This window comes from Osmerus mordax, chromosome 5 (genome assembly GCF_038355195.1).
Source record: "Osmerus mordax isolate fOsmMor3 chromosome 5, fOsmMor3.pri, whole genome shotgun sequence".
Lineage (NCBI taxonomy): Eukaryota > Metazoa > Chordata > Actinopteri > Osmeriformes > Osmeridae > Osmerus > Osmerus mordax.
The window spans coordinates 19,612,261-19,678,069 of NC_090054.1; the positions used below are offsets into that span (position 1 = coordinate 19,612,261).

Consider the following 65,809-nt stretch of genomic DNA (forward strand, 5'->3'; position numbering starts at 1 on the left):
CAGATTCAGGAGTTTATGCCTGATTAGTTTGTTATCAAGAGTCGGATCAGAACGTCAGAATAAAGCTCAGAACAGTAAAGGTCACGATACGAAGTCAGGATCCTCAGTCCACAAAGCGGAGAGATAACTTGAGGCGTTGTGCTCTGTATTCTTGCAGCAGATAGCCAGCCACAGAACAAAGTCCAGGATTGGTCAATGCCTTACTGAACGCTTGGTCAGGTCAGTGTGAGAGGGACAGGCATTCTGCTCTCTCCGTTTAATCACAAGGTTCTGAACAGAAGGACATAACCGACTTTCTCTCTGGAAAAACAGGACTGATTTCTTGCCTGGGTGCCTGCTCCTCTCCTCTCTCTCAGTTGTAAGTCTGTACGGTTGGTTCATGTTGTGATACTGCGTGGACAAGGGATGATAGGAGCTTTTGGAATATGAATATTTGAGATACAAATAAATCAACATGGCTGGACATCAAACTCTAAATGGTATGTCTTCCTTACCAATTAAACAACATATACATGTTATTATTTGTCTGAATGTTCATGTATTTTAATTTTCCATGTTTGGATTCGTTTTTTTTATTGCTGTTATTCATGGTATTTGTTATTTTGTGTATGTAAACAATTGACAAATTCTGGGAAAAAAAGAAACCTTGGTCTCTGATTGTAACATGTTACAGTGTGTACCATGAGATCCTAGTTTGAATTGTTGTGAGAGCTTTAGGTAATGGGGGCAAAAAATACTGTACTGTCGACAAAAAGGTATATTATACTCCCATAGAAACTAAAATCAATATTGAGCACCTGCTTGTTACTTGATGGGGAGTCAGGTGGCTGAGCGGTTAGGGAATCGGGATAATAATTAGAAGGTTGCCGGTTCGATTCCCGTCCATGCAGAATGTTGTTGTGTCCTTGGGCAAGGCACTTCACCCTTCTTGCCTCGGGGGAATGTCCCTGTACTTACTGTAAGTCTCTCTGGATAAGAGCGTCTGCTAAATGACAAAATGTAAATGTACTTAACATATAAAGTACTATTATATGTAATGTAAATGTGTATTTTGGCAACACACACAGTTAAATTAGTACGCCAAGCGGTGCTCAAAATTGATTTTAGTTTCGACGGGCCATTATAGTACGAGTATAATATACCTTTTTGTCGAAAGTACAGTATTTTTTGCCACCATTACGATTACAACATCGTCATTGAAACAATGTTTTCCCCTCTTCTTAGGGAGGAGCGAGGGACTTGTGTCTTCATGTCTCCAGGACCTCCATTAGAGGGGGTGATGATCCAACTCAAGCCCCTCCTGTCCCCCCCTCCAGGCAGCTGGACAGGGGCGCCTGACCCCTGGGACACGGTCAAGACCACACTTGTCTCAGAACGGTAAGAGACCACCTTAACCGTATCCCGCACGACAGTCCAGTAAAAGGGAGTCAGGTGGCTGAGCGGTTAGGGAATCGGGTTAGTAATCTGAAGGTTGCCTGTTCGATTCCTGGCAGTGCAAATTGACGTTGTGTCCTTGGGCAAGGCACTTCACCCTACTTGCCTCGGGGGGAATGTCCCTGTCGCTCTGATTAAGAGCGTCTGCTAAATGACTAAATGAAAATGTAAAATCCAAAAGGGAGGTCACTCCCCTGGTGGTTAAAGTCAAACCGACGACGTCGTACGTGAAAGGGAGGGACACTCCCAGGGATATCTGCCCCTGATAAGTGTTTGACGATGTGTCTCGACCCCTGCTCAGCCCCAGGTGGAGGAGGTGTGTCGCAGCCCTCAGGCGGTTCTCCTCCAGTCCTGTGTGGAAGCCCCTGCTCCCTGCCCTGGGCATCATCGCCATCCTGGGGGTGACCGTCCTCTACATCCTGGCTGACAAGCTCCGCTGCTTCGTGGCTAACATCTTCGTACCACAGTATCACTACCCATATGCTGTGCCACTCTGCTTCGCCCAGGTATGACCAGCTTCACCCTGACATGATGCCTGTTATTATGGTGTGTTTGCTGTTATGTGTGTGCTAATAAGGGAGCGTCAGCAGCTTTGGGAAAGTTCCTGGGAATTTGATTCCCAGGAATCACACGAGTGATTCTCTGACACACCCAAAAAAACGAATCACTGTTGCTCTCGCGAGAACATCCCAGCCCTCCATTTGACTCGTGTCGTCCTCACCCCTGAAGGTGTTGGTGACCCTGCTAGCCTTGCAGCTCCTCCACGCCCTGGGCCTGGTCCCCCTCAAGCCCTACTCCCTGTCCCTGGGAGAGAGGCTCCTAGTGCCCTCCATCTGCGACAGTGTACAGGCAGTGCTGGGCATGTGGGCTGAGAGCAGCCACTCGGGCCTGTACCCCCTGACCATGAGGCTGCTGCCCCTGCTGAGCGTGGGCTGGTGCCACGGCCTGGGACTGGCACGGTCGCCTCTGCTCCACGTCACGGTGGTCACCGTGGTGACCGTCACCTCTGTCGCCATCACAGGTTTGTGTCGAGTCCGGGGGCCCAGGTGTTCTGAATTCCGAGATTTCCAAAGTCTTGTTTAAAGTCGAACGCGTCTGTATGGAATTGTCCCGTTTTTCAAACCACCGTCCCCCTTCCTCCCTTGCAGCATCGCTGGGCCTCTCGAGGGTGGAGCCCCTGGAGTGTGTGTACGCCCCTCTGGCCCTGCTCCTCCACAGCCTGGCTCTGGCCTGGATGGCCAAGGCTGCAGAGGTGGAGTTCCGGCGACCTGGCTCCCACGTCTCGACCTTTGACCTGTATTTCACCCTGCTGGTGAACCAGAGCCTGATCCTGGGCTTCCTGTGTCTGTTGCACCCCAAGGGCCCCCAGGCTCTGGGCGGGGCCAGCTGGTACAACCTGCTCTTCATTGGCTACCTCTTGGCCATCCTGCTCCTGGGGATGGTTCAGCACTTCCTGGTGGACGTGACAGCACTTCGCTTGTCGCCGCTGGTCGCGGCGCTCATACACACGGCTCGGACCTTAGTGCAGCCGTTTTATAGGTTCTAGTGGTTCCGAATAAATACGGCCACGATATGAAACAGCGCTGTACTTTACACTCCCAACAGTCAAAGACTTCGACACCCTGGTGCAGCCTGACAGATGCAGCTTATGACCAGAGCATTGTGAGACTTCCGGAATGGAACGGAGAAATGCTACCATCAGAAGGGACTACAAAACATACCTTGCATGATGGAACTGAGAGGATGTATTTGAGGCTGACCTTTTGATAAGCTAAATGATCATGATTGATTCACATGCTACCTGTAGACATGTAGGCCCAGTTTCCCAGACTAAAAGCTTTTTCAATTAATTCTTCTGGGGAAACTGGGCACTAGCGTCTGAACATGAGAAGCTAAAAGTAATAAATAAGCTATGTAAGCTAAAGTAATAAATTACAAAAAAAAGCCGGTTATTACAAGTTTCCTTTGAGCACTAAAACTTGTGATTAATAACATTGGAGAATCCTGTTAAGTTAATCATGAACGCTATGTGCAATAAAGCACAAAGTACAGTTGGTTAGATAAATGTTAGATTAGTTGGAATGGAAAAATTGCTGTTCTAATGCTAAAAACAAATCAATCTTTCAATATTTTATTTAGAAAAGAATATATAAAGTTAATTCCAAGTATTGCATTTACTCATCTACAAACCACTATTTTGCCTTGATTTATTAAGTGCTATACTGACACATGGCAACGTCTCAATTCATAATGGTTGTTAGGCAGTGTCCAGGGCAGTTTTGAACTGTCATATGTACGAACATTTGGACCCGTCATCATCCAGGTTGAGTACCGGGGCTGGTGCAGTGTTGGGGTCTGTCTGGTGTCTGTGTTCTGGCAGGCCCCGTGTGGAGGGTGCTGTCTCTGGTCATCAGGAGCGGTCAGTGTTAGGGGGCAGGTGGATGCCCATGCTCTGCAGCAGGTTGGACGCAGGTCCAGCCAGCCCAGCCTGGGAGCTGAGGGACTCCAGCAGGTTGGTGACCAGGTTCAGGTCCACATCCAGAGGCTGGATCTCCTCCTCCTCCTCCCCCTGGAGAGGTTCACCCCCTGTGGGCCTGGGGGAGTCGGTGCCCAGGGCCGACTTTGCTCCATCCTGCCACAAAACATCCGTTAGACAGCTGTATGACAGGCTGATCGAACCAACGCTAAACGTGTTCAACTAGGATCCATTTCCTCATTCTGTAATCTCCTTCACACGTCTGCACGCACACTGATGAGGAGAGCAAACAGCTGGTGGGAGATCTCTCCCGTACCTTCTGAGTGAAGCTTTGACCCACGTTGGTGCCCAGGAGCTCCTGGTCCATCTCATCCATGTATCTCCTCAATCCATCCAGCGCCTCTGCTCCCTCCAGCCCTCCTGGCTGGGAAGAACCTCCCAGCCCCTCCTCCACCCCCTCCTCATCATCATCGTCATCATCATCATCATCAGCATCGAGGTCATCGGAATCCAACTCTTCATCCTTAGCCCCTGAGGAGAACACGTCAGTAAACAGTTTAAAATGGGAGACAGTCTTTAACAACACACCTTTTAAAACTGTTTTAAATTAAATGTTCACAGTTTAAATGTTCCCTGTTTACTGCACCTTGACCCTAATGGAAAATTATGAAAATGAATTAATAATAAAAATAAATAAAAAGAATGTAGGTGTTTACAAATCCCACGTGTCTGTGGTGTACAGCAGTGTGTACAACTGACCCAGTAGTTTGTCCAGTGCACTGGCTAAGGAGTCTGGATCAAACTGGAATGGCTCATTTGAATGGGACCTGGGGGCAAGAAGAAAAAAAAATCTGATTTTTCAAGGTTACCAATAGTCACATTTTGTCAAGTGTTTTGAAAGGTGTGTTATCAGGTCCAGAGATTTCATGTTGGTGCTCACAGACGGCACAAGAACCTGTCAAAAGCCCTAAGCAAATTGTATGTAAATTTTATTGCATGCAAGTGGCCGTCCCTCTCAAGGTAAAAATTAACTACAAAATGTCAACATTTTATCAATCATTCAGTTTGTGGTCAGTCGGCCGGTCAGCCAGTCTCACCAGGGAAGCTCTGCGCCCTCGTGTGAAGACATGGCGTTGATGAAGTTCTTCATCCCTTGGGTCACAGCAACCAGACTATAACTGGCCTCCTCTTCCTCCTTCACCTCCTCACTCCTGACCTCTGGTGCTCGTCTAGAGGAGGGGGGCCGCGAGCTGCCCCCCCCTCCCCCCCCCAGACCCCTGCCCCCTCTCTCCTCCAACAGATGCTCCAGCTCCTGGGCTGAGATGTCCAGCCAGCTGTCACCTGGACACACACATCGCCAGGGAGAACAATAGAAGGACAAATATTTTTGTTAAAGACAAACATTGAGGCATTTTTACTCTTGATAACGGTCTGTGAGCCTATTGACCAGCTCAATAATTTAACAGTTCTCTAAACCTTATCTGAGAATGAATAAGCTTCAATGACTAAACCATGAAGGAATTTCCAACTGACTGCGATAGTGGTGAGACACCAGTCCAGAGCATGTGAGCGGAGCGAGCGTGAGGATTTTGGACAGAGCACTGAGCGGGATTTTTAAAAGGACGGCGCGTTGCCCTATATCCCGCTCCAATTTCGCTCCAGGAAGGTTGACCCCACGAGTCTGAAGGCCCGACCCAGAATCTTTGAGCGAGGAGCAGAGATTCTCACCGCTTCACTCCCCTCATATGCTCTGCACTAGTCACGTTTCTATAATTCTAAAATATCTGATTTACTACAGAAGTGGCAAATCAAATAATTGTGCAGTTGGTGAGACGGATCATGTATACAACCATATTTGCAAGTCTATTTGAGCCAGGTTAGCAGTGAGAGAGTACAGCAGTGAGAGAGTACAGCAGTGACAGAGTACAGCAGGAGGGAGTACAGCAGGAGGGAGTACAGCAGGAGGGAGGAGGACTCACTGTCCTCTGGAGCCAGAAGGGTCTCCTGTCTCCTCAGGTGCTCCAGGTCTGGGAGAGGAGAGCTCTGCAACAGCTGCAGCACCTCTTCTCCTGGAGACTTGCTGCTGGAGCTAAACACACACACACACAGATGGCACACACACATGCAAAAGTTAATGATTCGTCCAACTGAGCACCAAAAGCATTCCCGTCTAGAATATGAACCAGCGGTTCCGTTGATGTCTCTTACAGGGCACTGACCTCTGTCCTTGGTTTACTGACTGTTTGAAGAAGTTCTGCGCTGACATCATCAGTTCTCTGTAGCGGGCTGACCCCTCTAGTTCAGCCTGCAGAGGACAACATCAACAACAATGTGAATCAACCTAAACCACTATGACAATGCAGGACTTTTTTTGGCGGGGTGGGGGGGACTGCACACCTTAAAGTAGTTGTTCTTCTTTAGACTATCCACAAAACCTTTCCACAAGGGGTTACAGCTGATGGGCACATCTGGTTCTGAGGAGGGGGGTCTTCCCTTGGAGCACAAGATCTCAAACCCATGAGCCTGGTGCAGGCACAAACACAGACGGACACAGTCAGTACCAAACACAGACAGACAGTCAGTACCAAACACAGGGAGATCTGGATAAACTCTAGTCCATGGGAAATGTGAGGCGCAGGAGAAGAGAAACTGTCCGGGGGGACCTCACCAGTTTCATGCCCAGCTCGTGGGCTCGATACTGGGGGTGAGAGCGGGCTGGCAGGGTGAAGCCACTCCTCCTGTCAGGGTTGAAGTGCTGCTGCTGGAGCTGGGCGTACAGACAGCGGGTGAACTTCACCTGCAAACGGACCATGCGATGGAGTGAAGACCAGAACTCACAAGACCCAGGATCAGCATGTCAAAACCAATGTAAGATTTAAACTCTCATGTAAACATAAATCCTTGTACACAACACATTTGACTCTACTTAGCTATGTTTCTAACCCCGGCAACTGCTAAGTCCCTTGTCCACGCATCCACATGCTAACTATAGGGAAGTTGATCAACAGCTGCACGTACCGAGGTGAGGACTCTGGTATCTGGAGGGAAGTTTCGGAATGTCCGGCAGGCTTGAAGATCCACCGGATCCCGCAGATAGAACGCAGAGACCGCTGGTGCGAGCAGGTCTGGCCTCTGTGCCAACACTGTAATGATGCCAGCAGGCAGGAAACAATGGCCGAAGTGCAAGGTGGTCTGAAGCTTCCCTGGGTATCTGTAGACACACACACACACACACACACAACCATAAAAACATCATGCTGTTAAGACACTGGCACCATATTTCAACTAAGACCAACACTACTGATGTTTGGGGTGCTTTCTTTACCCATCCAGTCTTTTGGCCAGGGCTGACCGGATGTTGGGGCTGGCCAGACAGGCCTGGGTGTGGGAGGAGAGCAGGTCCAGGGCCTGGGCCACACTGGGCACCACGTCCCTGGGCAGGCCCACCTCACTGGAACGGGACGGGCAGGGGAGAATGTGCAGCTCTCCTTTATGGAGAAAGACCTGGCAGCAGAACCGTACGAGACAAAGGTTATGGTTACGAGACACTCACCTCCTAGATAAAGAGCTGCGTTTGAGACACAGATTAACTGCTGTTGGTTTAAACTTAACGCAGATGGAGAGATGTTCGGGATGAACAATGTGTTGACACTGAGTGCTACGTTAAGACCGTGAATCACCCTGTTCTCGCTGCTCTCTGGGTTCAGCCATTTGGGAAGATAGTCAGCCGCTTCAATGAGAAGAAACTCCCCGTCATTGTCCTCAACCCTGCAAAAGTTACAATAGTCAATACTTGACAAAACACAAAATAGTTATATTGTCTTGATAGTGATAAACAAATCAGTGAAATACATCCTTCCGCAGACCCACCTCACTGCCAACTCAGGAAAGGACTCTGTGATTTGCAGTAGGAGGTAAACGATAAACCACTCGTCTTCCACATTGTCTCCAAACTGAGTGCTCCCTTTGATGTGGGCAGGAAGGCCTTCTGCACATCAACATACGTCAAACCTTTAGTAACGATCGATTTACAGTTGAGACTGGGTGTCTATACCCGTGTGCGTGTGGGCCATCTTCGCTCTGATGACGTACCTTTCTCGGGACAGTACTTGAGGTTGAAAGGCTGCTGATGCCAGATGTACTGGACGAGAAGGGGAGTCACCTTGGCTAAGATCTCCTCAACTAGACGTTGCAGACACTGCTCACTGGCCAGTGGATCAGAAACCCTGGGCTCAACCAGGAAAAGGTAATACTGGACCATGTCGTCATGAACGACCGTTCTCTTCAGCGGGTCCATGGTATGGGTTGCCTAGCCGAGACCCACTGAGTAACCTAAGAGGAAAGAAAAACGTAAAAAAGCAACAAGGGTACCTTCACATACGACTGTACAGTATTGAACATTCAATTGTATCGCTAGCAGTACTTCTAGGCTTCATCTTGACAAAGAGTAGTACCAAGCAAGGCAAGTTAGTTAGCTAGTAGCCACCCGTCGATATGGATGTGAAAGCAACGAAGCTCTTACTGCATTAAAATAAACATAAGTTCTTACGTTTCGTAACACTTTTGGAACCGCAGACACTGAAAATATAGTATCTAACTTGAGAAACATTACTGCATGACGTTCCCACGCCGTTAAAACCAGTTCTGTTTTGTCCTACAACGAAATTCCTCCGGCTATCAAACTTAATAATTACCAATAGTTCCTGTCTAAGTGTAATATCTCACAAAAGTTTGACAATGCTCGGTGAAACCAATTCTGGTAATTAATTAAAATATTTTAAATTAAACAAAAACAGTTTCACTCTACGGACATTTGTGTTACATAAATATACACATGTCTGAACACATGCAATGTTGTCAATGGGGTGGCGGACAACATTCAGAAGCACAACATGAAAAACCGACAAGAAAGCCGGGAGCTGTAGTTTAACTTCTTTGTCGGCAAACGTCAGTCTACGAGAGCTTTCAATATATTTCCCAGGAAGCATTGGGATTGAGAAATTATGTATCCATGACAGCCTTGTAATTGTTTTTGTGTGGTGCTAGCTATGGATCTGAAGTGGTGGATGCTGTTAAACGAAGTCGACAGATAAATAGCAAGCGAAACAGCAATTGTGTTTCATCTACAGTATACCTATACAAATATAAATGAGTCGTATGTAGTGTGTTCAGGTACATTTCTTATACTGTTCTTCAAGAACGCCGACAACGTTAGAGCTAGCTAACTAACTGGCTAACAAGCTAACGTATTAACGTTTTAATCTCAATACTTTATTTCCAAGGAGTGACCACTAACTATAGTATTAGCTAGCTAGCTACGCCTAGCTGGCTACTTAAAGCAACACAACAACGACGCCTGTGTAGCTACGTCCTGGCTCATATATGATACCAATCTGCAGCCGAGAGAACATGCCTAGCCTCTGTCAAAAGCGTCAGCGGGGCATGGAATCAACAAGGACGGTGAGAGCGGAGGGCTTCAGCCGATGAAAAACGGAGAAAAGGATAATGATTTCACGATACTCAAGGCGGCCCGTATCGCACAATTTAGAGATGTGAGTACATATTATGCCAATAAGTATTCGTGACGTTTCAGCAGTCTATTGTGATAAAATATATATTGATGCCTTTCTATCTTATCAACCAGCTGTTTTGCAATCTTTGAGGACTTCATATGGATGTTGCTGGGCCCAATGCCTGGTATCGTGATAGGGAAAAGCATATTCAAGGCTACGTGTAAACACGGTAGACCAAGCCTAGTGATGTGTCGTTTTTGTAATACAGATCGCTCTGGGATTACTTGGTCAGTCATGCTCGCAGCTCCATGATCAGTTGACACTGAAGGCGTAACATGAGTGTATATTGATCCCATTTGTGGGAATTTGTCTGTCAGCCCCAAGTAATTTGTCTCCCTTACAGATGGGTGAGCTTGATCGATTGATCGATGTTGTTTGCCACGCCACAACCACCACATTCGCTTTACGGCTCGGCGGTTATTAGACTCTGTGCCAGTGTCTAATAACACCCATGATCTCACTTGTAGTGAGGTGAACGTTAATGAATGATTCAAGATGTGTGTGATCTTGCTTTGTTCCAGCCGTGGTCTGTCCCGGAGCAGTCTAGACCACCACCCCCTCCCAGAAGAGGCAGATGATGACCTGGTCCACCCCCCGCCTCTCCTGCATGACCTCAGAGAAGCTGTGTCTGCCTACGACAGGTACGGTACTAGGACCCCAACTAGCTAGACCTGGGGCTGAGCCTTGGGCTATTCTTCACTAGTCCCAGATAAAGGCAAGGCTTGATATCGCATATCCAACCCGGGATATATGCATTGATTAAGTTACGGAAACAATGCGAAACCGTTGGTTGCCAAGGACATGGCCTCGCCTTTCCTGATTGGTTGATTGTGATTGTTACATCATGCAGTGGGGGAGCAGCTTCACGTCTGAATTTGATTCAACGATTTGATTGGTCGGTCACTGTTCTAAACGTATCAGGTCATACGGTTTCCCCCTCTGCAGCTCGGAGACGTCTGCGGCGTCTGGCCAATCGGACTGTCCCACGGTCACCACGGGAGACACCACCCGCTCCTGGTCAGGGATCCACAGCTACGCAGGAACAGGGATCTCTACTGAGAGGAGCTCCGTCTTCTCATGGGGATACGATGTGAGGCCTTCCTCTCATGTCCTGCTGTGAGAGTGTGTGTCTGTGTGTGTGTGTACACACTGTGTGTGTGTCTGTCTGTGTGTTTGTGTGTACACACTGTGTGTGTGTGTGCTGGTACAGAACTGAGCTAGTCCTCTAAAACTTTTCTGAAACTCAATGATCTGTTTACGCACACACCCTGTCCTGAGACCACCTTTGAAACAAAATCCTTGTTAAACACACGCAGCAGACACGCAGTGTTTGTGACAATTAAAAACACACACACACCAGGGATCCAAGCTCATCATCATGCATGCTGTGGCCTGCTGTGAAATAAACACAGCTCAACGATGCGCTGCCAATAATTGATGAGCAGCTGGAAAAGGGATGCATGCTATGACAAGTGTCTCTCTATCTCTCTCTCTATATCTCTCTCTCTTCCTCTCCCCTTGTGTCTCTCTCTGTCATGGTCTCTCAGGAGTTTGACAAGGCGGCGTCGCGGCAGGTGCAGCAGATGTTTGAGGAGATTGATGAGGAGCTGTATGAGGGGCGGGGGGGCGGGCTGCATCTCCGGGGGCTCCAGGAAGAGTGTCAGCAGTGGGCCTCCCGCTTCCCCCACCTACGGTACCCCCACGCTCCCACACCCACAGCCCCTCATCCCCGATAGCCCCACAAGCTCTCACCCAGATACCCCCACACGCTCTCACCCCCACACACACTCACAAACAGTCCAGGACATTTCCAGAAAAATGACATTCAATCTCCTAGAGCTGAAAGTGAGATGCAATATTCCTCCAACTCTTCCAAAACATTGACAGCATAATTATCTACCTCTGTCAACGCACAGGCCTTCGGCTCATTAACTCTGCTACATGTTCAGTTGTCACCGGCTGATCCGGGTTCTTCCCGGTTCTGTCTTCCCAACAGGATTCTGGGAACTCAGCTGGTGTGTCCCAGCGATGAGGGCTTCCAGTGGTTCTCTACCTCAGGGAGGGCCTCCACAGCCAGCCCCGGCCTCGCGCCATCTCTGGCCCCAGCTGCAGGCAAGGAGGGCAGGCCCCAGGATAAGGACAAGCAGGGCACGGAGTGAGCTCTGATCTGCGACGGCTGCTGTTTCAACACATCAATTATGGATGGCCCTGCTCTGTGCTTTCTGACCTACTTACAGAGTGGCTTGTCAAACAGCCAAGTCAACTCTATACACAGGACGTACAGTTCACAATGTCTACTTGGTTAAACCGATAATGTTTTGTATTAATTTTGTGTGCATTTTGTGTGTGTGTGTGTGTGGGCAGGCTGTGTGTTCAGGGCAGGAGGGCAGTGTTTTCCGAGCCCTGTGTGGTGGAGATAGAACCCCCTCCTATTGGCTGTGAGGTTGATGACAGACCCCAGGTGATCGAGGCTGAGGGGCTGATGGAGGAGTACCTGGCGTACGACTCCAGAGACCTGTGAGTCTCCTCCCACAACGCCACGCCCACCTTCACCCCGGTCTCCCCTCCTGCCTCGCTGTCTCTCTGTACTAACTCCTGTGTGTCCACCCTCCTGCCTCGCTGTCTCTCTGTCCTAACTCCTGTGTGTCCACCCTCCTGCCTCGCTGTCTCTCTGTCCTAACTCCTGTGTGTCCACCCTCCTGCCTCGCTGTCTCTCTGTCCTAACTCCTGTGTGTCCACCCTCCTGCCTCGCTGTCTCTCTGTCCTAACTCCTGTGTGTCCACCCTCCTGCCTCGCTGTCTCTCTGTCCTAACTCCTGTGTGTCCACCCTCCTGCCTCGCTGTCTCTCTGTACTAACTCCTGTGTGTCCACCCTCCTGCCTCGCTGTCTCTCTGTACTAACTCCTGTGTGTTCACCCTCCTGCCTCGCTGTCTCTCTGTACTAACTCCTGTGTGTCCACCCTCCTGCCTCGCTGTCTCTCTGTCCTAACTCCTGTGTGTCCACCCTCCTGCCTCGCTGTCTCTCTGTCCTAACTCCTGTGTGTCCACCCTCCTCCCACGGTGGTGTCGCCGGGCAGGGACGAGGAGCGGGACAGCGGGTGCCCGGACACGGGCCGCCGGCGCCCCTGCCTCCCCCCGGTGTCTCCCTACCGCTGCCGGCGGCAGGCCGTGCTGGACCTGCTGTTTGACGACGTGTGGCGCGAGCTGATTGGCTGGATGGAGGAGCTGGTGCGTCGTCATTGGGAGGGCTGTGTCTCAGGTGGGCGGAGCATGTCAGCATGCACTAGTCACAAGCCACTATAGTACAGAGACACACTAGTCAGGACTCCACAAAAGTACAGACACACTAGTCAGGACTCCACTACAGTACAGAGACACACTAGTCAGGACTCCACTACAGTACAGAGACACACTAGTCAGGACTCCACTACAGTACAGACACACTAGTCAGGACTCCACTACAGTACAGAGACACACTAGTCAGGACTCCACTATAGTACCGGAATCAGCGCTACCAGACACAGTAGTTTTCTGATCCATCCTCGTGTTCTTGTTCTGCCTCTGGGGACAGATGATGAAAAGACGTCGGTCAGCTTCAGCCTGGCCCAGCCAGACTCCCAGAACCCCTTCCTGCTGCTGTCCAGCGCCCTGCCCACCATGCTGCCTCGCCTGGGACAGGCCCGGCCGCCCCACCTCACTGCCAGCCTGCAGCAACAGGTCAGCTAACCCCGTAGCCAGGGGGCGACCCTGGAGACTGCATCCAACACACCAAAAGCTGTAAACACATTCAGATTGGTCTCAGTGGTCAGTTTGGGGAAAGATGTGAGAGATGTTAGATAGATGGAGAATTGTTGACGCTAAGCGTGGGTGGAGATTCATGCCCAGAGCACCTAGTTGCACAACGATAGAGAGATCCTGCTGTTGGTCACTGAAAAGAGGCATTTCCATCACTGCTTCACACACGAATCATGAAGTCTTACTGTCTCTGCCTGTTCTTCCTCTGTTTCTGTTGTGGTAGCGATCATTAACCTGTACTACTTTTTCTTTCTTCCCCTCCTTTTGCCCTCCTCTCTACTGTCACCCTTTTGTCTGCACCACCCCTGTCTGATGCAACTCTACCTCCACCTCACATCCTCCTTTCTTTTCCTACTCTCTCCTTCTGCGGTCACCGATCTCTCTTCCAAAGACCACAAAGTCAAGGGGCTCAAAGCACAATCCCAGACGGAAACCCAAAAAGCTGAGAAAGCCCTCCAGTGTATGTACAGTACACTGCCCCTCCTGGGCCTGCCCCTCCTGGGCCTGCCCCTCCTGGGATGTGACACTGTCTGTGCCCCCGTGTTGTCGTGTTCCTCTCCTCTGCAGGCTGAATGTGCTTGTGCCTGTTTGAATCACACCGAACGTGACCGTTTAACCTTCCTTTGTACACCACTGACTGTCTCGTTGTTTCCTTGACATCTCACTTTCATGGTCTTTCTGTTCTGAATGCTGTCGTTTTGTACGTTGTGCGTTTGTGCTTGGTGGGTGTTGCTGATGTGGACTGCACCAGATAGGTTGGGTTCCCCTGACTTGGTTGCATGTAGACTGATCTTGGTGGTAGCCTGTTGGTTTGGGACAGATCGGCGTTTACTGTTTTAAATCTCCCCCTCTTTCTCCCCTCTCCTCCCCCACCCTCCCTCCCTCCCCCACCCTGCTCTCCCTCCTCCTGACCCTCCTGCAGTCCAGCAGAGTACCAGTCGGGGCGACAGTGACACACCACAACCTGAACGACCTCATTGTAATCCATGGGATCCCCCTGCAGCAAAGGACACTGGGAGTTCTTGACAGGAATCTGTAATTTTTTCCAAAATATTTTTTCACACACAACAAAGTTTCAACATTCTCTAATTTTTTTTAAACCTTTCTGAACGTGTTTTTCAAACCTTTCCCCAAAAAACTAGGGGGGATTTTTTTGTTTGTTTTATTATTCTTTTTGCCTTCTGCCTTTCTACATATTAGCTTCGTAGAAAAGCTTATGTTTGTTGCATTGTGTTTGAATAACCTTGGCATTTCATTGCTCTGGCTCCGTAAATCCCAGCGTGACTCGTCCCTGTGCCTCCCTGCTCTCCAGGGACCCAGAGGAGAAGGTGTCCCAGCGGCCTGGCTCCAGCGCTGTCCCCTCCAGCAAGCCCCGCCCACGCCGGGCGCTGGAGCAGAGCTCCTCCTCTCTGTCCCGCCCCCCCCAGTCGGCACGGCGCAGGAACCCACCCCCCCGCACCCTTCTGCCCCTGGCCCCCAGCCTCACCCAGCCCAGCGCCACAGGCTCCATGGATGAGGTCATCCGCGGGACTCGCCTGTGAGTCTGGGGCAGGGGGGGTAAAGGGGGGGGTCTGGTCTGCCATCTGATTCCTGTCCTTCTGACTGGGTTCCTCCCTCCAGGACAGATTAGAATAGTTTATATTTCTGTTTCATTTGTTGACCTTCTCGTGTGTGTGTGTGTGTGTGTGTGTGTCCAGACCCACAGCCAGTGACCGCCTGACCTCTCCCCCCATGCCTCTGAGCAGAAACACCTTGCTCCCCCCTATCGGAACAAGAGATGCCGAGAACACACACGCACTACAGCACTCCAGACATCTACAGGTACACACACACACACGCACTACAGCACTCCAGACATCTACAGGTACACACACACACACGCACTACAGCAGTCCAGACCTCTACAGGTGCATACACAGTGTCAGCAAATCCTTTTTTAAACTATATGAAGTAGTAATAATGCATGTGGGCCCTTTTTAATGGTGTGTGTATCCATGTGTGTGTATGTCTGTGTGTGTGCGTGCGTAGCGTCAGAGAGGGTTGTCCAGTCGGGCCCACAGCGCAGTGACAGAGGAAGCAAGCAGTTTGATTCCTCGCGATCGCCATCATCTTCTGGATGTGTTCTCACGGCCCAACACCACACACACCTACAGGGTGAGTAGAGTAGAGCACACACACACACCTACAGGGTGAGTAGAGTAGAGCACACACACACACCTACAGGGTGAGTAGAGTAGAGCACACACACACACCTACAGGGTGAGTAGAGTAGAGCACACACACACACCTACAGGGTGAGTAGAGTAGAGCACACACACACACCTACAGGGTGAGTAGAGTAGAGCACACACACACACCTACAGGGTGAGTAGAGTAGAGCACACACACACACCTACAGGGTGAGTAGAGTAGAGCACACACACACACCTACAGGGTGAGTAGAGTAGAGCACACACACACACCTACAGGGTGAGTAGAGTAGAGCACACACACACACCTACAGGGTGAGTAGAGTAGAGCACACACACACACCTACAGGGTGAGTAGAGTAGAGCACACACACACACCTACAGGGTGAGTAGAGTAGAGCACACACACACCTACAGGGGAAGGGCAGGGCCGCACATACAGAGTCCCTCATCTAAACTCCTGGTTTGTTTCCAGTCAGACACCCCGTACCGGCGCTCCTTCACCGTGCTGGACAACATCGGAAGGCCTGGCCGGGCGTCCGTGGGCACAGGTGTATATTTATTCATACAGCACAAGGGGGGTGGGATTTGAACCTGCTAACTCTTTATCTGCAGTCAAATGCTCTAACCGCCGAGCTAACCCCATCCCCATGTTGAGAACTGTGTGTCTTGTCCTTGTCAGACTCTCTGGGCATCGGTGTGACAGGCATCAGCCTGGGCATCGGAAGCTCCTCCTTCCTGGACTCCTTCATCCATCACCCGCTTGGACACTCCCCCATCGAGGATGAGGAGGAACCTCAGGCACAGGCCCCGCCCACAGGTAAGCAGGCCCCGCCCACAGGTAACCAGGAACCAGAACCACGAGGTTCGTCCTCAGTGAGTAAAGTAGTCAGACGTGTTGGAAGAAAACATGCTGATTAGGTGTGTTTACGTGACAGAGACATTACAGACATGGGATATATCAGTGTAGATCAGTGTACAGGGTTGTTCCGGTATGTTCTCTGGTAATATGTTTATTTTTCTTCCCACCTGTCTCCTCAGTCCTGCTGGTGCCGGTGTCGGCCCCAGCCCGCACCTACAGCAGAGGGGGAATCACATCTCGGAGTAGCAAACCTGGCTTGTAGCTCCCCTAGACCCCACCCTCCCACCTCCCCCCAGACCCTCCACCCAGACCCTCCCACCTCCCCCCAGACCCTCCCACCTCCCCCAGACCCCCCCTCCATGCTCCAGCTCTCCTCACCCCTCCCAGTTCCAGACGACCTCCTCCCAGCCCCAGACGACCTCCTCCCAGCCCAGCCCAAGGCCCGGAGGATTTCCACCACCATCGCAATAGTGACTCTTTATACCGCAGCATCACTTTTATAGAACACAGCTTGGTGGTATTTATTCAATTCTGTTTTTATTGTTGTTTTCTAGAGCCCTATTTTTGTATGTTGAAACTCTCAGCGTACATGGCTGCCAAAGACAGTTAGCTGTCTGACCTTTCACCTGTCTTCAATGTTTGAACTCCAGCATTGTACGTACTGTAATACCGTATGTCTGTTTGGATGGAAGGTTTGGATGCATGTATATACAATATATTTAAATGTCTTTTTTGCATGAATCTGAATGGCTACTCTCCATACTGATGTGATACTATGCAGGGAATAAGTTCTAACCACACAGGAAAAAAAAAAGCTATTTGCACAGAAACTCTTTTTCGGGCTGGTTTATTTATACTGAGTTAAGGACTGTAAGCGACAACACCGGAGATAGGCATGACATGTAAAGGATACCTGCGTAGATTTGATGATTTATTTTGTATCCATTCGGAGCCTTCAATTTCATCAGGGCTTAGTCTAAGCCCCATCAGACACCAGCAGGAATACAGGGATTGTATTAACAGTGTCTTCATCTTCCTTGAAAAATCTCCTCAGCACCCGGTTTAGCATGTACACCCTTCCGTTCACAAACACCCTACGCTCGGACGGAAACCGAGTCATGTGGAGGCTTGCTGCAGGAAAGCAGCCATCGAATGATTCGTTCACTGTCCGACCGATCTTTAAAAAGGGCTGAACAAGCGCCCTAAGCAGGGCTGAGCGCCCCAGTTCAAGTCCCTCAGAAACAGTCCGTCTCCTGGAGTTTCCCCTCACGTCAGACAGCTGGCCTCCTGCAGTCTGGAACCAACTGGTCCCTGCTTCAGATAGGTGTGTTGATGCAGCCTTGTGCAATATCAAATGTTTGGTTATGAGAATCACTACAGTTACCAATGCACTTTTGTTGTCGTTTTTGGGGCCTTTCATTAAATGGTTTTGTTGTACTGGTCAAGCTTGAGGATCAAAGAAATAGTTAAGCCAACTGAAGAAAGTGGCACTGGAATTGGCCTTATCCCTGTGTCTCAATTACAACCCCCATACATATACCTTTCAAGCCAAACATCCATCCCTCGCTACAAAAATAACTCAAAATGTGTACCAAAACCATATTGTAATAAATATTTGTCAATTGACACTGACAAACTTTAATCGAAACGTGTCTGTTATCAGTGAACAGTTATCAGTGTTTAAGGTGTTTAGATGGCTGTCTTCACTTCTTCGCTCCTTTCTTGGAATATTTGGCCTCCAGGTCAGACAGGAAGCTCTGCTCTCGCAATTTCTGCCTTTGCTGAAAAAAAGGGTCACTTGTGTTCAGCATCGCATCTAAAAAAATATTTGTCAGATTGTGTGATGTAATGCATGTCCATATTATGTGTGGATTACCTGTAGCATCATGACCAGACTGTCACCCTCTGCTCTCAGTCCCATCTCTCTCTGCATCTCTTCTGCCTCTTTTCTCTCTTCATCAGCCTGGACAGGAAAGAGTTCAATGTGACAAGGTCTCTGAGGAGCGTAACAGGAAGTGAGCCTGATACACCCAGCCGACCTTCTGCTTGCGTGCCTGCTTCCTCCTGTCGTCCTCCTGGGTGAAGGCGGGGTGGGAGGGGGCCTCGCCCGCCTGGATGGCGGCGTGGATGATGTCAGCGAACCTGGACTCATCATCCTGGGAGCAGCACAGCGCCGATGCCAAGATGGCATCCATCTCCCCCTGATGCAGCTTGTACAGCTGCATCACATCCTCCCTCTCCTCCTCAGAGCCTTTGTACGTCCTCTCAAAGTCCTTGATGTCTTGAACTGTGATCTGTCAGAGGAGGGAAGGGGGCAGAGAGAGACCTGACTGAGAATAGATATTCTGGTGTTACACATGTGACCCTCACGACCACCTAGGCACTCTGATTAAACACAGCCGTTGAGGAAATGATCTGAATTTCACTCAGTCTCAATCGCAGAGGGTCATTTACGACTGAGCATGAGCAGTGCACCTTAGGGAACAGCAGTCTCCAGTACTCCTCCCAGCAGCGGTCATGAGTCAACAGATCATCGCCTTCGTCCACCGCTCCCTGCTCGTCATATAGCCGCCTCTGCTCCTTGTCACTCAACACAGCATACAGCTTTCCAAGCACCTGACAGTCAAAGGACAGAAGGCGAATGCTTTGTTGTAAGAGTGTTGAGTTTCCAGTTGCAAATAATACAACCTTACGAATTGTTTTAACAGTATACCTGGAATTTCTCTGTCGCACCTGGGTCTTCCGGCGCGCGGTCAGGGTGGACTTGTAATGACACCTTGTAGTAACTACGGCGGATCTCTGCATCAGTCGCCTCCTTTGTGATTCCTAGAACTTCGTACAAGCAGGCGGTTTTGAACAGCTCCCGACACTGGTCGAATAGACCCATCTTTTTCAGTTTCAAGACGATATTTGATAGGCTTTGATATTAGTAACTAAGAAATATCAGCTGGCTAATATAAACAACAGGAACCGCTACTACTCTACCTCTGCATTTCGGCGCGCTTATTTTCCTGTCAAAAACACGTCACGGTTTAAGGGCGCTCCTATTGGTGTGTGTTATATGACGTTTTGTACGCATAGTTGGATGAAGAAATAAAAAATGTAACTTTGTACAGGGAGTGCTAGTTCATACGAAATAGTTAATTATAAAATCGTGCCGTGTTAGAATATATTTTCACCATATGTTTATCCACTGAGAATAAGTAATTAATATTCGATTGAAAATGTTTGTCCTTTGCCTCTATTTTGTTCATAATGCAGCGATAGTGTGTTTAACAGAAATTGTATTATTAGGCCTACTTTCATAATTAGAATGGGTCAAAGTAAGTTCAAGTCCATGTTAATCTATCTAAGGGTTAAAGGTACATTACAATCAATTTGCCAACTGTATTAATTATCCCAGTTTTAAATCGCAGGGCCATTCTGCATACTTTTTTACCCGTAGAAACCGACACATACAAACCATACAAACCAATTAGCCATGCATCTGGGTTAACTGCCATTACTGGCATGTTGATTAATTACTAGAGAGATTATATTTAGTGTGACTTTATTGGTGCACTTAAAGCAGCACAAGAAAACATCGAACACAACAACACACGAAATCATTTCGTCTGCTTCATGCGAAAGCAGAACACAAGATTACACACTGATTCTGCACAATCTGTACAAAATGCGGCACAATACGCAGCACTAAAGATAGACACTTTAAATTCAAGCTCTCCACTGTTAAGTCCAATTACAGTTCCATCTGTTTATGTTGCATATTTGGCACCGTGTTGATTTTTTTTCTCTCTTTTGTCATCTAAAAAAACTCCTTCATCTCTCTTTGTGCTCATCAACAGAACAGGTACTTGGACAACTGGCACATCATCAACAACTAAAACAAAACAACGAAAAAAGCACAGCAGGTTACTCAAGAATGGAATGGTTTTGCTGGTGTACAGTTCTCCTCTCTGCGTCTACGCACCCCCTTCACAAGGGTACTCAGTGTCCATATACATCCACCTATCTCTAGTCCGGAGGGCGTACCACGTCTTAACAGTCTTCCTCATCGTAGAATGGCTTTGTTATGGTTTCAGTCTCATTAAATCACCTGGCTCAAGTCCATGGCTGCCGCTGCCAAGCGCATCTCTTCGACTGGGATCAGAGAGATCCTACAGGGGGCAGCAGCTCAGCATTCCCTCCTGGTCCGGATGGTCTTGCTGGCGTACTTGACAGGGATGCCCCAGCGTCTCATGAGATACACATCAAACACGTAGGCCACCCCCGGCTCCAGGCCCCCGATCACAGCCGTGGTAACGGCCCTCCGAGGGTTCAGCTCCTGGAAGTATTTACACAGGACCCTTTCAGTGTCCGACCGAGACTCGGGCCCCACGCAGGCACCCGTGGCGGCCCCCTTCCCCCCCCTGCCTCCCCCCTCCTTGTCGCCCAGCCTGCGGCGGTACACGCAGTACAGACTGCGCTCCTCCGTCCCCATCCAGGCCAGGGTGACGGCGTCGCAGCTCCGCAGCCTGTTGAAGGACTTGATCTGCAGGGTGGAGGGAAGGGAGGGGACGCCTTTACGGTGGTACGCAGAGGACGTCTGCATCTTCACGGAGGCCCGGAGAGCTCCGGCGGGGTCGGAGGCTGGCTGGTAGACCGGGCCGGTGGTCCCCTCTCTCTCCAGGTGGATGAGGTAGGAGGGGCTGCCCTGGAGCCACATCTGAACCAGGTCTTCACCCACAGCCTGGGAGCTCAGGACCTGGCCCTTCCCAGACACGGTCACCTTGACCCTCTGGCTCCCCCTGCAGCTCTGGAGGGTCAGCAGGCCGCTCTGCTGCCAGCCGCGAGGGCGGAAGCTGAAGAACTCCTCTGAGGATCCTCCGTCTCTGAAGGTCACCCACCTCAGCTCCCCCTCCCTCAGGGCCGAGATGGCCGGCCGCGCCTCCTCGTGTGTCCTAGCAACCATCCCCGTGTAGGCAGCGCTGGTGCCGTTCAGCAGGTCCCTCACGAACACGTCGAAGAAGTACTGGGTGTCCGGGAACAGGTCGGAGACGGTACACACACTGTCGGGGCCCTCACAGACACACGGCAGGTCGCCGTACTTGTCATCGGACACGGTGGCAGGGGACTTGGGGTCAGGGAAGGAGTCCCACTGCTGCCACCACCAGTCCTTCAGAATGGGCCACACAGTCACTTTCTTCTTCTTCTCCTTTCTCTCCCTCGTCTTCTCTCGCTCCTTCTCTCTCCGGATGCCCTCGCGAGCAGCGCAGAGACTGCGGTAGTTGTGCTGGCGGTTGACCAGGACGCAGTACTCGTAGCTGGGCTGGCTTTGTGGCAACCTGGCCTGGGTGCTGCTGGGGCTCCAGCTCAGGGTGACGCTGGTCATCCCTACACCCAGGGTGTGGACACGCGGATCGGGGGGAAGCTCTGGGAACGCCCCTGAAGGACCGGGCCCCTCGTGGAGGTACACGGCAGAACTGGTGTCCTGCTCCTTGGACCGCAGCCTGAGGATGTAAATGGAGGCCGGGGCATAGGAAGGACCCGAGTAGGTGTCCATGGCATTGCCAGTGTAGGTGTATATCTTGGTCTCTATCCCTGGAGCCTGCCACCAAACCTCTGGCACACTTTTCTTTGAGCTCCCTGTGGAGGTAAGAACATTGTTGAATCGTTGAAGGTGAATATCTCGTCTCTCACAGTTTACAAACACATACTATGTCTGTATGGAGTTACATTTATGGATTCGTCTGATGCCGATACATGGAGCGAGACCAAATGTTACACTATCAAAGTGAATTATTCAGCGGAACATCTAGGACCCTTGTGTTCACACTCCTGAATGATTTATACATCACTTTATAACTTCATAATGTAGTTACCTCAGTAATCTACAGAGTTGTGGTATGCAATGCAGGGTCTGTTCCAGGAAATAGTTGTGCATACATATGGAAATCTCTACACACAGATATACTTTTTATACTTTTGTAAAGTAAAATACATGTTTTTATGTTTTGCCTTTGTTTCTCAGAGCTGTTCAGCAGCTATCTTTTCTTGTCTCTCACTCTGTCTTGTAGACAGCAACCAATGACCAACAAATAAGACTTTGGACCTCATGAAATAGTATGGCTCTGGCATCCATTCAGATTGCAGTGTAATGCAACTGAGGAGGCATGAACTGAGATCAGTTGTGTGTGGGCTTTGTCCTCACTCACAGTGCAGACTCTTTGGGCCTTTATCCTTCAGGCTGCGGCCAATCAGGGTCCACTCCACGGGCAGGTCACATGGACTGACGGTCACTGACATCATGGCTGCCTTCTTCTTCAGTGTGAAGTAAAGTCTGGGGAGAGAGAAACGCCACAGCACAAGGAATACCGGACAACCTTGTTAGGTATTTCAAAAATGAGAGAATTAAGAACCGGTAACTGTTCGGACATTACTTTTAAGTGCTGTCATTGAAGCATTTGTCAGTTATGGCTTTTAACAAACTGATGCAGATTTTGATGGTAGAGGAGAGGTCACAAGCAATGTTTGGTGATAAGCTTCCATCGACCTGCTCTGTTTTGATGATTATCTCTCATTGTTTAACTGTCTAGAATCGTGCTTAGCATGCATGGTACATCTTACAACACATCACTGGTTTTTATTGTTTTTGTTGAGGGTTCTTCAAATCAGACAGTTTTATTTAATCTTTTGCATTTTAATGATGAATCCTTGAGTGATTAGGCAACTCATCCATGCCATCATGTCCTCTTGCCTCTGTGCCGGGAAAAATAACCTTATTATCTATCTTTATCTATTTAATCTGTGTTTACAGCTGTGCCCTGCTCTCGAGCTCAAGGGCGCTACATCCTTTTTAATTGATAGATTAATTTAAATCATCGTTAGCTAGCTGACGTTTCTTTCGCTTCATGTTTCCCGCCGCCTCGTTCTGCGAGAGAGCGGCGGACAGACTGCAGCACACAGGGACACACGTTTCCTAATTTGCAGCTCCGGGTTTCCTGAGAGCTGATACTGGCACGCTTCCCTCTGGTTCAGGCTAAGTGGGCTGGACCGCCTGTCTCCGGGGTGACTGTGTGCTAAACTCCAGCCTCTCAAAAGGACCGGAGGAGGAGCGGACCAAGTGGCCGTTAGCATGGAGATGAAATACATCGGATAAATCGGAAATAATATCTGTCTGTGATAATCTCACTACCATACAACACAGTTCTTTCTCATCTGTCAGTTAAGTATGGCAAAGTGGCGACATTACCCCATTCCCTCTGGTGTGTGTGTGGACTCACACATTACCTGCGGGTGCGTCCTTTGGGCAGGTGGATGGTAGTAAGCTTCCCTGCGGGCAGCCAGGATGTGGGGCGAAGTGGCACCTCGTTCTCGGGGGCTAGGACCAGTGCCATGGCAGAGTGCCCCTTCTCCAGTGTCATGGCAGAGTGCCCCTTCTGCCAGGAGGGGCCAGGGAGCAGTGCCATGGCAGAGGGCCCCTTCTGCCAGGAGGGGCCAGGGAGCAGTGCCAAGACCAGGCACAAATACCAGGGCAGGGCCATGGGTGCCATTCCTCTCCCACACCAACACGCACACACAGACTCCTTCTCCCGGTCACTTCGCTTTATCTTGCGGGGTCTGAAAGAGCGGGAAGAAAGGTCAGGGACATCCATCAGTCTCATCGCGCACAGACGGACGTGCGCACGCACGCAGGCGCGATTGCGTTCCACACCCCAGCGAGCAGTTCACAGACGGGAGGCCTAAAGAGGTCGAGCGACTGATGATTCATTGATATGAGGAAACTTCTCGGCTATTCAGACAGAATTATTCATGTCGGGAAAGAAATTGCCATGCCATCCTACTGTGGGATCTGTATAGCACAGCTTGGCACTCTGTGAGGGGAAAATCGCTCGGCACGACTTTCAAAGCATGAAGTGGTTTGCAAATATCGCTCGGAAATGAGGTCCTTTGAATGTATACCTCTATTTATAGTTACGCCGTTCAAATGGGTTTTGCTGTCTTAACATAAGGTCGATTGTGCTGGTTGTTACAGGCCTTGTTAACGGAGAGAAAAAAACCCACTGGCACTTTAGTAAGGAGAAGCTAACAGCACTTGGAGATGCTGCAGCCTGATCCGACAGACATGCAGATTGCGCCTGACGAACACCATCACAGCCAGGAGAACTTTGAAAACAGTTGGGTCTCGGACTGTTTCTGTCTCCCTGCCGAGATAATAAACCGCCATGATTACAGGTACTGCTCTCTCGTCCCCATGGGGAAAAACATGTTTGTTCAAAGTCACAATCTTCCTCGCACAAAAAACCCCCCCACAAAATACCTCTCTTTCGAACCACCCCCTCCTTTTCTTGACGGTGTTGTTAGCGTCAAGGTTCCTTGTGCCCTACAGATCAGATGACAATCAGGGCAGGCAGGTACACTGGAGACGGGACCTAGGTTCCCATCTCACAGCAGCAGCACACCAAAGAAGCTCTCATTATCCCTGCAAAGTGAACAGCCATAAAGATTTTACAGAGAGGGGAGAGGAATTGAGAGAGATTGAAACGGAGGGAGGGAGAGTGTGGGAGGAGGAGGAGGAGGAGGAAAAGAGACAGGATTGTGGATGGAGGGAAATAAGAGCTGGGGGGATGGGGTTGTGAGTAATAGAAAATGAGAGATGGGGATAGGGAGAGACTGATGGAAGGAAGGAGAGAGACACACAATTGAGGTTGATTGGTGTTGATTTTAACCCCATGTCTCTATGTCTAATGGGTTCAGGACTGGTGTCACATGGGCTCTGCCATCCCCCGTGCTCTCTCTCTCTGTCTCTCTCTCTCTCTCTCTCTCTCTCTCTCTCTCTCTCTCTCTCTCTCTCTCTCTCTCTCTGTGTCTCTCTCTCTGTGTCTCTCTTTGTCTCTCTGTCTCTCTCTCTCTGCCTCTCTCTGCCACTCTCTCTCTGTGTCTCTCTTTGTCTCTCTCTCTCTCTGTCTCTCTCTCTGTCTCATTCAATCTTGATAAAGAGCTGACAAAAAAAGAAAACAGCTTGGCACACTTGTTTCTTCAAAATGCGTCTGTTGATAAAATATGCATTAGGTTCCTCAGCAAATTATGGGCCATTGAATTTTCATAAGGCAAAAAGGCCATGTCCTAGAGAGAGCGAGAGAGACAAACAGAGAGAGAGAGAAACCGAGAGGGAAAGAAACATAGATAAACCAAGACAGAGGGTGACAGGGAGCTTACTGAACTTAACTAACACTCTCTAAAAATACTCTCCTTCACACAAAAGGAGATCACGACAGAGATGCACCGGCCACCATTCCTGTTTGTCTTTATATCCAGTGGCACAAGACTGTGTAATTGTGTATCTCTCTCTCCCTTTCTCTTCCTCTCTCCCTCTCTTCCTCTCTCTTCTATCTCCTCTCTGTTGGTCTCAGATTTCTAGGCACCCCACTGCAATTGCTTTAAGTACCTCTTACGCTGAATGCACCTTTACACCTGAATCTCTCTCTCTCTCTCTCTCTCTCTCTGTTTATCAGTAGATCTGCCTTACAGGCTCCTCTCTCCGTCCCATTGTCCCCCCAGTGAGCGGCGGGGGGAGGGGTACAGTACAGAGGAGTTATCAGACTCTGTGTCACAGATCCTCTGCTCTGGGGACACTTCAGGGTCCCATCTGCCCCCTGTTATAGCGGCGTGGAGACACAGATTAAATGGCACTGGAGGGTCCCTGTAGCTTTATGGTGTCCCTCATCCTGTGGCAAAGTGTGTGTGTGTGTGTGTGTGTTGGGGAGGGGGGGCGGGGAGGGCAGAAGAACCCTGATGGGATTTTACGGTTGATTTTCTACCCCTATGCCAGTGTGTTGTCCTTCGCTGTCCCTTCCCCTCCTCCTCCTCCACCCCCTTCTCACCCTCTCTGTCACGCACTCGCTGGCTTGATGTCCCCCCTCCACACATATGTCCTCCCTCCTTCTGTCACCTCTTCTGCACCGTGCAGGAACACTTAGTATCTCAAACAGAGAGAGAGAGAGAGATGGATGGATAGGCATAGACTGAGAGAAGACCACAGGCGTGTATAAAAGTACGTGCAAAAAGCACTTAAACCAAACATATGTACAGGGAAGCTCAGTGAAGCACGTGCGTAGAGAAGCATGCAGGGTATCGAAATGTATCTTGAGAAAAGACAAGAAAACGAATATACTGTTCATATGTATTTCCAATCTGTCCCACAACTAACTACCGCAAAGTATTCCAAAGCCCCCTTCCCTTGCTGGAAACCCTCTGGGACTGAACAACAAAACACTGATCCACAACGCAAGTTCTCCTCTCGTATGTCCTTGTGAGTTAGCGACATTCACCAAACACACATCAACTCTCTCCCACACAGACACTTGTCAGCAATAACATGCCTTCCTACCTCACGGTACAGTCGTCCAGCACGGGGGGAGGAAGGATGAGAGGAGCGGAGAGAGCGACCAGAAGAGAAGGATGAGAGATGGAGGAGGAGCGTGAGCAAGCGACTCAGGTTGCTGGAGGACGACGATCCCTCCCTCTCTCCTGCTTCCAGGGGTCTCGCTCCCTGGTCTAGCAGGTGTCAGGATACCCCTGCCCCTCTTCCGGGGATGGTGGTCCCAGGGTGGACCGTTGGGGGTCTTGTGTGTGTCTCTCTCTCTCTCTCTCTCTCTCTCTCTCTCTCCCTCACACACACGTGGAGCCTTGCCCTGCCACGTCCCACAGGAGCCGTGTGAATGTCAGTCCGTCACTAAAGCTTAACTCTCCTCCTTTCCCCTTCTCGTCTTTCCCTCCGGCTCTTCTCCTCTTTTCTCTTCCGATGTTTTGTGTTCTCTTTGATTTTCACCCCCTTGTTCGGGACAGAGCGCCTTAGCTGGCACGCTGAGAAGGTACCGGAAGGCTGATGAGGTGCGTGCGTGTGTGTGTGTTCAGGCTGAGAACGACTGCATGAGTGAGTGATTGAGTGTGAGGGAGGGAGGACGAGGTTGGAGAATGGGGGTGGTGGTGTGTGTGAGAGTTGGGGGGTGGGGAGTTTGTGTGTCAGGACCTGTGATAGAGGAAGGGGAGGGGGTGATAATTCACAACAGTGATTCCCTGGTCTGATAAGGTCTGTGTGGACCGTGAATTGGATGCCCTTGGCTGTGTGGCCGCGCTTTGGAACTGTACCTCTCATTAGGACCGGTGCTATGCTGCATGCCTCGACATTCACATGAATGAATAACGACTTCACAAGACACAGACAGACTCCACAGATGCAGTCACGCTGCTAACTACATCCAAACTACATTCCAAGGTCCTGCAACCAGATATCCACAATTGACGTAAGACGATCCACTTTCCTATGAGCTCCAAAGCTTTGGAGTTAGGGCTTCCCTTTTGGACCCCCTTCCCCCACCACACCTTCTCTTTCTCTCTCTTTGCCCACCCCACCCCTCACAGGTCAAGTGTGGATATCGGAGGAGCAGGGGACGGGGTAGGGGTGGGGGGCATTCATATCGGTGGGTTCCCCAACCCCAATCCAGCCCCTTCATCCCCTGACACAAAGACAGGAACAATGGAGGTCCTCCTGTACTCCTTTCTCCCCGCTCAGCTCTTTAATCAATAACATCAGGAAAATGAAAGAGGCCGGTAGCATTGTGTGCTAACTCTCTTTCTCCAGCCAGGCTTTTCTCACTCATTCACCGGCACTTCAGCCGGGCTATTGAGGAGCTCTGAATGGAGCCACTTCACCCAGGGGGAGTATTGTCTGTCGCTACGCCAACCTGAGAGCCCTACGCAACACGAAGGCTTAACGTAATAACTCCTGGTGGAAATACATGAATATATATACATATAAATATACATACACGCACCTATATATATATATGCTTGAATTGAGGCTGCAGCCAAGTTGTTTCCTCATTTTACCGAGGCACCCCTTGCTGGGACTGGACTCTCGTTCAAAGCCAAACCCCCCCACCTCCCCACCCCCCCTCTCATCCTGGCCCAGTTTAGAATCCCTCTGAAGTTCTGAAAGTTGACAATCTGGCAGAGCACGATATGGCTGCTGCTTTTGAAGACTCTATTCTGATTAGCCTTCCGTGGGTTCCAGCCCACATGTACGACTGGGCATGTGGATATCTTATTCGTTTAACCGCTTAAGGGGTAACCTAAAGACGGCTATCCTTCGTCCAGAACACAGCTCTCCTCACTTTGCTTCTGTGCTGAACCTGTTGGCCTTATATAAAAGTGGGGGAGTTGAGCGAGGCTACACACACTTGGACAAATATGCACACACAAGCACATACACACACACTTTGTGTGTTATCTGCAGCATCAGACTGGCCTGGATCTTTCTTTTGATCCCTGGCTTTCCTCTCTCTTGTGTTCCCTTTAATAATTCAGCGACAAACAGTCGCCGGACAAACTCCCTGCACCGAGAGCGACAAAAACCAAGAGTGAAATTGCATTTCAATAATTGCATGGAAGAAACCGCAAAACTGTCCCTTTTATTAATTATTGATGGCTGCTTACAAGCCATGCATTATGCAGGGGCCATCTTTATGACGATCATGTATTAAATATCATGTTTTGCGGGTCACGGTCTCAGACAAGGGGGCGGTGTGGATGAACAGAACTGCGCGCGTATGTAACTGTTGGGTGTTTCTAGGGCGATGCTTTGAGAGATGTGGGGACAGGGAGGAAGAGACAGAGAGAGAAAATGAGAGAGGAAGTGAGAGAGGAAGGGAGAGAAAGAGAGAGAAAGAATGAAAGTAAGAGCGAAAGAGGGGAATTGGAGAGCGCAAGCTGACAACGGGTTAACAGGAATCTTTATTTTTAACAGCATCTCATCACCAGCCGCCCATCTGCTCCTGAGCAGGCAGAGGGTCCCAAGAGAGAGAGAGAGAGAGAGAGAGAGAGAGAGGGGTAAAGAGAGAGGGAGAGAGAGAGAGAGAAAGAGAGAGAGAGGTAAAGAGAGAGGGAGAGAGAGAGAGAGAGAGAGAGAGAGAGAGAGAGAGAGAGAGAGAGAGAGAGAGAGAGAGAGAGAGAGGGAAAGAGAGAGGGGGAGAGAGAGAAAGGGACAGACAGGAAAAGTGAGAAAGAGCAATGGTTAGGGACGCAGAAGAGAGAGAGAAAGGGAGAGAGAAAAGAGATAGAGGCAGAGAGACAAAGAGACTGAAACAGGGGGGACATAAATGGAGATTACACTATCTCACCATCTCAGATCAGATCACCGAGGGGGAGGGGTGAAGCTTATGGAGAAGGGGGGGGGGGATCGCCACACACCATCCATGCTGTGACAACAGAGGGAAGAGAGCAGGGTGGCAGGTACAGGGACAGAGGGAATGTCTGAACAGGACAGAGCCAGGAAGATGGGGAGCACTTTCCTTGTGTGTGTGTGTGTGTGTTTTGGGTTGGAGGTGGGGCAGGCAGTCCAGAGGTAAAGAGAGGGAATGAAGGGGGGATAAAAACACAAAGAGGGAGGGAGGCCCAGTCCTCCAGGGGTGGCCCCAACCACTCATTTCATTTTCCCCGATAAAGGAGCTGGTCCCTTGGGAAGGGGAAGGGGGGTAATTGAAGGTGGAGGCGTTTGTGTGTGTGTGTGTGTGTGTGTGTGTGTGTGTGTGTGTGTGTGTGTGTGTGTGTGTGTGTGTGGTGATGGGGGGTGTGTAGGTGGACTTTGTATTCCACACTCCTATCGCCTGCTGGACAGGACGTTAACAGTCTGAAATGCGGGTCACTCATTAGCAAATGCAGTGTGTTCTCCATTGGTACAGTGAGCACAGTGAGCTCTGGCACCCTCTGTCTCTTACATTTACATTTAGTCATTTAGCAGACGCTCTTATCCAGAGCGACTTACAGTAAGTACAGGGACATTCCCCCCCGAGGCAAGTAGGGTGAAGTGCCTTGCCCAAGGACACAACGTCAGTTGGCATGACCGGGAATCGAACTGGCAACCTTCGGATTACTAGCCCGATTCCCTCACCGCTCAGCCATCTGACAGGGTGTAAATGTCATATAGACATGCCCTTAGTCCACTGTCTGTCTTCTTTTTCTCATCTCTCTCACTCTCTCTCCCTCTCTCTCTCAATCTCTCGTGTCTCCTTTATCTCAGAGAACATTTACACCCTCCAGTGGACTCATCTTCTTCAAAAGTGACGAGTGCAAGAAAAGTCAGTAAAAAGTCTTGTTTTGATATACTTTGACATGTAGAGCAGCAACCAGATTTAGTTTGCCTCGTGCTTGAGAGGCATCTGTGCCTTACGTTGCATATTGAAATCCCTCTCTGTCTCTCTCCCTCTCTCCTCCCCCCCCCCTCCCCATCCTTCCGGCAAATGTGAGGGCTAATTAGTCCGGAGACACCAGTAGTACGAAATAACCCACCCCAGGCCCCTAACATCCTCTATTGATCTTTGGAAACACACACACACATTAGAACAAAACCCAACCACAGTTAGACTCGCAGCTGAGCTATGTCCATATGTCAACAAATGGAACATGCTTCATCTTATTAGATTCAATGGTTTCTGCTCCGTGTTTGAGATGTAACTGTAATTTCAACCACATCAAGCTTCTCTCTCTTTCTCAGGCACTCATCCACTGTGTTTTCCCTCCACTTCTCACTCACATATCCCTTCCCCCCCTCTCCCTCCCTCCCTCCCTCCCTCCCTCCCTCCCTCCCTCCCTCCCTCCCTCCCTCCCTCCCTCCCTCCCTCCCTCCCTCCCTCCCTCCCCCCTCTCCCTCCCTCCCCCTCTCCCTCCCCCCTCTCCCTCCCTCGCTGGCTTTTGCTCATTTCTGATCCATTTTTTATTAATCACTCCACCACATTCCCCACTCCCATTTACAGAGCATTACTCCCTCCCTCCAACAAACACACTTTCTCTCTTTTCCACAGTGCAGTAGACACACTCTTTCTCCCACCGGTTATTATCCCTCTCTCCCTTCCCTGGTCACGGCTTCTCACGCTAAGCCTTCCCTCTTTCGTCTGTCTTGCATCTCATCCCTCCGTCTAACGGCATCTTGTCTTCTCTCCTTCTCTCCCTTCCCCTCCATTGTCTCCCTCTCCCTCTGGGATGATTGAAAGCTTGATCCGTGTTCCCTGGTCACTAACGAGCTGTGCTGGCTGTCCTATGAAACGACACAGACACCAGTAGCCAAAAGTACGACAGATCTCCCACACACATTTATTTCAGGCCAAATCCCCACACAAACAAAACATACAGAGGACTTTTCGAAAAACAAACGATGTCATGAATCCCTCTCGATACCGTGTAGAACCAATCGTAAGTGCTAGGGGGCGTCTCGTGGATGTGTGTGACGTGTGCGAGTGGAGATGCGCGTTGACGAGGGTGTTGGTAACGCAGAGAGCATGGAACAGCAGGGACAGACTGATGCACCAGCAGGGGGAACGGAGATGTGACAAGATCCATGTCAGAGGTGACTGTAGGTGGCCAGAGGACACAGCCTGTGAGAGCCCATCTTCATGGCTGTCAGAACGGAGGAGGAGAAGAGAGGGGGGAAAGAGAGAGTCATCGACTGGTCAGCTTGTAAATGCTTAACTCAATGTCCTGTCCAGCTCTTGTGCGGAGGTCATTATTATTATATAGACTCAAAACATTGTTGGGGTTTGAAAAATAATTGACATAACCATTCCTGTAAATAAACCCCCAATTTGCACCTGGCTGGGGTAGAGAGCTTAGGTACAGATTTAGTGCAGCTAAGGTTCTCTGTTTAACACCTACACATGTAGCTGTGGAACCAGGTCTCAGAGCGATCCACCAGACAGGAAGTCCACTCTCGCAGAGTAACCTTCCTGTTCCTGTTCTGGTCACATGACCTGCACACACAGCACAATCATGTCATGCTTGGCTGACCAGATAAAAACACTTGCCTTGAGAACACATATGCTCACAAACTCCAGCACACTAATAAAAATGGCAACACACACACAAACACACAATCTCAGTATGCAAACAGAGATCTTCCTAACAGTAATGCGCGCACCTATGATCATAATACTGTATGCAAACAAATGCATCTGCACACATTTAATTGGCCCATCACAGTACATTTGTCTTGACCCCCACAAAACATTATCTTTGAAGGGTAGAGTCTCCATTTGCACTAATCCATAGACAGCGGGTAGCACAGTGGGTAATAAACATTATCATTGCTGGGAATGGGTTGACATTGAGATAGCCAACCTCACTTCCACAAAACCAGTCATTGAAAACTGTCAGAGGGAGAGAAAGAGGGAGAGGGAGAGAGAGAGAGGGACAGGGAGAGAGAGAGAGGGACAGGGAGAGAGAGAGAGAAAGGGACAGGGAGAGAGAGAGAGAGAGGGAGAGGGAGAGGGAGAGAGAGAGGGACAGGAAGAGGGAGAGAGAGAGAGAGAGGGACAGGGAGAGAGAGAGGGAGAGAGAGAGAGAGAGAGAGAGGGACAGAGAGAGAGAGAGAGAGAGAGAGGGGCAGGGAGAGAGAGAGGGAGAGAGAGAAAGTCAAACACAGAGAGACAAAATGTACAGGATAAAAAATGTCTTGATGAAATATGGATAGATAAAAACCCTGTCAGTCGTGTGTGAAAGGAGAGAAGGGAGGATTTGGAAGGCAGGGTCCTTCACCGGAGGGAGTGGAAGGATGGATGGGGTGAGAAGGAGGAGAGGAGGGGTGTACACAGGAAGGAGGGCTGGTGGGGCGGGAGGGGGCTGGTGTGGAAGGGGTTCAGAGAGGACAGGATGCTGGGAGGTGTGACATGGGGGCGGAGGTGAGAGCCCAAACGGGGTGACACATTTGAACCCTCTCTAAATTCTGCTGCAGTGACTTGGAAGAACGTGGTTCGCATTAGTCACTAAAATGATTATATCGAACTTGTTACTTTCTGTCAAAAGCTGAGTACAGATACAGATGCTCTCAGTGTATTTCATTCTAGATCATTCTCGAAGATATAACACTGATTGGAAACTGCAGGGATACTGTGTATGATGGCATGTCAGGAATGTATGTAATTTAGTCACGCATGAACTTGTCGCACCGTTAAAGCTCTTTCAAACATTCTCATTGGTTGGTTTTGAGGAACTAATAAGGGTGAAATGGTGGAATCAACTACCCACCTCCATCAGAGACACTGACTGTCTCCCCACCTTCAATAATAGGCTCAAGACGCACTTGTTCCGGGAGTCAGATGGCTGAGCGGTGAGGGAGTCGGGCTAGTAATTTGAAGGTTGCCATTTCGATTCCCAGCCATGCCAAATGATGTTGTGTCCTTGGGCAAGGCACTTCACCCTACTTGCTTCGGGGGGAATGTCCCTGTACTTACTGTAAGTCGCTCTGGATAAGAGCGTCTGCTAAATGACTAAATGAAATGAAAATGAAATGAGTACAACGGCACTTAGGAATGATTGTCTGGACCTGAGGTTTCAGGATCACAATGACTCTAATTGAGAGTCTTGTTGCTCTTGTTGGTTAGTTGTAACTGACTTAAAACTATTGTACTTGCTGTGTAATATATTTTTGTTGCTTGCTTTTTCCCCACAGTTACACCCTTGCACTTTTGAGGTTCATGTTGTTAAATTGTTTAATTGTAACTTGTTCAACTACATGCTCTTATGGTTCTTCCCTTTGGGACTCCTTGGGAGTTTTCACAATGTATGCTTCATGTTTTGGTGACCCGCAATATTTGGGGCTACCTCGTTGTTATGATCAGTGACCTATACACTTTTGTAAAACTCTCTTTTGGAAGTCGCTTTGGATAAAAGCATCTGCTAAATGAATAAATGTAATGTAAATGTAAGTGTACTATGTGTTAAAACGAATTGCTAGCGAATTGCTAGCTTTAGAAATACGGGCTTACACACGGCTCACCATAAGGATAATTGAGATTGTGGATCATTATTAATCTCTTCTCTAATTAGATATCAAATTGACCCAAGGAATCATAGATGAATTTGAAAACCCTTTTTCTATTGTTCTCTTTTCCGAGAGATTTGGAACCAGGTCTTGGAGGTTCCATATTTTTAAAGAGTGCTGCCATTGGATGAATCTAGGGAAGTTGTACAGGTTCCACTCACTTAAAGAAGTCTGTAGCGCAGTGCTCCAGAGGCATCCTCTTGTAGCGCAGTTTCCTGAGGTCTCTTCTGCTCAGCTTACCATCCCTGTTCCTGTCCAGCAAGATAAACCTCCTCTGGAGAGGGGAGGAGAGGAGGAGGGGAGGAGAGGAGGAGGGGAGAACAGGAGAAGAGGAGAAAGGGGAGACAAGGCGAGAGAAGAGATGTGAGGAGAGGATTTTAATGCTGAGAGAAACCCACTGACATAGAATCATACCTCATACCTGTACAACACATGTTAAATGGAGTTCTGTTCTGTTCTCTTTGAAGTTTATTATAGTTTACTGTGGAGTCTACATGAATCTACGGGGGGCATTCTAGAATAGCAGGGCTTGTGTCAGAAAAGCATGATGGCAAAGGGAGGAGGAGACCAGATGGGATTCAAGATGTAGAGAGCTGAAAGATAATAAAGGCCATAAGGTCAAGGAGACAGGGTTAGGGATCTAGTATTACCAGCCTGTAAAACATGCTTAATGAATAATTTAGTGATTATTGATCATCGTCTATTTATATAATACCTCTTGACCCCTTCTCTCCACCCCCCGTCCCCCCCCCCCCCGTCCCCCATGTTGTTCTGCTGAAGACTACACTATGGAAGGCAACAGGAACTAGTTCACCCTAATGGAGGTTTCTCTTGGGAGGTTTAGGGATGCTTGCGCAGACTCAACAATACCCAGAGATGCCTCGAGCATAGTTGCCAACCTAACACAAATATACCGCCCCAAAACACCTTCTGTAGGTTTTACAATACAGATCTGCTATGAGAGTAGTTTGACATGACTGCTGTTGTTATATAATCTCACAGGTACCTCTCCCCTCCACCGGACCAGATTGGCTCACTCCCGGGGTTACCTGGGCTAGTTCCGTCCTCCGGGCGTGGCTGAGGCAGCTTTGGGGAGGCGCCGCGGGGGTGTAAGACTTGCCCATGCGACTCAGCAGGAGGAACCAATCCAAGAGGCGGTACGGGAACTGACCAAACTCCTCCTCTGTGCAGTTTGCCTGTGGAACTGTGAGACGCACAACCTCGTTGGGAGTCAGGTGGCTGAGCGGTTAGGGAATCGGGCTAGTAATCAGAAGGTTGCTGGTTCGATTCCCCGGCCGTGCCAAATGATGGTGTGTCCTTGGGCAAGGCACTTCACCCTACTTGATGCTCTGGATAAGAGCGTCTGCTAAATGACTTAATGTAATGTAACCTTGTTGACCCCATCCATGTGTACTGTATCTGTTAGGTCTTTCAGTTAATCCTTAAGCCTTGCGTGTGTGAGCGTGTGTGAGCGTGTGTGCGAGCGGGTGCGAAGGGGTGCGAGCAGGTGTGATTGCACAGTCGTGTACGTGGGATGCCCTCGCGCGTCCTCACCCAGACAAGGTCCGGCGTGCGCCAATCCTATGCGGCGTCTCTTGCGACAGGCTTCTTCATGCAGCAGACACTCGTTCCCGTATGTCTTCCCTAGAACGCTACACACTGGCGCCCTCTTCCTGCAATCACAAGCCACTGCATGAATAACGCTATATCCTGATGCACCTGCAGGCTCGTCTGTGATGACAAACGGCCCATGAGAGTTGGCCTGTTTGCTGTTGTGCGAGTGAAGACATGTTAGACGAGGGGACACCTGGGGCAGGTCTGGGGACACACACACTTGGGGACCAGAAGGCCGTGCTCTGGAACCACCTGACACCAGGAGCCTATCGGACTGCGGCATTTCAGCAACTCACACAATTTGGCTGAGAGATAGAGAGGGAGATAGAGAGGGAGAAGGAGAGAGTTCAGCGTCAAGCTTTCTGCAAGGATGGTATGCACTTTTTATCAAAGTCCCTCATAGAGCATCATGTGTTTTGTCAAAGGGGTGGAGGGTTGTGGAAGTTTACAATAAATATTTGATGAATGAAAGGAAAGAAAGATTAAAGGCGGCACAGACAAACAAATAATATATTTGCTAAACAAATGACGAGATGTGAGGGGGAGGAGGAGATGTCTCACCTGGGTCCACCCTGCCGATATACGGCCTCAGACTGGCCTCTGTCTGTCTCTGTCTGCGCTGCGCTCTGCCCCCCTGCAACCCCTCACACACACACACACACACATTCCTCAAGTTTGACATTGAACAGATGTTTGACTTTTCATGCTCACAGTTGTACAGTACACTGCTGAATGACAGTTTGGAATGAGATGTACTGTACCACATGAGAAACAAACACTTCTGAAATACCACAGATGATCTGATCTTTGTTGAGATATGGAGTTTCTCGAATACGCATGGTGACAGTGATTCTTTCACACAACTTTCTTCAAACTGATGCTTAGACAGCTCTAGGAAAATACTTTCAACGAAAGACAGGTCTTCATAGAACTTTTATTGTGTATGCTTTCCCTCGGGAATGAGCTTCTTCCTCCCTCAACTCTAACCCCCAGCCTCATCCCTGGCCCCAGCCTCAGCCTCGTACCCAGCCCAGTCCCTGGCCACCGCCCTCATCCTTAGTCCCAGCCCCAGCCTCCGCCTCAGCCTCAGCCCCAGCCTCATACCCAGCCCAGTCCCTGGCCCCAGCCCCCATCCTTAGCCCCAGCCTCAGCCTCGTACCCTGCCCAGTCCCTGGCCTCAGCCCCAGCTTCATATGCTTTGTAGTTCACGCCAATCCCACATCTGGCCTGGTTGGACAGTAGACTGATGAGAAACAGGTGCACATCTGACCTCAAATCCTGTGCACAATCCTGTTCACCACCAGAACAATTTAACACCAATGTAAATACTGTCAAGACCATAGCATTTACTAATCCATAACAAACATGCAAGCAACAAACAGTCCGCCACCGTAAAAGCCACATGTTTTGTGCCAAGCAGGAAATTGTCAACCCTTCTAGACAAATTGAGCTGTTTCTTCTGCAGCCTGGTGGGCTTGTACACAGTGTGCTACAACAGGCTGTTTGCATAGAGGCAGGTGACACTCACCATAACCACATCAGGAACAGGTGGGTGGGTCACCAGCAGGAAGAGGACTGTGTGTACGCTCAGGTGCATGGTCAAGAAATAAAGACGACCAAAACAGGAGGCTTTCTAAACCTGCAGAATAAATAAACCAAACATAACCACACACATCCTCCAATATAAAACTGAAAGACCATTAGCATAATTTCCACATACGTTTATCACAACCATTAACCAATTTCTCCTTCCAAACACCAAATGGTTTGTCTGTGTTCCACGCAGGGGAATCCAATAATGGGGTATAAAACATAGAAACTGTCAGAGGAATGCAATCATGTTCCATTACTGTGGTGGAGGCTTGAGTTACACAGAAGGAACATTATGCTGTCAACACAGGAAGTCATTATGGAATAATAAGCCATTTATTCTCTTAAAAAAATCTTACCAGTGCTTCCCTCTCTCGTCTTCTCGTTCCTCAGCTCTTCACTCTCTCGCCAGCTGCATACCTTTCTCTCCTTCTTTCTCAGTCTTTTGTGGTAGCTGTATTTTATAGCTTACAGTACCTCTGCTGTCTATCCTTTCTCTCTCTCCCTCCCTCTCTCTTTTTATTTGATTTTCTATTTCTACATTCTCCCCCGATTTACCTCTCCTCCCCCCCCCCCCTTCTGAAAGGTTCCCTCTCTTCTCTTCATATTTGCCCCCTGTTCAAACAGATGACATTTCGGTCAGGCAGCCAAAACTGCAATGGGGTAGAAGTGATGAAAAAGAGAGAGAAAAAGAGAAAGAGAGAGGGGGGAGGGAGAGGGGGAGATAGAGAGAGAGAGAGAGAGAGAGAGAGAGGGGGGGGGGGGGGTAAATAAATGGACCACTGCCAACCTCAATGAGAACCAGTATCCCCTTCCTCTACAAATCTGTATAACACACACACACACACACACACACACACACACACACACACACACACATACACACACAAACGAACATCAGTTGCAGCTTCAAATTGGGCACCATGGGGCATAGTGACTGACTCACTAACTTAACAGCATGTATAATGCAGCCTGCATGCTAACCACTGCCACCTACCGGCCATTATAATGTTACAGACACGGGAACGTTATTACATTGTGGTTAAGTTTGTTTTTTTCTTCTAGATAGGGAATCTTTCTGAGGACAAGATCGGAGACCTGTATCAGCCCTACAAAGGCCACACAGGTAGCTCATACATACAACATTTGCATCTTTACAAACAATTTAACAGAGATTAAACTGAATATACAATGATACATGCATTCATAGGACTGAACATTTAGCTAAAATAAAACGCTACAGAGAACAGAGAATCCCCTATAAAAATGTATTCATTAATCCTTGACTTGGCCTATTGTCCACAACACTCTATATCTACACAAAACAAAGGAATCAAGAACCATCTTTTTTTTCTACTAGAAATGCACACTAAGTCTATATAGAACATACTTTTAATAGATTTGAAAATAATCCTCATGTTCTTTTAATTCAAGCGGCGAATCGGGTTGGATGTCCCAGGCCTTTTCAACATGAGCGCGAGCAGCACTTTATGAACACGCGACAACTGGGCGGGATGAAAAAAGTATAATACGTGACGTCAGTGTAAACAGCGTTTTTGATGGTTTCGACTGAGGCCAAAGGGGAAGAGCTAAAACAAGGTGGCATTCGTGATTTTTAAATGACAATTACTCATCGTTTAGGACTGTATTTGTGCTTGTTTGAACATTAGCCTACCGTAGAGATAATAAAACGCGCATCACGTGCGATCCCACGGTTTGAGATTAGAGATGTCGTCAAGCCACCGGGGTCCAGGTGACGCTCCGCCTAGACATGATCAAGCAGAGCGGAGGATGTTGGAATGATTAAGCATCATCTGGTATCATTGGGAAATTCCTGCGACTGTTAGGTACGCTACTATGTTCTTGTCGAAATTGGTTTTCTGGTGTAGAAAATATACATAGTTTGCCTTTACTCGCGCATGGATCTTGTTTATTAGCATTTGTTCATCCGATCTATCATTATTCGACGTTCTGTAGGACTTGTTCGGCACTGTGCGCCAAATGCTGTGTTGCACGGTTTCTATAACTAGTTTATTGTATTCCACTAATTAAAAGCAGAAGCGTATCGGACGCTGTCTTTAACTAAATACGATTTGTATGAGTTTTTAAATGAAACATTGGCGAATGTGTAGGGTGGTACCATTTCAAATGGTCATACAGGATTAGAGGACAGCATAGTCCATCGTCGTTCCGCCGATTTTCGCTTTCTCTAAGTATTTCCCGTAATTGTTCATATTTAGTTGAAAACGGTCCTCAGAAATACACGCGGTCGCTGATGTAGCCTACTTCTGCTTAAAGTGACTGGAAGATAGCTGCAACTTCAGAAGAGTTCACACAGCACTGCCTTTGAGACTGGACTATCCAAATGACCGAGTTGTAACTGCATCATTTTATTCAAGGTAAGACAATAACAAAAAGTAATTGCTCATAAAAATACTATAATTGTCTGTCATTATCACAGTCGCTAACTTTATAAAACAAAGTTAGACAAGACCAATAGTGTCAACGCTATGCAGTTTAACACATGTATAGTTTTTTATTTATTTACAAGATTAGACATGCAACACTAGGGTCACTTGACATAACATTTGAATCGATGACTTGTTCTGTAGCTAAGTCTGGACTGCTGTATATCCCAGGGTTGTCATGTTTTAATGGTACAGCGCAGTCACTGTGTTCAGCAATGATTCACGCATCCCTGTGTGTTCCCTCTCATCAACTTCCCGTCCCGTCAGGGACGGGAAGACGGGAAATCTGCAGCCTTCTGTTGTCTAGCCAGGCAGAAGACTAACCTTGTTTTATGCAACATCACTTCCCTATGGGGATGTGACTCAAAACGAGCCTTGTAGAAGTCACTGTACCGTGAATGGGTATGCTTTTATATAATAGTGGCAGAAAAAGACCCATGTCAATTATGTAAGCTTAGCTATTAGCATTTCCATTGGCTGGAGATGGATGTTCATAATATGCCCCCAAGAGAAATCCCAGACTTGCCATAGTCATCAAATAGGCAGTTTAAATGAAAATGTCAGATGCTGAATGAAATTAAAGGAACCAAAGCTTTAATACATATTCTTCTTGTAAGATAACAAAATCCTTTCAAACCATTTAATGGAATCTTTACAGAGATTAACACAACACAGACTATGCATGAAGTTAGTGCCAATCAAATAGTTGCGGTAGGGAATATATACCAGACTTCTAGATTCTACAGTGTGTATATATACTGTATTCTACAGTTTAGAGTATCGTAGCAGGTTTTGTGTGACATGCTCCAACCAGACAGCGCTAAGCACCCCATAATAAACACCTCTTATCTGCATCAGAAACTCCAGTCCTTGCTGTAAGTGAATGCTGTTAGCGTGAGCGAGATACATTTCCATTTAGTCATTTAGCAGACGCTCTTATCCAGAGCGACTTACAGTAAGTACAGGGACATTCCCCCCGAGGCAAGTAGGGTGAAGTGCCTTGCCCAAGGACACAACGTCAGTTGGCATGACCGGGAATCGAACTGGAAACCTTCGGATTACTAGTCCGACTCCCTCACCGCTCAGCCACCTGACTCCCGAGACAGACACATTCCCTGGTCTTTTCTGCTTCTAGCCCCGTGTGTGTTCCCCTGCCACCTGCCACCTGTCTACCCTGTCAGGGTCTGCCCTGCCGTGTTTACAGCCATGACCACCCGCCCCCAGCTCACTGCATCTGCCTGAAAAGGACCCCCCAAATAGCATGCTTCTTGGGCTCCGAGAAGGGCCCAAGGTTGGTGTGAGTGTATGCGTCTGGTCTTGAGAGAGCCTGCACACCCAGTGTCACCTGTCACGGTCAGCGTGTGAGAGGACATGCCAGTCATACTCAGCCACACATGTGTCCCTGAAGTTCTAGTTCAGCAGATAAGATGTCAGAGAGAGAGAGAGAGAGAGAGAGAGAGAGAGAGAGAGAGAGAGAGAGAGAGAGAGAGAGAGAGAGAGAGGGAGAGGGAGAGGGAGAGGGAGAGGGAGAGGGAGAGGGAGAGGGAGAGAAATAAAAACTGTTTCTCCTTCTTAAAAAAGAAATAAATGATCTATGACAGAATAGTCATAGATCAGGCATAGATAGATACAGGCTCTGAAAGCTGGGTTTACTTGTGGTCTGGTTTGACCGAAGTCTGATCTGTATACACCTCGCTGACTCTGGTTCCACTCTCGCGCTATAAGACCCATCATTGGGGGCTAAATTTAGCCGAGCTTATCAACCTCGTCCCAGCCTTAAGGCTAACAGTGTTTCACAGAACTGGGATAGCTTGAGTTCAATCTGTCATAGTTAGTGTATCATGTAATCAGCTACATTCATGTTGATGTCAGGATTGTTATCTTTGTATGTGCCTTATTTACTGCACATGGTCTGACCATAGAGGCTGTGAGTAGCTTTTTTGCAGACTGGTGAAGGTGAGTGTAGAACCTAATGCACAATACATTGCTGTGGGTCTTGTGTGTGTTATGAGTGTAAAGTTTCTAAATAGACTGTAGCCACTCGTGTCTGTGCTGCCATGTTGACAAACCGTTTCATCCAGTTATATAGAGTCTAATGTATGGGATCATAGCCAGGCGTTTTCACACACACAGATAAGACCTTGCTATGGTATCCTTCAGAAAGCCTGGCAGTGTCATGTGATGCACAGCCTACAGGCACCCTATAGGGTCTGTATGCTCCTGTGGGGGCTGTTTATAGTGCTCTGGTATGCTCTAAGCATGTGTATGCACTTGAGTGTATTAAGAAGCAGAGAGTGTGTTTAAAATCTATGCTTGATTTCTGCTTGAGGATTCTGTGGCTGAGGCAGTTATCCATGCTGCTCTTGGGATGCCCAGCAGACTGCTGGTGAAAAGGGAGGGAGTCAGGTGGCTGAGCGGTTAGGGAATCGGGCTAGTATTCCTAAGGTTGCTGGTTCGATTCCCGGCTGTGCAGATTGACGTTATGTCCTTGGGCAAGGCACTTCACCCTACTTGCCTCGGGGAGAATGTCCCTGTACTTACTGTAAGTCGCTCTGGATAAGAGTGTCTGCTAAATGACTAAATGTAAAAATGTAAATGTAAAAAAGACGGTTGCTCTGGCCAGTGTGAGGGGGTTTTCCATAACAAAGCTGCCGCGATGAAGGGAAGGAGATGGTTGGCGTCCCACCTTAAGATCAAATTGTGTCCCCTCGTATTTTTCGATTCACATTACCATACCAGTGACATCTGTGCAGTTGTCCCCCAAGAATGCATGACCAGGTATTCGTTTTAATTTGTGTCTCAAATCTTTGACAAAGCCCCTGTTAGACAGTGTCAGGTGAAGTCTTTGGGGATGGTCACATTCAGGGCTTTCTGGTTTTGGTTTGATCAGTGTCCCGGCTCCTACTCCCTTCCGTGGGTGTAAAGACATGGAAATGACATTCTCATTCAAACAACCTATTTGCATAGCCAGGGGAACAAGCTTCTTCCGGCTCATTGGATGGCTGAACACCCAATAGAATGTGAGATGACATCAGAAGAACATCTCGTATAGATAAGGAATTGTGCTGATATCTGGTTGCCAGGAAACTGCAAACGTTTGTCAGTTGTTGTTCGTTGGCCTTCAGCAGATCGTTGAGTTGTAGCTGACTCAAAACTGAGATTTTGTTACAGGGGGTTAGTTAGTTAACCCTCCCGTATACTGCGGGCATAGATCAGGAATCTGAAGGGAGACATTAAGTATTATATGATAACTTCATGTCCTTACAGCCTTGGACTGACCAGTCACTGTAGCTTTAATATTGTGACTCATACCAGAGTCACGGTGTTGTGGTGACATCACTGCGTGTCAGATGGACCCCGCGGGGAGAGATAATGGAGGTGTGTCAAACCACTTCACCAGTCAGGACACTGGGAGTGGTGTTTCATATGCTAGTGATGTCATACTGAATGAGATAATGGGGTAAATGGAGGAGACTTAATAAAGGTATAGGATACACAGACAACTTGTGACAAGTCTGCTTTGAGTCTTCAGTTGCTGTGTGTGTGTGTGTGTGTGTACGTCATGTGAGAGTAAACCTCCTCATGCTGATGGGATTACTCTTAGCCTGCACTCTGGTGCCTCTCAGCACTGCGTCGGTGATCTCTGTGTGTACGTGTGTGTGTATCAGTACTTTCCTTTTTGAAGCCAGGGTGTTGCACGGCAACGTGTTACAGGATCCATGTGTTACAGGATCCATGTGTTACAGGATCCATGTGTTACAGGATCCATGTGCTACAGGATCCATGTGCTACAGGATCCATGTGTTACAGGATCCATGTGTTACAGGATCCATGTGTTTTCTTGTCTCTCCAAAACCTTCATGTGCGCTGTGCTACTCTCAGTACAGTACTGCAGTCTGAACTTGCTGTCTCAGTTATAAAGCCGATGTCTGCTGGGTAAGATGATCCTTATCTCCCGGTGAGCGGGTGTGTTTAAGCATTAGAGGGTCACGTTGCCTGAAAGACCCCCTCCTTGTCATCATGATACGAGGAGATCGGTGTGGTCCATGTTTGCGAGATCATGCTAGCAATGCCATCCAGCTGTCTCATTCAGTACTCTCATTACCTCTCAACGGTGTCACTATTTAGATTACTAGCAACTGGACACCAAGGTAGTATGATGCAGCATATGCACAGCCTGTTAGCCTTTCTCTGTGTGTGTGTGTGTATAGCATGTCAACAGACAGAGTTCTTCAGTGTATTTCCTTGTTCTACACAGGACATTTTTTTCTGAACATTTCTCCATATAATTTCCAAGTATGTTGTTGTTAGTGATTCAGTAATTTCTTTCTAGGTTGTGGTGTGTCTAAAGTACACAGGAGCGAGGTCACATGCTCTGGCTGTCGCACAGTGGTACGAACACAGAGGACTAAGGCAGGGCTAATATTTCCATGAATGAATCTGACACACACAAAGACTTGTGATTCCTAGTCCAATGAGGGCATTCCACATCAGCTCATATAACAAAACCTCAGTCTGTTTCACACTTCAAAAAGCCATGGAGTACATAACTAATACACTTTACTCTTCAGCTTACTTTCTGTGTAAGCATAGCACGGTCTAACATGCATATCAGAATCAGAATTCGGTATTCTGATTCTGATCCTGACATGTCTGAACAGACAGAAAAAACAAACAGTTTGCTTCTCCTTCTGTGTGTTAAACGGCTTGACAGGGATAGCAGGGAGTCTGTTGAGAGAGACAGTGGTCAGTAGCTGCTCCTGTGTTTAATACTGTGTGGACTTCCTGCTCCGCTCTGCTCCCATAAACTGCTGTAACGACCCGGCTGACAGTGATTGACAGCTCCAACGCTGCAGAGGGACACTTATCAGCCTTAGCTCTCCCCGCCAGCCAATCCAGAGCCTGGAAATAAACGGTTTGTCAAAGGCACACGAGCCCTCTTCTGAATGTTCACGTCAAGGTCATAAAGGCTGACGCACGCACAGAGACACACACACAGTTTTTTCACTAGAGTGTGTGTCGGTCAGCTGCACAAGAGGAGATCACTATAGAAAAGAGGGGAGGAGAGGGGAGGAGAGGAAGGGAGAGGAGAGGAGAGGGGAGGAGAGGGGTGTGGTGGAAGGGAGAGGAGAGGGGAGGAGAGGGGTGTTGTGGAAGGGAGAGGAGAGGGGAGGAGAGGGGTGTGGTGGAAGGGAGAGGAGAGGGGAGGAGAGGGGTGTGGTGGAAGGGAGAGGAGAGAAGAGTTGAAAAGAGAAAAGTGATGGTGAAGGGGTGAATGTGATGATGAAGATAGCACAGGAGGCATCGAGGCAGCAGGAAGTATGATCTAAATCAGATTTCCTGTATTAAAGCTCCAGCCCCACTACTAATGGTCCAGTCTTGCTGCCGGCTGCAACACCACATCGCATCAAACAGTCATTAGGAGAGAAGCAAATGGAGGAATGAGAATTAATGGATGGGTGTTTGTTGGTTAGGGCGGTTCTGAGTTACTACGTACATCTTTCACTATTAGTCATACAGTATCCTATAACCTCCATTTAGGCCTCAGTCTATCAGTCTTGGTTCTGTAAATGATTTCTCTCTTGTTATTAGTTATTAGAAAGCTGCAGCAAAAAGGAAATGGATTACACAGATCACTGAAGCAAAAAGGTTTACATACACTGTCTCAGTGAACTAAGAAACAGCCCTCCCTTTTCATTCTACAGCTCTGCCTGTCTGGAAGACATCTCAGGTGTGCAAGATGTAATTCAGAAAACACAGTAACCCAGACTTGTAAACCACCCTTGCATGCGGCGCTCAATAGGCTTTTATTTGCCTCCCCCATTTTATTTGAATGTCAAACACTCAGTTTGTGATAAAACCATACTTTGCTAAATGTGGGCATATTGTGGCCTATGCTTTGATATTTAATGGGGCGGTTTGACATCACAGAAGCATGCCTTTTAGCCGAGTGAGTTATTTTTCCGAAACTCGCTAGCTTTATAAGTTACCTAGCATTATACTCTTAGCAATGGTACTACCATGCTAGTGTTACTTGTTAGCCTTTTCTATTTAGTACATTCTGAAGCCATACTAAAGGGTTTGTCGTTTAGTTTTTAACACTATCAATGTATCAATGTTCAAATCACATATTTGTGACGCTACTAGGTTAAAAGTGAATATTGAGGATTCAGGCTGTTTTACTGACTGTTTTACTGACTGTAAAAGAAACAACAGGCCATCAGCCTCAACAACAGTAGTTTGGTTCATACCTAGTCTGTCAGACCCACATCATCTCCTTCATACATGTGGATACAAAGCTTTGCATTTTCAGTGGCTTGGAGTCGGAGATGAACTCTGCTGATAACAGCTGTAACTGGGTGAGGACTCTGAGAAAAAATTAACATTTTAGAGCTAGCCAGGGCGAATAATCGAGCAACTCTTCAATTCAAACTGCTCGCAGTCAGTGTCGTTGGGCTGATGGTAAGGGTAGACTACTGGTTTGTTGATGTGTGCGGGTCATACTACACCCCTCGTTCTCTCTCCTGTCACTCCCTGAGTCTGGCAGCATTATGGGTGTGTGCCACTCAATAGGAAATATTAAAGCAGCCATGAAAGGCTTTTTCCGACAGTGTGTGTGTGTGTGTATACACACACACACACACACACAGTTTGTCCTCCCAACCCACTTCTACCATACATCACCTCAACCACAGACGTAGACAACATCTGTACGATTGAAGAAGCTCTTCCTGTTGCACAATTTTTACCTGGACTGGGTGCCGACCACGCTTTCAGACAGATAAAAGGAGAGTCCCTCGTTTGTCTGAACGACTTCCTCTGTTTCCCTGCCTGCTTGTGTTGTTGTTGACTGTAACGCTGAGAATCTGGATATCTTCAGAGGGGTCAGACCAGGTGGTCTGTGTAGGTTAACACTTCACAGCACTAACTTCTACTGTTACTGTTGTTCGTGATGTCTGTGGGATCTGTCAGTCTCTCTGTTCTTCAGTCACAGAGAGACTCTGTGTGTGTGTGTGTGTGTGTGTGTGTGTGTGTGTGTCTGTGCCGGTTGTATTGCAGCTTTGTCTGTACTAACTCTCCTTTTCTCATCTGATTTGCCAAACACAGTTGTTGTGTACCGTTAGCATAGCTTTCCATGCAGTCTCATTCGATTAGCCTCACTTAGCAAAGCATCAGTGTTGCTTAGTTTCCTCTCTTACTCAAATACGCGTTCGTTAGCATAGCTTCTAAAGCTCTCTTGACTGCATCATTCAGTTGGCATCTGCTAGTGGGTAGTTTAGCTTGATTTCCACTCCCGTTGTGAATGGTGTAGTGATGGGATTTTGGAGGGAGTTTGAAGGAGGACTTTTCTATTATGTTCTTGCCATCATGCTCTTGTTATGGAGCCAGGGGAAGGGTGACCCTGTGCCCTCATGGGGACAGACTGAGGGGTTGTCCTGGGTGTTGGGTTCCAGTGTATCCCCATCATGTGGGAACAGTGCCATATGGCTTCCAGGCTGAGGTTTTATAGAGTTATCGATCAAACCCATTGATTAGTTCTCCAGCTCGGATGACAAGCTTGAGTTATGGGAGGGTGCAGGCGGGCAGGCATGGAGGCAGTGAGGCAGGAGGGAAGGCAGAGAGAGAGAGGCGGACATGCATGGAGGCAGTGAGGCAGGAGGGAAGGCAGAGAGAGAGAGGCGGACAGGCATGGAGGCAGTGAGGCAGGAGGGAAGGCAGAGAGAGAGAGGCGGACAGGCATGGAGGCAGTGAGGCAGGAGGGAAGGCAGAGACAGAGATGCGGACAGGCATGGAGGCAGTGAGGCAGGATGGAAGGCAGAGACAGAGAGGCGGACAGATACGGGCAGGAATTCTGTTTGTGTCAAGTCAGCTTAGTGGGACTGAGAGCACAGAAAGGAGGAGAAGAGGGAGGAGGAGGTGGGGGTCGATACAGTTAGACTTAGCTGCCCGACGGCCAGTGCCGAAGCACTATCTAGGGAGTCAGGTGGCTGAGCGGTTAGAGAATTGGGCTAGTAATCAGAAGGTCGCTAGTTTGATTCCCGGCCGTGCCAAATGACGTTGTGTCTTTGGGCAAGGCACTTCACCCTACTTGCCTTGGAGGGAATGTCCCTGTACTTACTGTAAGTCGCTCTGGATAAGAGTGTCTGCTAAATGACTAAATGTAAATGTAAAAACCGATAACTCAGTTTGTCTGTTTCAATCCTCCTCATCTTCACTCCTGGTCTCTGTGCTGTCTTCCCTCTTCAGACAGCCCACACTGAACCCCACTACCCCTGGGGTCCAGCTGACTGGGCCGGCTTGCTTTGTGACAGAGGAGTGGAGAAGGTTCTGGAAGACGTTAGGGTTTGGAGAAGAGGGGCCCAGAGGGAGGGCGGGTGATTCCCTCGCAGGGGCCTGAGGCTTGGAGCTGTCACAAACTATCTGTGTCCATCCTGTCGCTCCTGAATAATGCTACTCTGTACTGTGTAGGGTCGGGGCGTAGACTAGACGTGTGTGTTAATGTGCCAGTAGGACAGTGAACCGAATTGCTGGAAGAGAAACGAATGGCCTCATTCTTGCCCAGTCCCATCTCCCACTGTATAGGGCAACACGTTAATAGCAGCTATCTGTGGTGCTCGTTCTCAAACGTTCTGCAGATGCGAACAAAGAAGATTGTTGGTTCACACGGTATCGTCGTGTGACAGGGAAACGAGATGACTCGTCTGTTTGTCTCTGCAGCACTGCCAGGTACCATGTCCTCATGGCAGGAGGCACCAGAAGCTTCTCTGGAAGAAAGAAAGTGCAGTCCTGGTGGATAAGGGTGAACGGAGCGAGTCCCTTTTGAAGTGGACACACACATACGCACAAACAAATGCACACATGAAGATGAGGTAGTGAAAATGGATGGAAGGATGAATGCAGGTGCAGCTGATGTTAGTTTCGGGCTGTTTGTTTCCCATAATTCATCAGGGTGGGGGATGAAAACATGAACCGTCAGTGACAGATGGTGTGGTGCTTCCACTCCTTGTATCCGTGTGTAGCTCCGTGCGTGCGGCCTGTTTGTATTATCTCTGTTTATGAAGGGTGTTAATGGGAACTAGTAACTGACTGTGAATAACAGCTGCCTATAGAAATCTCTCTCTCTGTTATCGAAATAGAAGCGTACGTTTGAGATAAGGAAGTCGTTTCAGAATGAATGGGGAAGTTCTTTGGAAGAACCCCGGCTTAGCCGCATGGTGGAGGTGGATGTGGTGGAGGTGGATGTGGTGGAGGTGGATGTGGTGGAGGTGGTGGAGGTGGATGTGGTGGAGGTGGATGTGGTGGAGGTGGATGTGGTGGAGGTGGATGTGGTGGAGGTGGTGGAGGTGGATGTGGTGGAGGTGGATGTGGTGGAGTTTCGTGGCGAGTCTGTGTGGACGTGAACGGGACGGTCCAGGGGGATCCTGTGGAATCATGACAGCGGAGCATGAGGGAGAGAGTCAGGTGGCTGAGCGGTTAGGGAATCGGGCTAGTAATCAGAAGGTTGCCAGTTCGATTCCCGGCTGTGACAAATGACGTTGTGTCATTGCGGGCAAGGCACTTCACCCTACTTGCCTCGGGGGGAATGTCCCTGTACTTACTGTAAGTCGCTCTGGATAAGAGCGTCTGATAAATGAGTAAATGTAAATGAGGGAGAAGCCCTCTAATCTCACCCCACCTACCTACCCCTGCTACCCTGCCCCCTCCCAGGGCAAAGGGGCTTTAGCTGCCCTGGATGCATCTGACCTGATTATCATAGGAAGCGTGTGTGTGTGTGTGTGCGTGCGAGAGAGAGAGGGAGATTAGTGATGGTGGCATGGCCAGGCGGGCACCTCGATAGCAGTGAGTGTAGCTGTGGTGTAGTGTGTGTGTGCGTGCCCGCGTGTGTGTGGGAATGTGGGTCAGTATGTGGCGTTAGGTACCTTTGTCCACACACACATACACACACTGTTATCCAGCATTGTGGATTACTACTCCAATGTCACACTGTGGTTTATGGTTAACTGTGCTTGGATATGAAGTGACACACTGCTGGTCCACCGGTGGTGAACCCACAGAAAACCCCCTTAGGTATACAGCCGTTTCACTACTCCAATACCATCCCCCTTACAAACTGGGTTACAACCGGTTTGTTGTTCAGCGGTTGCTGTTTGACCGTTATTTTCGTCTTGCTGTCAGTTCTGGTCAGAATTCGCGAGGCGATGTGCACACTCAGTCTCACACATGGTCTGACCTGAGCCCAGCTGAATGGAAGTGACGCGGTGGGAGTAGAACTGGGTCGAAGACGACCAAGAGCCAACGGCTGTCCTCCATTCAGAGAGCTGGCATGGCCTGGTTTGGCCTGGTTTGGCCTGGTTTCTCTCCCTGCTTGTGTTCATTCTCTGTGGGCCTTGTCTCAGTCCTACCCCTGGCCTGGTCTAATGACGTCACACACACAGTTTAGATGCAAAACACGGCTCACATGGGAATAGACCTACAGTAAAGGGTTGGGACTGAGGTAATGAATACTGATTATTCGGCCTACTTATGGTAAAGCTGCTTTCTAGAACGTTCTTCATATCTTAATATTTTACATTCTTACGGGCATACTTTACATACAAGACGGTGTCTGGTCCTTCACACATCCTAATGCCAGGACACGTAGGCAGTAGAACATGCATGATGTAGCCATGCCCCCTACTTCCCCCCCTGACACAAGCCTGACATGTAAATCCCCCCTCCTCCCCCCTCCTCCTGACCCGCCAATGTTCTTAAAGAACAGCCACAAAGCAGCAGGGAATTAAGGGCAACCTTTAATATTATTATTGTTCTCATTTGACTGGATGCTTAGGTCCTGCTTGTGGGGGGGTTTCAGAGAGAGGGAGAGGGGGGGGGGAGAGAGAGAGAGAGAGATTGTGTTTTAGTGTTTTACAATGTCTGGAAACAGGAACTAAAAAGGTGCTTTTTTATTACAGTAGTAAAGAGAACCTAAACTTCCTCCCTCCCTCTCTTTCTCTCTATCTCCTTCTCTCTTTCTCTTTCTCTCACACACATAATCTCTCTCTCTATTGTTGTGGTATCAAAAGCCTGGCTCTAATGCCAGGAACTTTGGTTAGGGTTTCTGAATCTGAAACACAAACGTGTTTCGAGCTCTTGAAAAGCAGAGGTTAGGTTTCTTATCTTTAGTCTTGTTAAACTCTAACCCCTTTCTCCCTCATTCTCCCCCCGCCCCCCGCCCCACCTCCTCTCTCCCTCCAGACTGTGGGATCGCACCCCACCCCACCCCCCTTATGCCCACGGTGGCAGCTGATGGAAGAGAAATCACTGTCCAAGCCCACCATGGTGTCCAGACTGCCCAAGTTTGGTGCCCGTCCTTCCTCAGGGGTGTCCAGCCCCCTGCCCAATGGGCCCCCTCAGCCCCCGCCCCCCACCCAGGAGGGCAAGACGCCCCCCCCAGGGAGGGCCAACGGACTCCTCCGCACCTACTCCTTCTCTCTGAAGTGGAGGAAAGATGGCGTGGGCACCAGTCCTGAGGATGGAGCGTGCCTGGAGGGGAGGGAAGACAAGCCCCAGTTCCAGCTCCCCTTGCTGGGGAAGGAGGGTAAGAAAGCCTCCCCCTCAACCCCTAAGCTGCAGAGGTCTGCTTCCTCCGTGTCCTCCACCTCCAGCCCCAAGGCCATACCCAGGCATCAGCCGTCCAAGGCCAGCCCCAAGACAGGGGCCAGGCTGGGGCAAAGCCCGCTCAGCGGGGGCCTAAAAGCGGGCCTGAACGGCTCCTTGGGCTCCAGACGCTCGGGGTCTGGCTCGTGCCTGGTGAACTCCGGCTCGCCCCGCAGCGGCTCCAGAGACAGTCTGTCCCAGTCCAGCGACAGCCTCAAGTCGCTCGTGCTGGACAACATGGTGCGCTCGCAGAGCTTCACCCACTTCAAGCAGATCCCCTCCCCCAGCAGCCTGCCCATGACGCGCTCCTTCTCCTTCAACAGGGCTGTGGAGCTGGCCAAGCCCCTGGCCAACACCCAGCTCAGGACCCCCAGGACCACCCTCATCAAGCCCCCCCAGGGCCTGGCCAACGGCCGGTTGGGGCTGGGGCTGGGAGGGATGGGGGGGGTGGGTAGTGTGGGGAGCCTGGGGGGGCTGCAGTATGGCAGGGTGGGCTCATCCCCCCTCCTGTCCACCCCCACCCCCACCCCCCCCAGTGGCCTGAAGAAGCCCCTGCTCCCCAGCTGTGTGCTGTCCAAGCCCTCCGCCCTGGGCTGCAGGCTGGCTCGCCCTGGGCAGGCCAAGCTTCAGAAGCCCCTGTTCCCCGGCATGGTGAGGGGGGAGGTCAGGGCCGGGGCGGGGGGCGTGGGGGACCCCCCGGACAAGGCGGACTCGCCCCCCGTCAGTCCGGACCCCCCCAGCGCCAGCGAGCGGAGCGGCTCTCTGAGCGGCTCTCTGAGGGACGCGCTGTCCCAGCCGTGCACGGCCGACGGGCTGGAGGACATGTCCCTGTCGTCCGCCTCGTCCCTGGAGCGCAACGACACCAGCGACGAGTTCCTCGACGACTTCGACGGCCTCGGCGACCCCGGCCAGGGGGAGGTGCCGGACAACAGGAGTCGTGGCAACGCCACGGAGATTCGCCTGCGCCACTTCCTGAACGAGACCATGGACTGGGAGGGGATGGGCCTGACAGGTAAGACAATGTTGGTTCAGCTCTGCGGTTAAAGTATTTGGACTTGTAGATCGACAGGTCTCAGGTTCGAATCCCCCACTGATGGATGAAATCATTACTATAACTCTCATTTCAATAACTCTTACTACCTTTGAACTTGTTACTGTGACTACGACTACAGTCTGGTGTGCGTTTGTTCCCTGTCCAGGCGGGCAAGAGGAGGGAGGCGAGAGGGGGTCACGGGGGGGCCTGTCATCCGAGGAGGGGGAATTCCCCCAGGGCTCGTCCTTGGAGCTGTCCCCCTCCAACAGCTCCGGGGGAACCTACATGTGGGACGAGGAGGGCCTGGGGGGGCTGGCCTCACACCCCTGTGACAGCTACGACAACGCAGACCTCAACAGCATGGTAGGTCCTCACTGCACTGCACTGATGGAGCACCAGTCAGTACTGTACTACTGTAGCTCCAGTCAGTACTGTATGTAGTACTACTGTAGCTCCAGACAGTACTACAGTACACACAGTACTACTGTAGGTCCAGACAGTACTATATGTAGTACTACTGTAGGTCCAGACAGTACTACAGTACACACAGTATTACTGTAGGTCCAGCTCCTGTTGGAAGCTAAAGATGGCAGTGTTCCTCTGGCCAGTAGCGTCGTAGCATGTTGCTGTAGACTGCAGGTCTTACCTCACTCGATTACATGAACCCTCTACAGAAGATTTCCTCTTAATGATTGAGGGATTAACCAGGAGAACAAGGCCTCTTCTCTCCCAGGCAGGGGGACACTCCCGTCAGACTACCAAACTCAGACAAGCACCCTCCAACTCACTCAGACCACATTCTTTAGCTGTTCCAAGATCCGGAATGCCCCCCCCCCCCCCCCCCCCCCCCCCCCCCCCCCCTGACCCTCCCCCCCTCCCCCCTCCACCCTCCTGAAGGGCAGGGTTAGCTCCTTGACTTAATCTGTCTGTTTTTGCTTTCCTCCGTGGTCTGGTGCCATGGCGATCGGGCACTCAGGAATGTTTAAAGAGGTTTAATTATTTAGGATTGGAAGTGCTAATCAGCTTGGTTCTTCCCCTGGTCTCTATACCCTGCCTGTGGTACAACACTGTTGATCCCACTACAGGCCCAGAACAGCTGACTATGTCAAGATAAGGGGAGGAGAAGGGTGCTGTCTGGATGTGTGTGTGCGTGCGCTTGGAGTTCCCAACTGCTGGTGTGTACACGTGCAGTGTCCATGTGTGTCTGATTAAGAGTAATTGAGAATTAAAGAATGTGTCTTAAGGAGAGTGTGTGTGTGGGGTGTGTGTCTGTGTGTTAAAGTGAAGTGAGATTAGGGAGAGATCCATATGGAGAAGATTTAAACCAGCGATGCCTGTGTCTTAAACCAGCGATGCCTGTGTCTTAAACCAGCGATGCCTGTGTCTTCAGACAAGTAATGGACTAGTCCAAGTGGACATTCTAACTTTAATTTTCTTCTGTTATATGACTATTACTATTCATCCTATTACTATTGTGATACTTTTAAGATATCCAGTATCTGTTGATACACCCTCTAGAGATCCATCATGTTGTTGGTTTTGGGCTAGGAACTTTGCAACCATACAGGCCTTTTATACTAACGTATATTTGTCATAAAGCCTATATACTGTATATTTTGTTCATAGAGAACTATAAAAAAGTATTTTATTTTGTCTTAGGGGCATGTGAGGCATCACGACTAGAGCACAGCGTTAATGAGGTCTGGTCTGTGTGTGAACACGGGGTGAGAGGGACACCTTGTGGAAAAATCAAGCCATGACATGGTTGAATTTCAAACGTGGTTCTCATCCACTATCACTCACCACACATCAGAGGTCTCTGACACTTCCATTCTCCGTACGGTTATCACCCTCAGCTGTAATATGATTTATAACGAACATATGGTACAGAGTACAGTATAGTACAGTCCTAATTAAGTTCTCATCAATGATGAAAACCTTTTTTTTTTTTATCTCAACTGATCTGAACGCTAACTCTGCACTCTGCTGGGCTGCAATACCCACCAGTGACCACCTGAGGGCGGTATGCACCTGTCACTGGACAAAGATTGACTGGCTGTGTCTGAGATGAGGAAACAAGGAGACAGACTGGGAATGAGAGAGTGGAAGACCGAGAGATAAGGAGAAGAGAGAGAAAAACATAGAAGAAACAGAAGGAGAGGAAAGACAGAGAAGGGAGAACCCCTCTGTATTTCGGTTTCCATGGCGCTGTAGTCTAGACTCGTCTACTTATATTTTCAAACGGCCGCAGGCAGTTTTATTACCATTTAGTTTCTACTCTGTATTATTCCTGATAGAAGCTGTGCCGTTATTAGCTCTCATCATATTGATGGCCTTGTAAAATGACAGGAAGCAAACATCTTTGAAAACATCAGACGGTACCGGAGGATTTGCCGCTCTGCACAGAAGATTTTGGTTTGCCTGCGTCGCCTAATTAATAATGCGCCAACGAGTCGCGAAAGTTGCGTTTCTGAAGAAACGCATCGCAACCTGGCCCTCTTTTGAAGCCTCTCTTTTTTTCTCTCTCTTTCTCCCGCAGTGTTTATCACGTCCTTCTCCAGTTGTCTGTCTATCTGGAGTTTTTTAAATATATATATATATATAAAAAATAATTCTCATCCATCATCTGCGGTGCAAACAGCAGACAGTTCTGTTCTCGAATCCTGCTCCTCTCCCTCTTCAAAGACCTCTTCAGGAGCAGACTGACATGCTCTCTCATGTATTTATTTGGGTCTAATTTTAGACTTTGTGCTTCTGGGTGGAGACAGGATAATTATTCATTAGTGGCTCTACAAGTTGGGTGCTTGAAAGCCCTTTGTCTCAGCAGGGCTCTTCCACCATTACTGAGACTGAGCAGCACTATCATGCTATTAATTAGCTGCTACTTAGCTGCCAGTATTGACCACGTTTAAAATTGCAGTCATTGTGTGGTATAATACTAATAGTAAATCGTTGTCCTTCTTTCGAGTGTGTTTGTGTGTATTTCTTTGTGTACAGGAAGAGCATGCAGACACATAATTAGACCACTAACTGTTCTTTTAAAGCTCAGAGCCACAGATACTCTACTCAGATCCAGGACCAGCCACAACGCTGCCTGTCCCGGCTGAAACCAACCCCGCCTAGGCTAGTCCAACTGAGCTCAGAACAGTTCCTGGGTCAAGGCTCCCCGAGTCTCTCCTTCCCCCTGGAGTGCATCCCACAGTCCTCGGCCTATCCTTGGAGGTGAACTTCCCCTCTGGCGTGTGTGTCTAAGCTTCTCACTGCTCCCACTACCCCTCTAATTGTCCTGCTGAAAGTCAGTAAGCCCTCCACAGTGATGACTACTCTGATTATCCACATTACACACTCTATAGAACCGGGCCGAGCGGTCATATTCAGATGGATCCAGTCTGTGAGGATTGAGGTTTTTCATTGGCGGGGGGTGGGGAAGGCATTAGCTGAGCTGCAGGAAATGGGACGAAAAATGTGATTACAAAGAAGTAGAGCCATTTTGGAGCCAGAGGACATATTTCCTATCTAAAGGGCAAGTTTAAGTTATTCCTTCTAGGGGAACTTCCCCAAAGCAGGGGGAGACTGAGAGTGATGTGTACACGCACACACACGCACACACACGCACACACACGCACACACACGCATGTTTAGAACTGCACTGCTTAATACATAGGCGTTATACATGGGATCTTAGGACATACACAGTGCAACATATATGTTGCTAAGTCGTCGTTGATCTGGTGACTTGTGTGTCCTTCTGCCAGCCCTGCTCTAATGAACATGTTCATAGGGGCTCCGTTCCAGGTCAGGGGGGGTGGATGGCCTGAAGGACTCGGTGCTTCTGGGGACTGGGGCGGCTGGTATTGATCTCGCGTTCAGACCCAGACTAGTTGTTGTGCTCTTGTTTGCCCTGAAACATAATTAAGCAGTCCTCAGTGTCTGCAACTTTGTTCGTATATATATTTAAAAAAAACAATGTGCTGAGACACTTTGCTGTCTAACTTTCCACGTTCTTTTTCGTGGTCTGAGAATATGTAAAAATAAATAAAAAATCTGTACCTTGTTGTGTAACAAAGCGATTCTCGTAGCCCTGCTTGGATTGGCTGTTGTGTGGATCTAGTGGATCCCGTTTCTGGCCTGTGTACGCACGCTTACATTTACATTTAGTCATTTAGCAGACGCTCTTATCCAGAGAGACTTACAATAAGTACAGGACATTCCCCCCGAGGTAAGTAGGGTGAAGTGCCTTGCCCAAGGACACAACCTCATTTTTCACGGCCGGGAATCAAACCGACAACCTTCTGATTAATAGCCCGACTCCCTAACCGCTCAGCCACCTGACCCCCGGGTCACGCATCCTACCACCAGCGTGAAACCACGGCTGGCCTAAGACAGCTTCAGCTAAATACAACACATATGCATGGGTTGAGTTAGCAGAGACCGTGGTTCAGCATTGATCCATTCAGGCTTCAGTCGAGGCTTGGGGGGAGCTGTCAGGGGAGAGTGGGATGTGTGAGGGAGTCTCAACACCAAGTTCTTGGCCAGTTGGATGGAGAGGCTGGAGCAGATTTCGCCTGGTTGCTCAGCGGGGGGAGCTGCGTCCTGGCAGTGTGAAATGTCATTTTCTCCAGACCGCGGCGGTGTGACTAAGCTCCTCGCTGCATGAAGCTACTCTAGAGGACAGGGAGAAAGGGGAGAGAGAGATAGAGAGAGAGAGAGAGAGAGAGAGAGAGAGAGAGAGAGAGAAGAGAGAGAGAGAGAGAGAGAGAGAGAGAGAGAGAGAGAGGTGGTTAGATAGAGAGAGATGGAGAGGTGGATAGATAGATAGAGAGAGATGGAGAGGTGGATAGATAGAGAGAGATGGATAGATAGATAGAGAGAGATGGATAGATAGAGAGAGATGGAGAGATGGATAAATAGATAGAGAGAGATGGGTAGATGGAGAGATGGATAGATAGATAGATAGAGAGGTGGATAGAGAGAGATTATAGATAAATAGAGAAAGTGGAGGGGCGTAAAAGAGGGAAAGGTTTTAAGAAAATGGAGAGAGCATGTTGGAGAGGTAAAAAACGGGAATAGTGGACACAATGATAGATGGGAGGAAAGTAAGGAGGGTGATGCTAGCTGGCTTAAATAATATACTATCAGTGTATGTCTGTTTGTTAACCATCTTCTTCCATAGAACAGTCGAGTCAACATTACCATTCAGTTACCACAAATAGAGCAAGACATTATTTATTAACGAAATCCTCCGCTTTCATGACGTGTCTCCGAGCCAAGGCTCATGTATTTTATTTTCATTTTCCGCTGAAACGCAAAATTGCAGTTCATGCTTTGAACTACCGGTTTACCTCCTAGTCTCTTATTTGCTTTTGGGGATGCTTTGAATTCAACAAGAAGCTGCGACGTTACCAGAGCAGCAGAATACTTTTGCTTTAATAATGAATATTCTTTTCCTTCAGCATTATCATGACAAACATAAAAGGGACATCTCTTTGGAAATGTGGGGGGACTGATGAGTGGCTTGACTGATGTGTGGCTTGATTCCTGCTGTTTGAAAGACAGCAGTCTGTTTTCACAGCCTTATATGGGTGTGTATTGGCTGGTGCTCTCCAGGATATAGGACCGTCAGTGACAGAGTGTCCACAGACCTCGTCTCTCTTGTCAACTATTTGAAATAAATATATTTTTGAACCAATTTTTTGCTTCATCTCTCTCCGTCTCTGTCTCTCCTCTCTTTCTGTCTGTCTCTGTCTCTCTCTTTCCTTTGTCCTCTATCCTCTCTCTCTCTGCCCTCAGGACATCCTGAACCAGCTGGGCTCCCTGGATCCAGGAGACCTGGAGGAGGACGACCTCATGCTGGACGTGGACCTGCCTGACGATGCCCTCCCTGCACACCGGTGAGACATGCAGGCAGGCAGGCAGACAGACAGACAGACAGGCAGACAGACAGACAGACAGGCAGACAGACAGGCAGACAGGCAGGCAGGCAGGCAGACAGACAGACAGACAGGCAGACAGGCAGGCAGGCAGACAGACAGGCAGACAGGCAGACAGGCAGACAGGCAGACAGACAGACAGGCAGACAGACAGACAGACAGACAGACAGGCAGACAGACAGACAGACAGACAGGCAGACAGACAGGCAGGCAAGCAGGCAGGCATAAAGAGACAAAGACAATGACAAACAAATGAGACCTCACAGGGTGTTACTGATATACATGTAAGGTGATTTCAGAGGTGATTTTCATTCAGACTGTGTCCATCTCTCCTCTCTCCCAGGTGCTCTTACGTATACTGGTCAAGTCTAGATGGTACCGTAATCAATTTTGCTTTAAGACTGGAACTGCTAAATGGAATCACATTATCTGTGTAGTCACCTTTTGAAATGTGGATGAACTCGTTTAATTGCGATAAGACAAGCGTGGTGAATGGCTGGTTCCTGTCAGGGTCGTAGACCTAATCACTCATGTTGTTTTCTACCACACAGTGTTGATGAGAGCATTAGACACACTGAGAGGACAGTTTGTCAGATGAGATAAGGTGACTGTAGTGTTTTTGTGTGTCAGTGTATGCATGTGAAACACTTGAAGGGGTAGTAATGTTTCATGGGTGTTCTTCTGGTCTGACAACACTTGGCCCAGCGTGGGACTCAGGATGCTGTTGCTAAGGGACTGCCAACAAGGGTTCTTTTATGAGGACAAAACACACAGAAAACAACTACTCTCTCACACACACAGACACACACACTCTCTCACTCACACACACACACTCACACACACACACAAACACACACACTCTCTCACTGACACACACACACACACTCACTCTCTCACACACAGAGACACAACACACTCTCTCATCACACACACACACACACACACACATTCTCTCACACACACAGACACACACACTCTCTCACTCACACACACTCACTCACTCACTCACACACACAGAGGCAGATGCATACAGCCTCCTACGTTTGACATTAGTCTGGTGTTTCAGTGTAAACAACCGTGGGCTTGTTCTGTCCAACGGAGGATCATAGTGTTGAGTGTGTGTGTGTGTCGTGCGTGTGTGTGGGTGGGTGCGTGCGTGTGTGTGTGTGTGTCGTGCGTGTGTGTGGGTGGGTGTGTGTGTGTGCCTGGAATGTTCCCTCATGAGGGAATGTGAACCCGGCCATAGTCCTACCCTCCTCCTTTTGGGGAGGACGCCATATTTATAGCTCTCTGTCATGGCCAGGGGTCACAGCTTAGGGAAGGGGGTGAGTGAGAGAGTGAGAGAGTGAGAGAGTGAGAGAGTGAGAGAGTGAGAGAGTGAGAGAGTGAGAGAGTGAGAGAGTGAGTGAGAGAGAGAGGGGGAGAGGAGGAGAGAGAGGGAGAGGGAGGGAGACAGAGAGTTGCTGACCCTGTGGTGCAGGCCAGAGAGGAAGCATAGCTCTCGTTTTCCCTCCCTCCTTCTCTTCTTCCCTCCTTCCCATGGACGCTCGGCCAGCCAATCAGGACGAGGAGGGGAGGCCGGAGAGAGCCAAGGCCCGACCTCAGTGTTTTTCTCCAGTCTGGTCCCGTGACAGCCCACTGTTCTCCCCCTGCCGGCCCAGGACGGTGTCTCCCAGCCTGGGCTCACACACAGCAGACTGCAGCCTCTCCCTCCGGCTCCTGGGGAGTTCCCACAAACACGCAGGACTGGGCAAGAGGACTTAACATTCAGCAGAAGCATCAACAGCGGACCACACGGAGAATCTCTCCTCTCTTGTCCTGCTCAGTCTCTCCACTGTGGAGTCTTCTCCTGATCCTCTGTGTAGCGCCCGTTCTTGGTGAAGTGGCAGTTTGTGGAGTGGGCTGTGGAGGGTGGAATGTAGCGGTTGCTTCTGCGGTATGTGGAGAGGAGCAGGGTAAGGTATTTGTTTATCCCCTCGCTAAATGCCTCGGTCCGACTCTCTACGCTTGTCTTGTTTTCCAGAAGCCTGGGCAGAACAGCTACCCATGTTGAGGTTGGTGGGAGGTTCCTCCAATAAATACACAGGCTTTCGCTCTTTTGTAGAATAGTCATGGTACATTTCACAGCCGGGTAGAGGAAGCAAGCTCAATGTGCTCGTCCCTAATGCTTCGTGAAATTGGAATCACTTGAATACGGTGCCACTGACTACAGCGTGTGTGTGACAGAAGGGACTCGGTTTACGGGGGAAGTAAACAGCCCCTCTCTCTCTCTCTCTCTCTCTCTCTCTCTCTCTCTCTCTCTCTCTCTCTCTCTCTCTCTCTCTCTCTTTCTGTTTCTCTCTCTCTCTCTTTCTGTTTCTCTCTCTCTCTCTCTTTCTGTTTCTCTCTCCTCTCTCTCTCTCTCTCTCTCTGTTTCTCTCTCTCTTTCTCTCTCTCTGTTTCTCTCTTTCTGTTTCTCTCTCTCTTTCTGTTTTCTCTCTCTCTCTCTCTCTCTCTCTCTCTGTTTCTCTCTCTCTCTCACAACATAAACACACACACACACACACACACAGTGAGTGACCTGTGCCCTGCCCCCTCCCCATGCAGATGCTGATGGGATGACCCACTTGGAGCGTTCTGAGCGAGGAGGGCGACAGGGTCACTGGAGGAGACGGCAGCAGCGCTGGAACGGACCGGAACCCTTTCACCGTGACGACAGGTGAGGCTGGTGAGCATGAGGAGGTGCTGCTGGAACACGAGAGGAGCGTGCATGCGCCACTCACTGAACGCTCTGATAACTGACGTGCATGCGGCCGTGCCGGTCGTTAACGCCCCGCATTCAAGTCCTCCACATCAGTATTGTGAGCGACAGACGGTTGTAGATTAGTCAGAACACCATTGTTTTAGCAAACAATGCAGAGGATGTACTGTTTGTACAAGCAATGTACTGTGAACACAAACAGTATGCCATGTATTGTTTATGTGTAATCATCATTCCATTACTGTCAGACACTGTATAGGAGACACAAAGAGGGTGTGTCTGACATGGACAGGGGTGAAAATGGTCTGACATGGTGATGGTAAAAGCCTGATTCTATTATGAGACATTAACATGAAGCGTACTTTTATACTGACTGTCTATGGGAGTGTCTTTATGACATCATGCACAATTTTAGGAGGGAACTTTATTGTGAAACAATCAACTACTAAAGTACATTTGTTAAGTAACTTCAGAAAAGAGGCATCGGTCATTTGGTGTTAGATTGGGGGTTATGTAGAACCCCCTTAAAGCATTGATTCATCACAATACTAAGTAATGATTGGCCAATTATGTTTTTTTTTTTTAGACAACTTTTGAAACCTTGTGACGATCTAATAAAGATAGGTCTGAATTGTACAGTAATTGGTCCATTACCCAATTAAGTCTGTTTATCTGAATGAATCTGCGCAATTCCAGCTGCCAAGTCGACAAATGGAAGCAAGCGTTCTGAAAGCAATTAGCTGTGTCTCGTCTCTGCTGTGGTCGTGGCAACCAGCCTTCACCGCACATCCAGCTCTCTAACTCTGGTGTTACATTACTACAGTACATGTATCTCATTCTTTTCCTTCTATCTCTTTCCCCTTCTCTATATTTTACTTTCCTCCCCCTCAAGTGAATATTCATCGGCATGACAAAACCATTTCAACTGCAAAACATTTTAAATAAAAAGAAAACCATCATCAAATCAAAACCTAACAATGTAATATCTCTATTTATGACTAATAGTTTGTTTGTCTTGCTCAGGGGCCCTGTGTTTCAGCAGTATGATGGGCTGGGCTCCCCGGGGATCTTGCGGCCGGGCCCTCGGGCCCTACCTCCTGTAGGGAGAGCAGATGGCCACCTGAGGGCGCTAGACCAGCTGTCTCTCAGACACATGGCCCAGGACTGCACTTCTGTCAAGAACCAGCTGCTCAAACTCAAGACTCTGTGCAGGTTAGACACACACAACACGTAGACATGCTGGTGCACTCGGATATGCGTGAACACTCTCTCTCTCACACACACACACACACACACATACACACACGCGCACAAACAGTCCTCAACCACTTACACACACACACAAACAGTCCTCAACCACTTACATGTTTTTCCATTCCAGGCTCAGTTGATCTTATTAGTCACTAAGTGTGTAGAAATCACATCATGTCACTGGACGCCATTACTATTAAGTAGCACAGGCTTGATTTGAATACATGTGATGTCAGGGCTCGGCCTGTTTTTTCCAGCTGAAGGCTGCGTGAGGCAGCCAGCTCCTATATTCAGCTCCAGCCTCACGTTTCTCAGATCCAGAGGACTGCAGGGTGAAGTGGGCCTTCATCCAGTCATCCTCTGATCTGGAGAGCTAGACCTGGAAACTGGACGGCTGTCATAGGGAACATCTCACCGTGACGCCATGTCCTCTTAGCTTGGGCTCTCTCTCTTTTGCCCCCAGCTTCCTTCCACACACACACACACACACACACACACACACCCTCACACTCATCTCTCCCATGACATATTGTGACATTCTCCGAGATATGTGAGTTCGTCTTCATTGATTTTTCAAAGTGGAAAAACAGCAGCAGGGTTGAAGTGCTGCAGTGTGGCTGAGGGCAGGGCTGGTGGAGCCAAGCCCCAGGCTCCCTCACTGTCTCCCAGGCTGAGGGAGGGCTGGTGGAGCCAAGCCCCAGGCTCCCTCACTGTCTCCCAGGCTGAGGCAGGGCTGGTGGAGCCAAGCCCCAGGCTCCCTCACTGTCTCCCAGGCTGAGGGAGGGCTGGTGGAGCCAAGCCCCAGGCTCCCTCACTGTCTCCCAGGCTGAGGCAGGGCTGGTGGAGCCAAGCCCCAGGCTCCCTCACTGTCTCCCAGGCTGAGGCAGGGATGGTGGAGCCAAGCCCCAGGCTCCCTCACTGTCTCCCAGGCTGAGGGAGGGCTGGTGGAGCCAAGCCCCAGGCTCCCTCACTGTCTCCCAGGCTGAGGGAGGCTGGTGGAGCCAAGCCCCAGGCTCCCTCACTGTCTCCCAGGCTGAGGGAGGGCTGGTGGAGCCAAGCCCCAGGCTCCCTCACTGTCTCCCAGGCTGAGGCAGGGCTGGTGGAGCCAAGCCCCAGGCTCCCCTCACTGTCTCCCAGGCTGAGGCAGGGCTGGTGGAGCCAAGCCCCAGGCTCCCTCACTGTCTCCCAGGCTGAGGCAGGGCAGGGCTGGTGGAGCCAAGCCCCAGGCTCCCTCACTGTCTCCCAGGCTGAGGGAGGGCTGGTGGAGCCAAGCCCCAGGCTCCCTCACTGTCTCCCAGGCTGAGGGAGGGCTGGTGGAGCCAAGCCCCAGGCTCCCTCACTGTCTCCCAGGCTGAGGGAGGGCTGGTGGAGCCAAGCCCCAGGCTCCCTCACTGTCTCCCAGGCTGAGGCAGGGCTGGTGGAGCCAAGCCCCAGGCTCCCTCACTGTCTCCCAGGCTGAGGCAGGGCTGGTTGAGCCAAGCCCCAGGCTCCCTCACGTCAGATGGCAGGCTGGTGCAAGCCCCCTCAGCCCAGACCTGTCCAGAACCACACCTCTCACCCAATCACTTAATAGAGGTGTCATCGTCAGTCGAAGAAATCAGTTCACCGTCCACAGGGGGGCGGGGGGGGGGGGGGGGGAGGGAGGGAGGGAGGGAGGGAGGGAGGGGAGGGGAGGGAGGGAGGGAGAGGGAGAGGGAGAGGGAGAGGGAGAGGGAGAGGGAGAGAGAGAGGGAGAGAGGGAGAGAGAATAGGAACAAGCGAGTGAAAGGACGGTACTAAGGAATAATATTAGAAAAATATGCACACACACACACACCTATAAATGTCAGAGAGTAAGTTGGGATAAGGATTATTTTCTCTGTGACCATGTCTGCCTCATGTCTGGGCCTTTATGACCTCAATATCTCCCCAATGTGTCAGTTGGTATGATATTGCCTCTGCCCACACACACACACAAACACACACATGCACACACACACACACACACAGACGCTGCCACAGCCCCAACCACTCCTAGACTCTCTGAAGACCTAGCACTAGTGTCTGGGACTATATTACACAGCAGCATTGACCTGAGAATTTTCATTAGTTTGTGTGGTATCAAAGATAAAACCCTGAAAGAGCAACCCTTTTCTAACAACAATATTAGTTAAACCGAACTGACTACTTCAAAAAACAATGTTCGCCTTTCTCTCCACCTAAAATAAGTGTTGAGGTGGGGTTGAGCCTCAGCGGCAGTTACCCGGAGCGCTTGGCCCTCAGAGAGATGGCCATGTCAGTCGGGCCATTAGCGGCGGCGTCCTTAATTGTGTTTTGTGAGCACTGTAATGTTGTGCTGTGGGCAGCAGGTGTAAAATGAGGCTCCTGTTGAATCCTCATTGATCTCCATGTGCTGGTAGCATCAAGGCAGAAAGGGTTGGAGTGGGTAAAGGTGGCGAACAGACACAGCACGGTGCTCCAGCTACTGCCACACGGCGGGGGGACACAGAGGATTTGACATCAAAAGTGTGGATGTTGTCACAGGCCAGCGTTGTCACAGGGACAGACATTGGCCTCTCTCGACCTGTGAACCCTCTGCTTTTAACATGACACCATTTTCGGGGGGGGGGGGGGGGGGGGGGGGGGGGGGGTTTCCTCTCGTGGCTCCTTTCAGACACAGGCAGGAGCATTTGCAAGAATGCTCCCCCCCCCCCCCCCCACCCCCCCTGCCCACCCAGTTCTCTTTCATCTAAGTCCCCAATCAAAATACTGTTTCTCTCTTCTCCACAATCCCTCCTGGCACATTCTCTACTGTGCACTCAGCCCTCTAGTCTGTTTGTGGTCGTGTCCTACGCCAGCGATGGAAGCTAGGGAGTCAGGTGGCTGAGCGGTGAGGGAGTCGGGATAGTAATCCGAAGGTTGCCAGTTCAATTCCCGGTCATGTCAACTGACGTTGTGTCCTTGGGCAAGGCACTTCACCCTACTTGCCTCGGGGGAATGTCCCTGTACTTACTGTAAGTCGCTCTGGATAAGAGCGTCTGCTAAATGACTAAATGTAGATACTGTGTAGGGTTTTAGTGGGTGTGGGAATTGTGCATGCCTGGAGACGGCAGAGTTGAACCTTGCGACGGTGTGTTGACAGATGGAGGATGGAGCTGTGGCCCCTGATGTTGAAGAGGACACAGAAGACAACACGACCACTCTGCAGGTCTGCCCGGAGGAAGAGTCACCCCCCCCCCCCCAGCCCCTAAAGGTGCATTTCACCCAAACCATCGAACGAATATCAACTCATCTTTTTCTGTGTGTGTGTGTGTTTGTGTGTGTGTTGTGTGTTTCAGCTGGAGGAGCTGATGAAGGAGGTGATGGTTCTCAGGGAGGAACTCAGAAT

At 49.4% G+C, this 65,809-nt stretch overlaps 8 protein-coding genes across 11 annotated transcripts in view; 4 read left to right on the forward strand and 4 right to left on the reverse strand.

Moving 5' to 3' along the window:
- The first annotated feature begins 278 nt into the window (after positions 1-278).
- On the forward strand, positions 279-3,030 carry si:ch211-248a14.8 (uncharacterized). Its single transcript, XM_067237044.1, has 5 exons — positions 279-479; positions 1,225-1,377; positions 1,736-1,940; positions 2,164-2,455; positions 2,583-3,030. The coding sequence occupies exons 2-5, from the start codon at positions 1,250-1,252 to the stop codon at positions 2,978-2,980; spliced, it is 1,023 nt and encodes a 340-aa protein (XP_067093145.1). The 5' UTR covers positions 279-479; positions 1,225-1,249; the 3' UTR covers positions 2,981-3,030.
- On the reverse strand, positions 3,030-8,575 carry ecd (ecdysoneless homolog (Drosophila)). Its single transcript, XM_067237043.1, has 14 exons — positions 8,460-8,575; positions 8,003-8,242; positions 7,781-7,898; positions 7,591-7,678; positions 7,236-7,414; positions 6,929-7,121; positions 6,579-6,707; positions 6,308-6,433; positions 6,130-6,215; positions 5,890-5,999; positions 5,008-5,251; positions 4,670-4,737; positions 4,227-4,441; positions 3,030-4,066 (listed from the first exon to the last, which is right to left on the reverse strand). The coding sequence occupies exons 2-14, from the start codon at positions 8,205-8,207 to the stop codon at positions 3,845-3,847; spliced, it is 1,983 nt and encodes a 660-aa protein (XP_067093144.1). The 5' UTR covers positions 8,208-8,242; positions 8,460-8,575; the 3' UTR covers positions 3,030-3,844.
- A 391-nt stretch (positions 8,576-8,966) lies between these two features.
- On the forward strand, positions 8,967-16,623 carry fam149b1 (family with sequence similarity 149 member B1). Of its 3 annotated transcripts, XM_067236493.1 has the most exons (17): positions 9,068-9,082; positions 9,193-9,462; positions 10,005-10,124; positions 10,429-10,573; positions 11,031-11,176; positions 11,480-11,638; positions 11,848-12,000; positions 12,560-12,741; positions 13,054-13,199; positions 13,669-13,737; positions 14,200-14,312; positions 14,590-14,814; positions 14,975-15,098; positions 15,306-15,431; positions 15,942-16,017; positions 16,149-16,286; positions 16,508-16,623. In XM_067236493.1, exons 2-17 carry the CDS (start codon positions 9,416-9,418, stop codon positions 16,588-16,590), a joined length of 2,052 nt encoding a protein of 683 aa, XP_067092594.1. In that variant the 5' UTR covers positions 9,068-9,082; positions 9,193-9,415; the 3' UTR covers positions 16,591-16,623. The 3 variants fall into 3 exon arrangements, with proteins under 3 accessions (XP_067092593.1, XP_067092595.1, XP_067092594.1); XM_067236492.1 differs by having other exon boundaries at positions 8,967-9,462; XM_067236494.1 differs by lacking the exon at positions 13,669-13,737 and having other exon boundaries at positions 8,967-9,462.
- A 1,187-nt stretch (positions 16,624-17,810) lies between these two features.
- On the reverse strand, positions 17,811-19,258 carry LOC136943315 (dnaJ homolog subfamily C member 9-like). 2 transcript variants are annotated; one of them, XM_067236586.1, is made up of 5 exons: positions 19,042-19,258; positions 18,804-18,944; positions 18,368-18,622; positions 18,205-18,291; positions 17,811-18,109 (listed from the first exon to the last, which is right to left on the reverse strand). In XM_067236586.1, the coding sequence occupies exons 1-5, from the start codon at positions 19,213-19,215 to the stop codon at positions 18,032-18,034; spliced, it is 735 nt and encodes a 244-aa protein (XP_067092687.1). In that variant the 5' UTR covers positions 19,216-19,258; the 3' UTR covers positions 17,811-18,031. The 2 variants fall into 2 exon arrangements, with proteins under 2 accessions (XP_067092687.1, XP_067092688.1); XM_067236587.1 differs by having other exon boundaries at positions 18,022-18,104.
- Positions 19,259-20,502: 1,244 nt separating this feature from the next.
- Positions 20,503-23,860, reverse strand: ndnfl (neuron-derived neurotrophic factor, like). Its single transcript, XM_067235733.1, has 3 exons — positions 23,598-23,860; positions 22,523-22,647; positions 20,503-21,953 (listed from the first exon to the last, which is right to left on the reverse strand). Exons 1-3 carry the CDS (start codon positions 23,858-23,860, stop codon positions 20,503-20,505), a joined length of 1,839 nt encoding a protein of 612 aa, XP_067091834.1.
- Positions 23,861-31,434: 7,574 nt separating this feature from the next.
- sparcl2 (SPARC-like 2) lies at positions 31,435-37,892 on the reverse strand. The gene is made up of 9 exons (XM_067236964.1): positions 37,743-37,892; positions 37,322-37,432; positions 36,355-36,427; positions 35,987-36,098; positions 35,734-35,852; positions 35,229-35,383; positions 34,341-34,453; positions 32,016-32,110; positions 31,435-31,760 (listed from the first exon to the last, which is right to left on the reverse strand). The coding sequence occupies exons 2-9, from the start codon at positions 37,388-37,390 to the stop codon at positions 31,705-31,707; spliced, it is 792 nt and encodes a 263-aa protein (XP_067093065.1). The 5' UTR covers positions 37,391-37,432; positions 37,743-37,892; the 3' UTR covers positions 31,435-31,704.
- Positions 37,893-51,137: 13,245 nt separating this feature from the next.
- Positions 51,138-58,434, forward strand: LOC136943636 (serine-rich coiled-coil domain-containing protein 2-like). Its single transcript, XM_067237033.1, has 3 exons — positions 51,138-52,500; positions 52,688-52,884; positions 58,312-58,434. The coding sequence occupies exons 1-3, from the start codon at positions 51,138-51,140 to the stop codon at positions 58,414-58,416; spliced, it is 1,665 nt and encodes a 554-aa protein (XP_067093134.1). The 3' UTR covers positions 58,417-58,434.
- A 7,126-nt stretch (positions 58,435-65,560) lies between these two features.
- LOC136943637 (WAS/WASL-interacting protein family member 1-like) overlaps positions 65,561-65,809 on the forward strand; it is a gene marked incomplete in the record, with an annotated part of 4,010 nt that continues 3,761 nt past the window's right edge. The window contains 2 exon segments of the mRNA XM_067237034.1: positions 65,561-65,629; positions 65,760-65,809.

Bases quoted from the DNA above. Each gene is read 5' to 3' on its own strand.
- si:ch211-248a14.8 (XM_067237044.1), top strand. From the start codon at position 1,250: ATGTCTCCAGGACCTCCATTAGAGGGGGTGATGATCCAACTCAAGCCC. The intron at 1,378-1,735 runs GTAAGAGACCAC...ACCCCTGCTCAG, and splicing joins ACCACACTTGTCTCAGAACG to CCCCAGGTGGAGGAGGTGTG. The intron at 2,456-2,582 runs GTTTGTGTCGAG...CCTCCCTTGCAG, and splicing joins CACCTCTGTCGCCATCACAG to CATCGCTGGGCCTCTCGAGG.
- ecd (XM_067237043.1), bottom strand. From the start codon at position 8,207: ATGGACCCGCTGAAGAGAACGGTCGTTCATGACGACATGGTCCAGTAT. The intron at 7,122-7,235 runs GTAAAGAAAGCA...GTGTGTCTACAG, and splicing joins CTGGCCAAAAGACTGGATGG to ATACCCAGGGAAGCTTCAGA. The intron at 6,708-6,928 runs GTACGTGCAGCT...GTCCGTTTGCAG, and splicing joins ATACCAGAGTCCTCACCTCG to GTGAAGTTCACCCGCTGTCT.
- fam149b1 (XM_067236492.1), top strand. From the start codon at position 9,416: ATGATTTCACGATACTCAAGGCGGCCCGTATCGCACAATTTAGAGAT. The intron at 11,639-11,847 runs GTGAGCTCTGAT...GTGTGTGGGCAG, and splicing joins AAGGACAAGCAGGGCACGGA to GCTGTGTGTTCAGGGCAGGA. The intron at 15,432-15,941 runs GTGAGTAGAGTA...GTTTGTTTCCAG, and splicing joins ACACCACACACACCTACAGG to TCAGACACCCCGTACCGGCG.
- LOC136943315 (XM_067236586.1), bottom strand. From the start codon at position 19,215: ATGGGTCTATTCGACCAGTGTCGGGAGCTGTTCAAAACCGCCTGCTTG. The intron at 18,623-18,803 runs GTGCACTGCTCA...CTCCTCTGACAG, and splicing joins GGAGACTGCTGTTCCCTAAG to ATCACAGTTCAAGACATCAA. The intron at 18,292-18,367 runs GTCGGCTGGGTG...TTTCCTGTCCAG, and splicing joins AGCAGGCACGCAAGCAGAAG to GCTGATGAAGAGAGAAAAGA.
- ndnfl (XM_067235733.1), bottom strand. From the start codon at position 23,860: ATGGCACCCATGGCCCTGCCCTGGTATTTGTGCCTGGTCTTGGCACTG. The intron at 22,648-23,597 runs GTAATGTGTGAG...CTCTCTCCCCAG, and splicing joins CCCAAAGGACGCACCCGCAG to ACTTTACTTCACACTGAAGA. The intron at 21,954-22,522 runs GTGAGTGAGGAC...TTACCTCCACAG, and splicing joins AGGCCCAAAGAGTCTGCACT to GGAGCTCAAAGAAAAGTGTG.
- sparcl2 (XM_067236964.1), bottom strand. From the start codon at position 37,390: ATGCACCTGAGCGTACACACAGTCCTCTTCCTGCTGGTGACCCACCCA. The intron at 36,428-37,321 runs GTGAGTGTCACC...GAGGGGTTGCAG, and splicing joins CTGTTCCTGATGTGGTTATG to GGGGGCAGAGCGCAGCGCAG. The intron at 32,111-34,340 runs GTGAGTGGAACC...CTGTGTGTGCAG, and splicing joins TGCGCTACAGACTTCTTTAA to GTCATGTGACCAGAACAGGA.
- LOC136943636 (XM_067237033.1), top strand. From the start codon at position 51,138: ATGGAAGAGAAATCACTGTCCAAGCCCACCATGGTGTCCAGACTGCCC. The intron at 52,501-52,687 runs GTAAGACAATGT...TTCCCTGTCCAG, and splicing joins GGAGGGGATGGGCCTGACAG to GCGGGCAAGAGGAGGGAGGC. The intron at 52,885-58,311 runs GTAGGTCCTCAC...CTCTGCCCTCAG, and splicing joins ACGCAGACCTCAACAGCATG to GACATCCTGAACCAGCTGGG.